The 72,089-nt window shown below is 43.5% G+C and overlaps 1 protein-coding gene across 1 annotated transcript; it reads right to left on the bottom strand.

The window, feature by feature from the left end:
* Positions 1-24,145: 24,145 nt before the first annotated feature.
* OAT (ornithine aminotransferase) lies at positions 24,146-68,598 on the bottom strand. The gene is made up of 10 exons (XM_075000494.1): positions 68,503-68,598; positions 61,144-61,370; positions 58,760-58,984; positions 58,551-58,646; positions 46,550-46,677; positions 44,457-44,579; positions 41,326-41,454; positions 39,671-39,784; positions 34,677-34,821; positions 24,146-25,922 (listed from the first exon to the last, which is right to left on the bottom strand). The coding sequence occupies exons 2-10, from the start codon at positions 61,340-61,342 to the stop codon at positions 25,762-25,764; spliced, it is 1,320 nt and encodes a 439-aa protein (XP_074856595.1). The 5' UTR covers positions 61,343-61,370; positions 68,503-68,598; the 3' UTR covers positions 24,146-25,761.
* Between the last annotated feature and the right edge of the window lie 3,491 nt (positions 68,599-72,089).

Raw genomic sequence — 72,089 nt, 5'->3', positions numbered from 1 at the left:
CCTCCTCCTGGGAGAGACACCTGGTGGGAGCTGCTGCGTTGGGGTGGGTGGCAGGAAAGACCAGGAGACAGCTCCCTATAGATATCATCATGACAGGAGTAGAGTGGCTGCAGGGAAGGTAAAGAAGGCTGCAGGAGAGGAGCAGCCTGATCATGCTGCACCCCCCTTCCAAATTTGTGCACCCTCCACATTGGGCCCTGCTGGCTTAGGGTGCCAATCAGTGCCAAGTATGGTGTTAGCTTTCACGCTGTAAACACAAGTCCTATGGGAATTGGATTTAAACCACCAAACTCTTTTTACTTAGAGCAGACAACTATAGTGAGGGTCACTGACCCTAGCAAATGTCCCTTCCTGGCCTCCCATCAGGATTGCTGTGAAGGGACTCCTAACCCCTCTGACCCGGATTACTTGGCTGTTCCAAGCTACTGAATCCGGAACAGAATCTGGCTACTGCCCTCCTCTCCAGGTGCTGAAACACACAGAGGAGCCACCAGCTAGGCAGAGCTCCTGGGCAAAGGGGGCACAGCGTCACACTCCCAGAAGGGGCAGGGCTGAGGATGGAAAGGGCCAGGCCAATGGCAGCCAGCCCTCAGAGCCTTCCAGACCACAGTGTGTCATCCCTCCTAAGCACGGCCTTCAGCATGCTGCTTGGCTCCCCGGGCAGCCCTGGCCACAATGGGGCAGCAATCTATAGGGCTTTGGGCACTGCCGTATACCTATAGTCTTTCAATGACACAATTTCATTATTCAGTTTCTTAAAGTCATCCATAATGCAGCCCAAGAACCCTCATTCTTCACAGTAACAGCTCTCATGGGCCAGCACCATAGGCTGGGTGTGAACAGGCAATCTAGATACAGGTGCTGGGAGTAATGCCACACCTGCTGGCCTGAAGTGGTTTCCATTAGATGCAGGGTTTAGAAATTGGTTCAGTGGCTCTCTGTACCCCACCCCACTCCCGCTAACTATACAAATTGCTCCAGCCCCCCTGAATCTAGACATGCAAGATTCCATTTGCCCGTACAAGACTGTGTGCTCACGCAGCAAAGTCGCATGGGTGAGAGAGAGAACTAAACCATGTAGTAAATAAAATAAGCTTATTCCCTTCAATAGCTGGACTTGCCAGAAATCAAAAGAATTGGATCTTCCTTATTTGCCATAAAACTTATTTTGAGAAGAGATAAATGGGGCAAGCTAAGAAGAAAAGATTCCTAGGTTTCCACCAGTTATTGCACTTGTGTCAGATTTAAATGTTATTTTATTACCTTTTTTATTATTAAGGCTCTCTTCCTATTTCCAGCAATATTACTTTGGCTTGTTCATTGTGACCTGTTTTATTATTTCCTAATTCCCTGAAAGTTAACTGCTCTCTACCTCGTCCAACACATATGAAATCATAGACAGACCTGTATTTTAAACAAGGCTGCAATTCACTTTAGGAACTCTTGTCATTGCCATAAACAGTGGGAGGCTGGTGAGAATGATTTATGAATAGCAGAATCCCGAAAGTAAATTTAGTTATGTAATCACTATGGACCTTTCAGGTCTATCTATTGTTATTTGTAGTGTGGACAAACACACACAAACTATGATGAGATAATATTAGGCTTCTAGCATCAATGATGACAGGCAAATATTAAGGTTAAAATGCATGGTTGATGTAATATACAGTCAAATTTCCCCAGCACTCTGGGAAAAGGGATTGATACTAAGCCTCTTGCCTGTTATTCACCCATGCTAGGACCGAGGGTGCATATACAAATAATAAGTATCACAATTAGTTCCTTATTAACCAGCACCTCCTGACTGGGGTGTGTACACGTTTTTCCTGCAATATTTGTCAATAATTACAGTGCACTTCTCCCCCTTTGCATTCTCCACCAAAAGTGTCATGCTTTAAATGAAGCACACGTGCTCTTTTATAGGGGAAAAGGCAGTACGCTGCATTTATTGAGAATATAACAGCAGCATATGCTTTTCAGTCACACATATATACACACGCCATGCACACAGTCCCAACAAACGATGTTATAGTTATCAATCCAGAGCCTGGAGCAATCTAGTGGCCAGCTAGATTTATCACAGAGGGGGAGCGGGGCCTTGTCAGTCATGATCCGATGCTCTCCTGGAGTTGGTGGCAAGACAAACCCAAAGTCCCATGGCTAAGCAACCTGCTTTTATAATCATTTTCTCCATTTAAGTTTGCTGTGTCAGTCTGTGACTGGTATGTTATCTTTTCGATGCCAATCATTCTCAGAACATCTCCAAAAGACTCATCCTGTAATCAATTGTCCTTAGGGGTGCCTGCTCCATGCTTTAGAGTCGTCAATCTGCCAATACAATCATTTCTTGACTGGGGGTACGCACTGATGGTCCTTCTCTGACGCCGTGAAGTCTGTCTACACTCATACTTCGCCCCTCCTTTCTTGGCCAGCTGACTCTGGGGATAACCTTCGCACCTTTATCTCAACACAGACATACCACTTTCACACGTAAACAACTCTTACAAGGACTCTCAGAGAAAAGCAGAGTAAAAGGCATTGTAAATCAAAGAATTAAGGTTTCAACCTTCAACACCACCCTGTAATCTTATTAACATAGACATAATACCAAAACTCTGTCTCTTTACCTACTAAACTCTAAAACAAAGAGATATATATTCAATTAAAGAACTTAATCAATAAATGTCATGTGTGTTAATATGTTACCTTACGTTGCTACATTGTTAAACCTAAAATTCAAAGTTTAAAGAGAATACAAGTCTCAACTCCAACATCCTAACTCAAAAATGATGCATTCAACACAGGGGAATTCTATGGTAGGCCTTATCTTGACAAGTACCGGGGAATTGAGCCCAGAACTAAAAGTTAAAAGTAACTTGTAACAAATTATCAAAACTTGATCACAGTTATAGTGTGCAACAGAATAAAGTCCAGACAAGTGATACAGGTCCTTGGTGCTTTAAAGCAGTCAATTTCCCAAAGCTGCAAATAGCTGTGATCCAAATCAGCTTGCAGGAAGAATTTAATCAGAAAAATGTGAGCAGTACTTGGGAATTCATAGAATCATAGAATGCTAGGGCTGGAAGGGACCTCAGTAGGTCATCTAGTCCATCTGCTGCCTAAAGAAGGATCAACCTCAACTAAATCATCCCAGCCAGGATTTTGTCAACCAGGGACTTAAAAGTCTCTAGGGATGGAGATTCTACCACCTGTCTCAGTAACACATTCCAATGCTTCACCACCATCCTGGTGAAATAGTTTTTTATAAGTATCCAACCTACACCTCTCCCTCTGTAACTTCTCCTTGTTCTGCCCTCTGTCACCATTGAAAACAGTCTCTTTCCATCCTTGTTAGAGCCCCCTTTCAGGAAGTTGAAGGCTGCTATCAATTTGCCCCTCAGTCTTCTCTTCTGCAAACTAAATAAGCCCAAATTTCTCAGCCTCTCCTCATAGGTCATGTGCTCCAAACCCTTAATCATTTTCATTGCCCTCTGCTGAATTCTCTCCCATGTGTCCACATCCTTTCTATACTGGGAGGCCCAGAACTGGATGCAATATTCCAGATATGGCCTCACCAGTGCCGAATAGAGGGGAATAATAACTTCTCTAGATCCACTGGAAATGCTTCTCCTAATGCACCCCAATATGCTGTTAGCCTTCCTGGCTACAAGGGCACACTGTCGACTCATATCGAGCCTCTCATCCACTATAATTCCCAAGTCCTTTTCTGCTGTACTGCTACTTAGCCAGTTGGTCCCCAGCCTATAACAGTGCTTGGGATTCTTCCCTCCCAAGTGCACAACTTTGCACTTCTCCTTGTTGAAGCTCATCAGATTTCTTTTGGCTCAATCTTCTGATATGTCTAGGTCAGTGTGGACCCTATCCCTCCCCTCCAACGTCTCTCTCTGACCCCCAAGCTTCATGTCATCTGCACATTTGCTGAGGGTACAATCTATCCCCTCATTAATAAAGAAGTTGACCAGTACTGGCCCTAGAACCAATTCTTGGGGCACTCCACTTGAAACCAACCACCAACCAGACATTGAGCCGCTGACCATTACCCGTTGGGCCCATCCGTCAAGCCAGTTTTCTAGCCGTCTTACAGCTCATGTATGCAATCCATACTTCCTTAACTTATGAGCAAGAATGTTGTAGGAGACTGTATCAAAAGCTTTGCATTGATTTCTCCATGTCCACAGAGCCAGTTACCTCATCATAGAAGCTAACCAGATTAATCAGGCAAGACTTCCCCTTGGTGAATCCATGCTGACTCCTCTTGATCACTGTTCCCTCTTCTAAGTGCTCCAAAATGGATGCCTTGAGGCTCCCCTCCATGATTTTTCCTGGGACTGAGGTAAGGCTGTTTGTGTTAGGCGGCGAGACGTCGAAGTTGCTAACCCCATGAGGGGATAGGAATAGCGCCCTACTTCAATGTTCAACGTCGAAGTAGGGACCGTGTAGTCGTTGCGCATCCCGCAACTTCGAAATAGCGGGGTCCGCCATGGTGGCCATCAGCTGAGGGGTTGAGAGACGCTCTCTCTCCAGCCCCTTGGGGCTCTGTGGTCACCGTGGGCAGCAGCCCTTAGCCCAGGGCTTCTGGCTGCTGCTGCAGCAGCTGGGGATCCATGCTGCAGGTACAGTGTCTGCAACCAGTTGTAGGCTCTGTGTATCTTGTGTTGTTTAGTGCAACTGTGTCTGGGAGGGGCCCTTTAAGGGAGCGGCTTGCTGTTGAGTCCGCCCTGTGACCCTGTCTGCAGCTGTGCCTGGCACCCTTATTTCGATGTGTGCTACTTTGGCGTGTAGACGTTCCCTCACTGCGCCTATTTCGATGTTGGGCTGCGCAACGTCGAAGTTGAATGTCGACGTTGCCAGCCCTGGAGGACGTGTAGACGTTGCTACATCAAAATAAGCTATTTCGATGTTGGCTTCACGTGTAGACATAGCCAATATGATGTTAAACAGCAAGTACTAAAGGTACATACTTTAAAATCAGCAGATTCATTTAACATGTCTCAAAGAATTTTAAAAGATATGGCTGAGGAGCTTGTTGATGTTGATTTCCAATATATCTTGGACTCCTGAAGAAGTTGCAGAAGACTGGAAGAAGGCTAATGTGCTATTATTGAAAAAGGGTAAAAGGAATAACTCCCATTAATTATAGGCCTGACAGTCTGACATTTAAAGTAGGCAAAATAATAGAACAACTGATACAGCACTCAATTAATAACGTATTAAAGGAGAATAATGTAATAAATGTCAATCAACCAGGGCCTACGGAAAAGAGATCCTATCAAACTAACTTAATATCTCTTTTACTGGATTAGAAGCATGGCTGATTTAAAAAGATGGTGTTTCTGTAATATATTCAGACTTCTGCAAGGCTCTTGACTTGATACTACATGGCATTTTGATTTTTTAAAAAATAGAAAAATATAAAATTAACAAGGCATAGATTAAATGGATTAAAATCTAGCCAACTGAGAAGTCTCAAAATTTAAATGGAGAATCATCAGCAAATGAGTGTGTCTCTAACGCAATTACACAAGGATCGATTCTTGGCCCCACTCCATTTAACATTTTTTGTCAATGACCCAGAAGAAAACATGAACTCTTCACTGATAAAAGTTGAAGGTGATAAAAAATAGGGGGAGAGATAAGTAATGATGAGGAGGAGTCACTGATACAGACCAACCTGGCTTGCTTAGTAAACTGGGTGCAAGCAAACAATAGACATTTTAAAATATAGCTAATATAACTGGACATGTCTAGGAACAAAGATTGTAGCCCATAAATACATGGAATGGAGTTCTACATAGGAAAGCACTCTCCCAGAAGAAGATTTGCGGAAGTGATGGATAATCAACTATATATGAACTCCCAGTGGAGACTCTGTATCCGAAAAGCTAATGCAGTCCGTGGAAACAAACAGGAGACACTAAAGAAGGAATAAAAAGGTTATTTTACCTCTATATTTGCCATTGGTGAAATTACTACTGGAATATTTTGTCCAGTGCCAGGTGCGTCCACCACTTAAGAAGGATGTTAATAAAACGAAGAAGTTCAGAGAACAGCCATCAAAAATATTACAGGATTAGAAAACATACCTAGTAGTGGTAGCTTGAACTCCTTGAGTCTATTTAGCTTAGCAAAGAGAAGGTTAAAGGGGTGATTTTATTACAGGGTGCGTCTACACTAGCTGACTACTTCGAAGTAGCTGGCACAATGTCGAAATAGTACGCGTCGCATCTACACATGCAGTGAGCTATTTCGATGTTGAAATTGACATTAGGCGGTGAGACATCAAAATCACTTTTCCTATCCGAAGATGGGAATAGCGCCCTACTTCGAGGTTCAATGTAGAAGTAGGGCGTGTGTAGAGGATCCGCGTCCCACTACGTTGAAAGAGCGGGGTCCTCTGTGGAGGCCATCAGCTGAGGGGTTGAGAGACGCTCTGTCCAGCCCTTACTGGGCTCTATGGTCACCGCGTGCAGCAGCCCTTAGCCCAGGGCTTCTGGCTGCTGCTGCTGCTGCAGCAGGGGGTCCATGCTGCGTGCACGGGGTCTGTCGGCTCTGTGGATCTCGTACTGTGCATGCCAAGTGTGTCTGGGAGGGGCCCTTTAAGGGAGCAGCTTGGGGCTTTGCTGGCCCCTTATTTCGACAGAGAGCGCTTTTGTGTGTGGATGCTCCACATTTCCTTCCGGGGTGGCTCCTTTCGACATTCCCCATTGCTACTTCAATGTTGCACATCGATGGCACCAGCTCTGGAGGATGTGTGGACAATAAGCGTCCAAGTAGCCTATTTCAACGTACTTACCTTGAAATAGGCTACTTCAATATAGTGTGCTAGTGTAGACGTAGCCGCAGTCTGTAAGTAGTTACATAGGGGATAAATATTTAATAATGGGTTTTTCAAGCTAAAAGTTAACATGATCCAATGGTAGAAATTTGAAGATATACAAATTCAGATTGGAAATAAGTCATTATTTTAACAGTGTGTAACCAACTGTTGGAGCAAAACTGCTGGATTCACCATTTTTAAATCCAGACCGGATATGTCTCCAAAAGATCTAGTTTAAGAACTACTTTGTGGACGTTCTATGGCTTGTGCTATAGAAGAAGTCAGGCTAGATGATCACAATGGTCCCTTCTGCTCAAGTATTGCATAGCTCTGTGATTTAACCTTCTGTCCTTGGCATACTGAAATACAAAGAGACAATGGGACAAATGAGGAAGAGAATAGAAGGGAATTTACTTTTATAGAGCAATTCCATACCTCAAGAATATTACAAGTAATGAGGTAGAAAGTGGTAATGTAATGACAGCATGGGCAAACAGAACAGTGATAATGCATTCACAAACAGCTCAAAGTGTCTTGAGCACTAGAATTTGCTTGCTATTGATGCTCTGCTTTTCCATAAGCAGAAAACAGCTCTCTTCTTTCAGTCAGGATGTCTTCAGCTTTATTCAACAAGAAAGAGCACTAACATGGACCCTCTGCAAGTCTTGAACCCACAAATGCCAAGGTACAAGGCCAGGACCCACTAGTGAATTGAGCATTGGGCCTTGTACCGCCTCTTGCATGACTTTGCTGAGGGGCCCAGATTTGACTGAATAAGACCAGATGTGTAACATGACAGCACACCTGTATAACAGAGCAATCACACTGGCCGCATGCAGTGCGCTCACTTCCATATGTTACTAGTGCTATAAAAAGTTTGATATGGCACCGAGGTTGTATTTGGTCATGCAGACAATTAAGTGAACATTTGATTTTGCATTTGCAGACAGTAATTCTGTCTAAGACCAGCTTTTACTTGCCACTACACTGTTTAATATTTTCATCAATGACCTGGAAAAAGGCCCATGAAATCATCACTGATAAAGTTTGCAGATGACATAAATTGGAGGAGTGGAAAATAATGAAGAACGTGGGTCACTGGATTTCTTAGTAATCTGGCTGCAAACAAATATGTGTGCATACAGTCACTTGTCAAGTTACACATCTATGAAGAAAGAATGTTGGCCAACTCTACACAGTGAGGGTCTCTATCCTGGAAAGCAGGGATTCTGAATAAGATTAAGGTGAGCTCCCAGTGCGATAGTGTGTCCAAAAGGGTTAATGTAATCCTTGGCTTATTAAACCAGGGGGATCTCAAGTAGGAACAGAGAAATTATTTGGTGCTGATGTAACAGCTGCTAGAATACAAGTTGAAACTTTCTCATCCAGCACTTTCTTGTCTGGCAACATCCCTTGTCCAGCGGGACAATGGATGTTGCTGGACCACAGAGCACCTGGATGAGAGCACTACAGCTGTGTGGGCACAGCAAAGCCCTGCTAGTGGCATGAACCGCACTACTGGGAGCCTGGCTGGGATTGGGGAGAGCCACTGTGGGGGGCCCAGCCCCAGCTGGGAGTCCCGTCAGAGTCTCCATGATGGAGAGCTGGCAGTGAACCAGCAGGTAGCCTGGCTGTGGCTTGTGCACCCACTAGCAGCCCCACAGCAGCAGGGAATCTGGACAGGGTGGGGCCCCTGCAGCCTCATCAGGGAGCCCTGCAGGAGTAGGACCCCCCTCCAGGCAGCCTGGGGGCCTGACCTCCCATCATCCAGCTAATCCCCTCCTTCAGGACCACTCAGGTCCCAAGGGTGCTGGACATGGGAAGTAGAACCTGTACTGTGTCCAATGCTAGTGTTTACAAGTCATGAATGTTGATAAATTGGAGAGGGTTCAGAGAAGAGCTACAAATATGATTAAACAAAAAAGCAGTCCAGTAGCACTTTAAAGACTAACAAAATAATTTATTAGGCGGTGAGCTTTCGTGGGACAGACCCACTTCTTCAGACCATAGCCACACCGGAACAGACTCAATATTTGTATGGCTATGGTCTGAAGAAGTGGGCCTATCCCACAAAAGTTAGTCTTTAAAGTGCTACTGGACTGCTTTTTTGTTTTGATGGTATATAGACTAACACAGCTGTCTCTCGATTACTAAGTAGGATTAAGGATTAGAAAATATGTGTTAAGTGATCCAATCTATTTAGCTTAACAAAGAAGTCTGAGGAGTGATTGACCATAGTTAATTGGTGCTTACCTGAGAGGGGAAGGAACTGGATAGTGGCGGGCTTCTCAGGCTAATGGAAAGAGGTGTAACAAAATCAAGTGGCTGGTCATTGAAGGTGGACAAACCCAGGCTCAAAATAAGTTGTCAGTTTTTAACAGTGATAATAATTAATCATTGAAATAACCTACCAAACATCATGACATTCTCCATCAACAAAATTTTGTACACCAAGGCTACATGTTTGTTTGTTTGTTTCTCAGTGCTATGCTCTAGTTCAACATGAATTAATTCAGGGAAGTATGGTGGTTGCTTGAATACAAGAGGTCAAGCCAGATGATCAGTGTGGTCCCATCTGGCCTCATTTGAATCCATGAAGGAAAACTTGTGTTCCAAAACATCAACACTCTCTCTCTGGCACTACAGCATGGTTGGTGTAGGTGTTAGAGCTTTAGCCTCTCACACAGGGAATGGACACTTCTTCAGCATCTGGGGTCTGAGCCTGTTTGCAGCATTTCCAGGGTGTGATGCTGAGAAATTTTCTGTCAGAACTTAATGACCCAAATTCATCCCTGACTCCACTGACACATTAATTCAGATACACTATGGGTGACTTTGAGCCAACTCGTACACCTGGCTTTTTGGAGTTCAGAGTCTGAAATAATGAGCAAAATGAGGATGTTGCTGAGTTTTCTTGGTTTATTCTTTAGTCCAAACACACCCAACATGCAAGGTAGTCAAATACAGACTATTGTTTTGACTCACGTTAGATAATATCAACCAGCTGTGAAACCCAGATCAAATATTATAAAGTTCCAGGTGTTTAGTTCCAGAGGTTTTTTTGCCGGGGCTGGCTTAGAAGAATTAATTAAAGGCAACTCAGAATTTAGCTGTAAGTTGAACAGCCGAGGTAAAGAAAGTGGGTTGTAAACAGAGGCAGAGGAGAAAGTGAAGTTAGAAGCAGCAAGCGTGATGGGGTCATATTTTCAGCTGATGTAAATCAACATTGCATCTGTGCTTATATATGCTAGCGGAAGCATTGGTCCATTAAATATATAAGAACCAGAGCAATTTACTTTTGACTGATTTTTGGACCCCCATAGTTAGTCAAAAGTCAGGACTTGGTGTGGAAGAAATGTAACTTTCTTCCCAGTTCTGCTGACTGTAGCCAGACAAAGTCTCCCCCTTACAAGCCAGCTTGCTCGCTGCCCCCCGCCACTGGGAAGCACACAGGGTACGGAAACGGCTGCTGACAGCACAGTCTTTGATGCCCTCATTGAGGCCCAGATGTGCTAGCTCATCGTGACCCTGAGAAGCAGAAAGTACAGAGAAAAGGCTAACAGGCCAAACTGTCAATAAGGAGGCGGGGGGGCCCTCAGGAAATCACCCCAGCTGCCATTGATGAATTTGATGACCACACAACCATCCCAGAAGGGGAAATCTCCGCCCCCGCAAAAAGAATGTCCTGTACTCCTAAATTGCTTATCTCCTGTCTTACAAGTGCAAATTAAGTAAGAATTGCCTTTGTAACAAACTGGCGTCACAAAAGACAGACCAGTACGATCTGGCACCATAGATAAGAAAGAGAATACATAACCAAAAAGGGGTATAAAAGATGGGCCCAGCAGAACTCTAACTTTGAGTGCATTCCACCAACTACCTGCTGGTCGAGTCAGGTGATTGCCTCCCGAGGTCCACAACTGGGGACGCCCAACCTCGTATTCGTCTTTCCGCAGAATCGAGTGACCGATCCGGCTTGGCTACGCTGGTATCGAGAGACGCGGCAAGGGTAAGATATACCCATGCTAGGTCTCCGTTTTTTTTGTGCACAGCTAAAGAATTAGAGCTCTGTAACTAGACGTCGTTGTATCAAGATATCATTGTGTTAGATGGTAACAGATATCTTTGTATTGGATTGTAACTTAACTTGTTAACACCTGTACTTTGCTAGCATATAAGAAGTAGACGATAGCCTTTTGTAACCACACGCTTATAACTGTAGCTTAATAAACTTGTAACTAGTTAAGCTCTGAGCCTGACTGCTGTTAACACTTTTGTCACTGCAACACAGCCAGCACAACAAAAGAACTTTAACTGTTTGGTTACTACAGCCTGGCCATAGGTGAGAGTGCTAGGAGCTACCTGCTCTAACAGTAAAAAACTGGGTTGTTTAGGACCCGGGGGAATACCTCACCGCACATTACCCGGCCACCGGCTAACACTGACCTATGGGTAAAGTACAGAAAAAAATACATATGTTGCTATTTTGACAGGCCAATGGTACAGCAAGTTTGAGTGGCAAAAGTTTTCCCACCTGAGGAACCTGTTTTGAACTCCAACCCATATCTAATCTAGATTTAATCTAAATTTATGTATTCATCTAAAATGTTCGATTGCATTCTTTTCCCCCCAGCTCCATGCAAATCCTTCAGCTTACGTGCAATAGAAAAGAAATGTTTTAATATTCCGAGATATGCTTTTGCAAACAGATGTTTGAATTACTGTCTTACAGAGATAATTGTAAGATGGTGGCTGGGGAATAGAGCAATTTGGATTGAAGGACATCCATGTCAGTGTAATGTGTTTTTAATGTTAATTGCCTGTTTAGAGCTAGGTAATTAGCAAATGAGCCACAATCATATTCTCGTCATATTCTTCATACTGTTTCAATGATTAATCTGGTTCCTTAATTGAAAAGCCTTCACTAACAGGATTGAAGTAGCAATTTTGTCTTCTGTTACCTTTATCTTTTCTTCAACGTCACTTTCTTTAATACATTCCAGCACCACCTCATCCCACACCTCTGCAGCGGACATCGGAACAGAATTGTGAATGAGTTATCTTAGTCAGGACAAGCAATTTATTTGCTTAATAACTAAATCAAAACTGTGGAGCCAAAAGTTTGACTGTCGCTTAAAGTTTACTTAGTTGACATTGTGTTTAGGAGAAACTGTAAAGTAGGAGCAGAAATGGAGCAGAGTGGGAAAAAATGCAATGGAAAAAATACAGTGAAAAGTGGAAAAAAAGAAGAGAAAGTGAAAAGCAAAGTGCGATCATTATCTCCAGTTCAACTACTGTACAAGTGGCCACTTGTGTCAAACTAACACTTTGACTGGCTGCCTCTTATCCAGGAAACCACACTGTTATGTCCTTCTTGAATCACACTTCAAGCTCCCACAGGTTTAAAGAACAGGTAAAGGCTCTTGGTGCTCCAGATAATCTCACCACTCTCCCAAAAATGGCTTATGAAGTTTTGAAGGTCTTTTGGTCCATGAGCATCATCACCCATCCCTATTATTCTTATTGCAGGCTTATATTATGGTGGTATTCACAGGCCCTGATTGGGCTCAGAAGCCCATCGTTCTGTACAAACAGACACAGTCTATTCCCAGCCAAGCAATGTAATCAGAAGGGTATTTTTGCTTTGTTTACTGATTTGTTCAAGGTGTCACATTTTGAAAGTCTTCTCTGGGCCTGCCCTTATTCTGATTGACCTGGCTGGCCCTATGGTTTCCATCCTACTAGAAGAGGATTTAGTCCAGGGGTTATCACTCCCTTGTCAAGTTAAACTGGAGGCAGCCAAATATTTGCAAGTATACACACATCCTCCAAAGCATGAAGCCTTGTGAAATCAATTGCATTCTTTGTGCATTACGGTGCATGAGCCTGAGAGCTGCTGAGTATTCTGCTGCCAATGCAGCAAAGCACTTAAGCACTTGTTTACTTTAGCTTGTGAATAATCCTAATGATTTCACCAGGCTTTGGATCAAGTCCTAACCAGATATTATCAGAGAAATATGAAGGGATACCTGAGAGGTTATTCAATGGAGTAACTGTATAACAAGACAACCCAGCACAGGGAGTTTATTGGGTCATTCATATGGGCTGCTGATCCTGGACAAAGCCTTTGTCTGTCTGTATATTCCAGGCAATAGTCTGCAGAGAGAGTTCTGGAGGAATCCAAACCAATCTTGCTCAAACTCACACATCCTGAATTTAGTCCTTTTAAAAGAACATTTATGATTTGTCTAATTTGTCTCTGGACTCCTAGTACTTTATAAGGGCTTGATCTTGGACCAAGAGGCAGATATTTTTTGTTATGAAGAAGGTTGCAGAGCATCCAGGCAGAATCAGGCTTTCACCTTCCATGGCAGGAGCACCGTGCGTATCAGCTCACTGATATAGGTTCCACATCCCACCAAGGGATTACTGACCCAAACTCACACCCTTCAGCAGTGCCGTCTTAGGACTGAATGTTTGAAGAGCTATAACACACCTATAACACAGTCACATGGCAACTCCCCCACCCCATGAAGGGACACAGGTTCAGCCTGTGAACTAACATTAATCAGGGTGATTTTTAAGGAATGTGATATTTTTCCTGACTTACACCTTACGGCTTTTTCCTCCAACATCCCCCCATAGCCCACAGTCATGGTCCCTCTCCTCAACCAATGCTAGTCCCACTGATGGGTCTGCAGGGCTACGTCTACACGTGAAGCCAACATCGAAATACGCTATTTCGATGAATAACATCTACACGTCCTCCAGGGCTGGCAACGTCGATGTTCAACCTCAACGTTGCGCGGCACCACATCGAAATAGGTGCTGCGAGGGTACGTCTACACGCCAAAGTAGCACTCATCGAAATAAGGGTGCCAGGCACAGCTGCAGACAGGGTCACAGGGAGGACTCAACAGCAAGCCGCTCCCTTAAAGGGCCCCTCCCAGACACAGTTGCACTAAACAACACAAGATACACAGAGCTGACAACTGGTTGCAGACCCTGTGCCTGCAGCATGGATCCCCAGCTGCCGCAGAAGCAGCCAGAAGCCCTGGGCTAAGGGCTGCTGCACACGGTGACCATAGAGCCCCGCAGGGGCTGGAGAGAGAGCATCTCTCAACCCCCCAGCTGATGGCCGCCATGGAGGACCCAGCAATTTCGACGTTGCGGGACGTGGATCGTCTACACGGTCCCTACTTCAACGTTGAACGTCGAAGTAGGGCGCTATTCCGATCCCCTCATGAGGTTAGCGACTTCGACGTCTCGCCGCCTAACATCGAAGTTAACTTCGAAATAGCGCCCGATGCGTGTAGCCGCGACGGGCGCTATTTCGAAGTTAGTGCCGCTACTTCGAAGTAGCGTGCACGTGTAGACACAGCTCAGTTGCCCCCAGGTCCAGCATTTCAATGCAGCTTGGTGCTCCGTTGCCACTACATTGGCAGGAGCTCCGAGGTCTTTTGAAGTGCTGGGGCAGTGCTACTCCAGCTGTGCATGTCTGTGAGGGAGTCGAAGGGCAGCGCCATGGTTTGGGTGGCACTGAGAGCTGACAACTTTTGGTCCCATCCCTTCCAGGGCACAGAGCCGCACCTCCCTGACCCTCCCAACTTGTCATGGTGCCCACAGCAGCAGTCAGCCCTGCCGCCCTGTGCCACCTCCTTCCCTTTCCCTTTCTGTTCTGACAGCTACATTCTTTCCCCCAGACCCTTCGCTACTCCCTGTGTGCCGCTCCATAGCACTGCACTCTCTGCAGGCAAGCACAGACTGCAACATGGTGGGTGCTGACAGGCTGATGCTCATTCTTGGGCTCAAAAAATGGCATCATCATAATATCAGCCATCTTCCACCCGGATAGGGACTGCAATGCAAACACACTAATGACAGTGACTGGCAGAAAACAGAATCCATAGTAAGGTATCAGTGTGAAAACAAGAGGAATTGGAATCGGGGTTGCGGCTTGTAAATCAAAATTTGTCTATGCACCAGCCGATCTGCTTGATGTGCCATCTGCCACCAGCTAGACCTATAGTCTTTCAGGGCAGCCCTTCAAACTACCAAAAATACAATCCATCAGTCACTAATCCAACCAGCAGATACAATTAGTCACTATCACGGGTGCTATCACAGAGTTAGCAGCTAAAGGAGAAATGGAAAGGAACGTTCAGAGCTGAGTTACACCAGTGGAGAAAACCTGCAGTGCGTGTAATTCAAAACCGGGTAGGCTGCAGCTAACCTGACAACCTAGAATAGCATCCACTATTGAGCCTGAGAGAGAGAACTGAGTGCTGACACAATGCCTGATGGACAAAAAGCAAACAAAATGCACCCTGTCTGTGCACCAGAGGCAATTGCTAAAAGAAATTAAAATTGTTTGACATATTTAAATGGCTGTACCTCTCTCTGACTCATGCCTGCAGATGTAAGAAAGGAATTATTACTGGCAATAATCATCTTGGAAGGAGCCCTTTAGTAATCGCACTAATAAAATAGTTTTAGTTCATCGTCACACAAGGGCATGCAGACATTTTTGTATTTTCTCCTTCTCCTATTGGTACATAGGAAAGCCAATATTTGCATCAGTCTAATGTCTTTCATAGTACAGATATCATCCCTGGAAATTGAATGTCTGTGCAGGAAAGCCTGCCAGGGTTTTTTTAATCTTGTTTTTATTTTTGTGCTTTTGAAGGTTAACTTCAGAGCTGGAAGCTCAAACCTTTGCTTTGTTCGCAGTCCAGCAAGCCTGGAAATATCAGTCATTTTCTCACAGTGCCTAAAAGTGACTAACCTTGATAGGAAGGATCCTTGCAGCTGTGCACATGAGAGATCAGGAAGTGTAACAACAAAACTTCGTTCCACTGCCTCTCTTCAGATGGTGTGACATTTACTGCAAGCAGATCAGACAATACCACCTAGTTACGTAGCTCTGGTTCATGCACAGATTTGACCTCCTTCTGGGACAAGGTCCAGAACATAGAAAGACCCAGTGGTACTGAAGCACCTATTCACACTCCTGTTTAATTGGCTCTTCCTTTTTTCTACTATTCTCCTTTAAAGAATGTATATTTTAATACCATGGCAATACAATATCATTCCTTTTTACAGTGGCACTGTTTACATGATGATAATTTATATTACAGGCCCAAAATGAGGTTGAGTCTCCACTGTGCCAGGCACTGAACAATGAAAGTATGCATTGTAAGAGGCAACATGAAGAAAGGAAGTATTGTTAGTGCCAGTTTACAGATGGGACACTTAGCCAGAGAGAAACTGAACATCTTGCCAAAGGTTAGGTTGCATCAGCGCTGGGAAATGAGCCCAAATCTCATTAATCTCAAAGCAGGATCCTAACCACAAGCCCAACCTTTCTCTTAAATGTCCCTGTGTTTAAGGCAGAGCACTTGGAGTCAGGTGATCTGGCTTTCATTCCTCTCTGGCACAGATTTTCCATAAAATATTCAGCTAGTCATTTAAGGGCATGTTCTCTAGACCTTTAAGCTTTGTTGTTGTTGTTGTTCTTCTTCTTCTTCTCTGGATCTTCTCCAAGTTCTCCACCTCTTTCCCAGAGTGTTCTGCACAGAACTGGACAGAGTACACCAGTTGAGGCCTAATCAGCGCAGACTAGAGTAGAAGAATTACTTCCTGGCTACATCTACACTACAGCAATCTGTCAACAGAAGTTACTGTCGGAAGAGCTCTTCCGACAAAACTTCTGTCAACAGATCATGTTCACACACAAAATTGGGTCAAAAGAGCACCCCCTCTGTTGACAGAGAGAGCAGCCAGACTTCTCAGCTGCTATCTCAACAGAATGGCCAACTGGAAGCTTGGCAAACAGAGCTGCGCGGTGAACCAGAAGCCCTGTCTGCCAACAGAGGGCCTCCCAGAGTGTCTACATGGCTTTTTTGTCAACAGAAACTGTTGACAAAGTTGTTATTCCTCATCACAGAGAGGCAGAACACTGTTGGTGAAAGTGCTGAGTTTTGTCAACAAACTGTTGACAAAAAGCATTTTGTGTGTAGACACTCTGCAAGTTTTGTCAACAAAACTCTCTAGTGTAGCTGTAGCCCCTGTGCCTTGCTGAAGACACTCCTATTAATACATCCCAGAATGAAGGCTGCTTCTTTTGCAACAGTGTTGCACTGACTGTTGACTCATATTTAGCTTACGGCCTTGTGGCCTTTTTGAGTTTTGTCTACAAAACCCCACTTTTGCCTACAAAACTCTCTAGTGTAGAAGTAGCCTCTGGGTGCAATTGATTGTTCCTTCCTAAGTGGAGTACTTGAAGTTGTCTTTATTGAATTTCATCCTATTTACCTCATACCATTTCTCCTGTTTGTCCAGATCATTTTGAATGATAAACTTTCCTCCAAAGCACTGGCAACCCAGTTTGGTATCACACACAAATTTTAAAAGCATACTCTCTATGCATTATCTAAATCATTGATCAAGATATTGAACAGAACTGGTCCCAAGACTGATCCCTGCAGAACCCCACTTGTTATGCCCTCCATCAAAACACAACACAAATGATTCAGCGCACATAGCTCCACTTCTGACTAGTCTTGCATGAGGCCAGCCCTTCATTTTGGGGAGTGGCTCCTACTTGTGATAGTATTCAAAAAATGGTTAGCAAATCTTACACTTGTCCCAGGTGAAGGACATGTATCACGCCCACCAATGAGGTTCAATCATCATAATATTTATGAGTTTATCCATGTGTAAAACAATATGGCCACTCATGTTCTGGCCAAAGCGTTAATGACGTTGTCCATCACGTTTGACATGCAACATCTGATGTTAAGGGATTCTACATCTAGATAGCATGTCACATGAATATACAAAAACACAAAATCATCATCATACCTCCACATGGGAGATCAGAATACATGTCCCTGTGGAATACAGTATAACTTTGCTGCTTAAGACCATATTCAAAGGAAAGATGCTCAGGTATAATCAGATTGGGCAGGCTTCATGACACATTATCTCTTGACAATTTGTTCCTGATCACAGCTCAGGATATTAGCTGAAGGCTTTGTGGATTCCTTTAGATGTTATAATTTCATCAGCATGGAGAATAACGCTCTTGGGGGGAGCTGTGATAGTTTTTCATATTTAAAAAAAAAGCTTTTGTAATATCAAGTAATTCATATTTAATGTCTATGCAGACCTGGTATTCTCTGATTGCTGCTTGGGGAAAAGACAAAAGAAAAAATGTGATGGAATGCTGGAAAACAGATTCTGATAACCTATAAGCCATTAACTGAAGCAAAGAAATAATATCCCTAACAAATGGGATACCATTTAACAGTGGTTACCATGAGTATATTGAGTAACAGTGCAAAGCACTATGGGTGTGTATGTCAATCTCAAAACACTTTGCAAATATGAAACAAACTTTGCAATATCATCAGTGAGACAAGTCATTCTTTTACTGCTGCAGTTCTAACTGTTGCTGTTTATACTGATCAAGCATAGGATACAATATTGCTGGGGTATATATTACGGAAAATCAAGATAATGATATTGTACCACCTCATCTTGCCCATGTTGGAGAGGCTATTTAGGTTGTTATTTACTCCAGAGATTATTTCTATATAGATAATGCTAATCACAGTTACTGCTGTGGGGCCAATTCCTGTTTCCCCACACACTTCAGCAAATCCAATCTCAGTGCATACTCTGGAGAAATATGGCAGATGAATGGACTAGATTTACTAAGAAGTATTTTCTATCTGAAATATTTATATTCCTCACCACTGATAGCACTGATATATGTTAGAACGATACTAACTTTATATACATCCTTTTACTCTGAATTATTTCAAACTAAATTTTACTTGCAATTTTCTTTACACCTTCCATTTAGGATCGTGATTCATTTTTAATAAATATGTTAACTTTAGAATTAGTCTCAATGATTTGTAGGAGACTAGAGAAGAGGTGAAACTTTGAACACAGTTAATTTACACTTTTGGGTACTGTGTTGTCTTTAGAGGGTTATACTCTTGGTCTGTGTCTACACTTGCATTCCTCTTTTGAAAGAGATATGCAAATGAGGTAAATCAAAAATGCAAAAGAGGTAAAAATTTCAATACCTGACACCTCATTTGCATATTCTTATTTCAAAATAGCTTCTTTCAAAGAAGAAAACCAGTGTAGAGACTGCTCTTTTGAAAGTAAACCCCATCTTCGAAAGAATCCTTCTTTCTTATGGTTAAGAAGCCTCACAGCCGCGGCACTTTCCGGCAGCATGCTAATGAGGTGCTGAATATTCATTTCAGCACCTCATTAGTATTCTTCAATTTGACCATGAGCATGACCATTTCAAAGTTTTTTGTAAGTGTAGGCGTAACCAAAGAGAGACAAAAAGTTAGGGGAACAACAAGCGGGATTTTCCATACAATCAACGGAATTTACTACAGGCTCGCTATTTTCTGGCCTATGTAACTGTCAGCATGATAGGCTATTAGAGGAAAACCCCAGCTGCCTCAAGTATGACATAAAAAGCTTGTTCACAAGTGTTTGAAACAAAAACAAAGGAGCATTTTCAAGCCGCAACCCAGCCTCATGCAATCCTTCCCTGACCCCATCTAGCTCAGATGGTCTAAATTCCCTTTGGAATATGGCTTTACAGCCATCCAGCTCCCTCAGTACTTTGCAATAGAGGAAAGAAAATAATAAAAACAATTACTCCCTGGCATCTGGCACAGATGCTGAGACTGCCTCTCGCCTCTACCTCTAGCACACAGTAATGCTCTGTAGTTTTGCCACGTTTCTGTTAAAACACAAGTGACTTACCATGAGGCTTTTTTAATTTAAAAATAGTTTGGGTATCATTAGCTCCTCCTCTGCATTCCCTGCTTTGGAATGAGCACACAAAACCATATGGGAAGAAGAGGTTTTCAAACTCCAGGGGTCCTTTCAAAAGGCCCCTGTCTACACCGGCAGCATGTGTTTCGAAAGCGGCTTTCGAAAAGCATGCAGCTGCCAAAATTGTAGCCCTACTTTAATTCTGAGACTTTCCTAGTTATAGTCTTCATATGTTGACTAACTCTTATTTCTAAAAATGTATGTCCTTTTCAAACACTTGTGAACAAGCTTTTTATTTCATACTTGAGGCAGCTGCGGTTTTCCTCTAATAGCCTATCATGCTGACAGTTACATAGGCCAGATAATAGCCAGCCTGTGGTAAATTCCATTGATTGTATGGAAAACCCCTCTTGTTGTTCGCCTAAATTTTTGTCTCTCTTTGGATACATCTACACTCACAAAAAACTTTGAAATGGCCATGGTGATGGCCAAATGGAAGATACTAATGAGGTGCTGAAATGAATATTCAGCACCTTATTAGCAGCTTTGCAGTTCAGCTGATAGGAATAAGGGGATTTCGATGTTGGTAGGGTCCTTTCGAAAAGGACCCGTGTAGATGAGCTGCGAGAGAGCAAACTACTGAGCATTACTATGTGCTGGAGGTAGAGGCAAGAGGCAGCATATGCATGGCAGTGCCTCATCAGAACCTGCCAAAGTGGCTCATTAGCATCCCCCTTTCAAAAGTGGGGAGGCTATTATAGCCATGGCCATTGAGTAACATATCCCCTTCTACATAATAAAAAATATTTTCAACTAGGTGAACCCTGAATTAGCCAGCCACACAGATGGATATACTCTGTAACAAAGCCACAGAGAGTATACCCTCCTCCCCCATGCTAAGTGCCCCCTCTTTAGGCATGCCCATCCCATGCTTCTGAACAAAATAATAATTTTTTCCTCTTCATCTCACACAAAGGTCCACTAGCTCCTGTATTATAAAAAACTGTAGCCCTACTTTTATTCCAAGACTTCCCTAGTTACAGCCTTCACATGTTGACTAACTCTCATTACTAAAAATGTATGGTCCTTTTCACAGCCCCATCCATACAACACTTCATCGCTTCACCATACACTACGTCACACTGCCTGTCTAGCACACAGAGATGCAATGGTGTTTGTGTGATTTTTCCCCTGCTCTATCAAAGATCAGAAGCAAGCCCAAAACAGAAACAAGTTCCACTAAGTCTGCACCCATGACTTAGCTTTCATCACACAGCTGAGCTTTGGGCTCCATCTGCTGACTGAGAGTTGAAAGCCAGGAAATAAGCAAGCAATCACCACTGTAAAATGAAGTGGTTGAAAGAAAACAACTGAGGACACATTTTTCTACTTACCAAGTAAAAATCAACACCAGTAACTTTGGTGTTGAAATGCAAATAAAGGGTTTGTTTCACCAGGGACATTTTTAACATGTTCAGGATGTTGTGCAATTGTTTACCTGATCATGAATTAAAAGAAATGTCTAAGTCGATTAATTTTTCAAGCATTGTTATGTAAACTTGTTATGAAAATAACCAATCTTTTCTTCTGTATTTTACAGTGCTCAGAAGAGCCAGGACTAGATGGCAATGTCACAATTAAGACTCTTACAGCTGCTACTAAGCAGACGGAGGAGACGTATAATTTTCCCTTCAGTTGGTCCATAGTTTAATGTACCAGAGAGGTAGCCAAGTTAGTCCTTATCTTCAAAAACAACAAGAAGTCCTGTGGCACCTTATTGATGAACAGATATTTTGGAACATAAGCTTTCATGGGCAAAGACCCTCTTCGTCACATACATGAGTTGGGTGGGGAGGGTTCAGGGGAGGATTTAAAGAGGGGGGGTCTCAGTAAAGGGGAGGGCCAGAGCTGACAAGGTCTATTCGGTCGGGGGGATGTGTCCCATTATCGGCAGTTAATGTGGAGTTATGAACAGCAAGAGGAGAAAACAAGTCAGTTCATCAGGGGGATGTGGCCCATTGTCAGATGCTAATGTGAGGTGTGAACATCAAAGCCGAGAAACTATTTTTGTAATGGGCCAACCACTCCCAATCTGTTCAATCCTTGGTTGATGGAGTCAAATTTGCAAATGAGTTGTAGCTCAGAAATTTCTTTCCTTTTTGAAATTTTTTTGTTGTAGGACTGCTACTTTTAAATGTTACTGGACTCTGTCCCTGGACACTGATTTTCTGTTAAGAACCATCATCATCCATTTTCAGTATAAGTAGAATTTTAAGAGTCCAGGCACAAACCTGCACATGAGCAAGACTCCTGCTGAAGTCAGTCGATGTTTTCAGTGTGTAAGGGAAAAAGGATGGCTCGTTGGTGCCTACACATCTTTCTCCACATTTGCACAGCACTGGACATAAAGTCAGCACTCATCAAAGAATATACTCCGCTTTTTTAAAAACATTCACATACCATTCATGATGAATACCAGAGACTACTTATGAAGTTCACAGGCAGGAAATATAATCAAGTTGGAGTACAACAAAACGTGCATATTTACACCATACTGTCATTTATATGCAGAAAACAAAAAATCAAAAATTGGCATATGTGACAAATTTTTACATTTTCTGTAGTGTTCCCTTCATATAAACCTTAATATGATAGATTTTTTTTTAATGACAATTTCCATCTGGCCAGCATCAGGCAGCATTAATGGGATTCCAGCTGCACACAGTGAGCTCTGTCTATAATGTATGTGTGCTGGGGAAGTGCGGGGGACATGCTAATGAACAATTCTGCTTTGCTAGATAGATTGATTGATTTTTATAGCTTTTTAAAAAGCCTGCTATGCCTGCAAAGTTAGGATGTGACCAGAAAAACCCCAAACAGCCTTGTGATTTTACTTTGGGAGCTCTTGCACAATTTTCTTTGCACTATTTAGAGTACACTTTTTAAACCACCTTCTTTGTAAAACAATGGTAATCTGTATGTAGCTAAATTAGTCTCCACTGGTGAGCAGCCTAGGGCAAAGTTTTAATATGCTTGTGGAATATGTCAGTGAGATGCCAAATTTTGTTCTGTTTTTTTAAAAAAACAAGAATATCCATTACCTGTATATTAGCACCTAGGAATCTTATAAAAGGTAGAAACACCACATGGAAGTTATCATCACTCAAAACTGATGACACTAAAGCAATGAGAGAACGTTCTCAAGGCAAAAATCAGACCAGTGGTGGAAGCCTAACTGTGCCATCACTTTATCAGTTAAGCAGTGGCAGAGTGGGAAGAGAAGGAATTTTGGTATTTCCTAGTGCCACTCCAGCTCTTGCTGCCATCTTGCTGCAGCTCCCTCTTCAGCCTTTTATTGATGAATCGGACGCATCCTCAGCCTGGGAGGCTCTCCAATATCTTGCCACACTCCGCCCCCCTGCCCCCCCCCGGCCACTTTTAAATACAAGGAAACAGGATGGGCTAGTTTGCTTTCCTTGTTCCTATAGTTGTACAGCTGTCCTGCCAAGAACGTTTACAGTGCTAGCTTAGTAACTCAGACATAGCACAGACTGTCTTTAAGTCTCTCATGCCTGTGATATTCCTAAGTGAATAAGATGACACCAGCACACACACAACTCATTATAAAACATTAAAAGACTCATAGGAACCTGAGTCTTTCTTCTATCTACACTCTCCATGGTGCCACATGGCTCCACTTATTTCACACATCGAGAGGTATACTATGACTTACTTTTTGAAGGACTACATACCCCCACCATGGATTATATACTGCTTTCTTTCTGTGACACTACTAGCTGTGCTTGTATTATCTGGCTTGCACCTCTCTTAACATCAAGCCACATCTTCCATCCTTCTGTTCCTTATCTCCAAACCCAACAATCACTGTTATGTAACTCTCTCACACATGCATATCCACCTTATAAGGAAGGCTTCTCTGTCATTCTTTGTCATTCACAGCTGATATTCATCCCATCTCTTTATCCTTAATAATGTACATTGTGAACCTGGGTAAGGTTCTCCATTCCTGATCACTTCCATAAATAACCAATAACTTAATGTTGCCTTGGTAAGATCCATGGATGGCATTTTTATACTCTTTACTACTACTTAGTAGTCTTGGTTTATAAAATTTTGACTGCAGTCAGTAGGAAGTGTGCACTGGATAAACTGAGAAAGCAATTTTTCAGAGAGTGAGGTGCACAGCATTGACTAACACTGGCCCTACCTCACCTAGAACTTCATTGCATGGTGCAAGAAGGGAGATGAATTAACCAGCACCATGGAGTAGCCTCGTGAAAGATTAGCAGTCATCATCACATTTGCATGTTTATTATACCCAGCAGTTTCCAAAAGGCAAACCAAAAGATTCAGAAGCACCAGTCCTGAAGGAAAGCAGAAACCTCCAATGTTAAGGTGGCTGTGAACAGATGGAATGCACATTAACATGAAAGAGTCAGTTGGCCAGAGCTACCAATAAAAGTTCTTGTAAAGTTTGAGTTAGGCCAATCCTTTTTTAATGCACTGAGAGTTTCAACTGATCATGGACATTTCTCAATACAAGACATATTTTAATGCCAATCAACATCAAATTATAGAAGGATAACAGTTTTTGAATGGCAAACCAAGATCTGTACACTGATTGGTTTCACAATCTGTGAAACATAATACTAAGATCACATTCTTGAAAACATCTATTATCTCAATACATTCAAGAGGTTTTACATACAGAGTACAATCTAGCTCTTGATACAATTAGTAGTAGAACATCCGGTTGATCAAACCCTTACAGTTAGATGCCTTTTTATAAGTGAAAGCAAGGACCAGACAAACTGCCATTCTTGATGCTATGAGAATGGGATCCAGGATTTCTTGACATGACAACCATTAGTGTCTACAGCAAGAAATTCAGCCCAACGTGTACAGCACCAAGTGAGATGAAATGTCAAGTACAAGTTGTACCTCCCTGGTATTGCACCCTCGGGACCTGACTGGTCCTAAATGAGGGAATTTGCCGGACCAGGGAGGTCAGGTTTATGGGCTCAGCTTGGGGCCACCCCTCCTGGCCACCCACCTCCCTGAACCCAGGCTACCTGTGGGTTCCCCACCCCTGGCCCAGTTCTCCACCACTGCATGGCTGCTGATGGAGATTCCCGGACAGGCTCTCTACTGGGCTCCCCAGCCCCTGCTAGGCTCCATTCACGGTGGGACTGCCAGCAGGGTTCTCCACCCCTGGCCAGCTCTCCACCACCATGAGGCTGACAGCTGGGATCCCCAGCCTTGTCTGGGCTCCCCATTGGACTCCACAGCCCCCGCCCAGCTTCCCACCACTGCAAGGCTCACAGCCAGGATCCCTGCTGGACTCAACGGCCCCTGCCTGACTCTCCCTGCTGCCTCCCTGCCACCTCATGCTTCACAGCAGGGACCCCCAATCCTAGTTGAGCTCCCTGGTGGACTCTCTGGCCCCCATAAAGTCTTCCCTGCGGGGCTGCTGGCAAGGCTTCCCAGCCACGCCTTCTTCCCTGCCCCCAAGGGCTAACAGCAGGGATTCGCAGCCTGGCCCAGTCCAGTTCTCCACCACTGTAGGGCTGCCAGCAGAGATCCCTGCCCTCCCCACCCCGGCTGAGCTCTCTGATACAGGCGCTCTATGGTCCAACAACATCCATGGTCCACCTGACGAGAGAGTGCCAGACAAGCAAGTTTCAACCTGTACAAAACTCTGTGCAATTATACAAAAGGGTAATGTTAACTATCAGAATGTGTGTAAGTTACACATTAAACTTTGGCTGAGACCTCAGGCAATTTAACAGATGTCTACATGCGGGTTCCCATCAAGAAGCTTAACTTAAAGCATACACAGAATAATTGGTCGACTATAGCCTCAAGTCTTCATTTCTGAATAGTCGCAAGAGATTGGAAAAATCAGAGTCTTGATTTACCATCTTCTGATCCATTATAATTTAAACACCTAAACATAACTAAGTTTTAGGAGGGTAAGTCCTCAAAGACATACAGGAGTGGATGAGGCTTGCTTTGAGATTAGGGTCTTCATAGCATATGGTTCAAACGCATCTGCTAATTGACCCAACATGATCTGTTGAAATGTGTCTTCAGAAAGACAAAATGGCTTTATGAATGATTTCAATGCACTCTCTGATTTCGTCCTCCTTGATCACAAGTGGGGGTGCCAACCTAATGATGTCACCACGCGTGGGTTTGGTGAGGAGTCCATTATCACGAAGCCGCAGACACACTTTCCAGGCATCGCAGTCTAAAACCAAAAAAAGAAAAAAATTATGCTACAACATAGGATCACCATGTTTATCTGTAGTGAATGGTACCAGCTTCTTGACCTGCACTGGCCAGATACAAGACCAACAGAGATGGAGCATCCAGAAGGTCTGTCGTCTGCAAAACACATATTCTTTGCTCTGATGAAATTATTATTCCTCTAAACCCAGCACTCCTCTCCAATCACCAGTTTTTAGGTGCCCAGGTACTAAAATCCAAATATAAACAAAGTGCAGAAAAAGAAGAGGGAAAGTTGAACAGAGATTACAAATGAGGTTCACATGATATACCTAAATCAGTGCATAACAGAGTAAACCCTCAATTTAACATGCTATTGGTGGGGAGGGGCGTCTGTAAAACCCAAAAGTCCATTCAGTGCGAGGGTCTACTGCCCAGCCACCCCTCAGTCTCCCCAGACCCCTCCCCTGAAAAAAGTCAGTGCCAGAGCTACCATTGTTGGAGGAGCAGCCAGAGCACACCGCTGCTATTGGAGGAGCATCCAGGGCCAACTGCCATGCAAGGCTGGAGCGACCAGCACACACGGCTCCCTACAGGGGTGGGGTTCATACATGAGTGCCATCTGCCTGCATACGTGTCCCACCCCAGGTGGAAGGAGCACATGGCGGCTCCAGTGGCAGCAGCAGTCCAGGCCACGGTGGAGGATTCAGCAGCGGCAGCCCTGATGGCTAGGATAAATTACCTCACTTTTGGGGTGGGGGGTGGGATTTAGCATGTTACAGGCCCCAATTAAGTTGACTTGGGGAACAATGGAGGGGCTGGCAGACGTCCCTAGTTCACAAAGTCTCCTAAATCAGGGTCCGTAAAAATTGAGGGTTTACTGTTTCTTAAAACTTTCAAGGGACAGCACCATTTCCCTGCAATGCTTTACCAAAGAAAGCTGCACGACCAGAACCAACAAAAAAAGAATTAGAGCACATGTCAGCACTACTCTGTAACCTGCACTGGCTTTTAAACCACTTTTAAGTGTAATTCAAGGTGTTAATCCCTGGAAACTGATTTTCTCAGGGGCCGCCTCTTCCCCCACATTGCCTCACTGTACTCATTTGTGATGATACTTTACTTCTTTATTCCAGGACTGAAAACTTGGGAGTACAGCAGCAATGCACGCTAATGATTTACCTTCAACTTTAGAAGTTATTCCCTCTCCTTGGCTGTGTCTACACTAGCTCCCAACTTCGAAGGGAGCATAGTAAGTAGGGTGTCGGGAGATTACTAAAGAAATGCTGCAGTGCATATGCAGCACTTTGTTAAGCGAATTCTCCCCTGTGGCAACTTCCAAGCGGCAAACTTTTTTTTGAGGCATAAAGGGACTTCGAAGTAGCCGCAGCTACACGCAAGCCAGCACTTCGAAGTCTGCCACTTCAGAGTTGCTGCAGGGGAGAATCAGCTTAATGAAGTGCTGCATATGCACTGCAGCACTTCATTAGCAATCTCCCGACATCCTACTTGCCGTGCTCCCTTCAAAGTTGGGAGTTAGTGTAGGACACAGCGCTTTTGTGTTCAGGATGGGATGGACCTTCTGTGCACAGTGCAAAACACATCTCTAAGTATTCTATCCAGTTTTATTCAGGTGAGAAGAAGGACGAGAACTTATTGGCAGTGATAAAACATTGGAAGTTCTGTTGCCAGCAGAGGTTTGATAGTTTAGCATTTGTCTTATCTGTGGGAATTTACAATAGTGGATATGGGTTAAACCAACCATTTTTTAGGGCTTGAAATTACACACACTACAAAAGCAAAAATGTGTAAACAGGTGATGGCAAACAGGAGGGAGTTCTGAGAAGGGTGCTTTCCAGGTGAAGGAGGAGCGGATCACAAGACCTCGGTGTAAATGGCTGTCTGGAGTGTGTGTGTTTGTGCTTGGGGGTTACTTGTGACTGTGTACTGGGCTTCTTTGTCTGTGTGTGTGTTTGCAGATCCATGTGCTGAGCTGTTTGTTTGTTTGTTTGTTTGAAAGACCGTGTGCTGAGGCTGCCAGTTAGGGTTTGAAATCTAGAACTCTCTCTGCTCAGTGGCTGAGCCGTAGCCAGGGGGCAGGGCTACCAATCAGGAAGGCCAGAGCATATAAAGCCTGCTAGTAAGCGACTAGGTGATTGCAAACAAGAGGGAGTTTTGAGAAGGGAGTTGTGAGGAGAGCTAGTTCCATTTTTGCATTGTCTAGAACCTTTATACAAAAAACTATATGTCAAACTACCACATCGAGTTTGCCTGACTGTTTATATTTTGATTAGAGTGCGGGTGATTTTAGTTTCAGTTACTGTGGCAGTTGGGATTGTGTGCCTGGGGGGTTAGAATCTTTCTGATTCATTGTTCCTTTGATTGCCTTTGATCAGCCTCAGGATCAGCCTTCCCCTTTGTGACTAATGAGGGAAGGCCTGACTGAGGTTTGCAGGCTTTAAAAGCCAAAGTCGACGTGATCAGGGGAGCAAAGAGGGCAGGGAGCTGCAGACAAGTCAGTTTTAAGAGGGGTTTCACTATGGTTAGGAATGCCCACAACATGTTGTGCCAGCACTGTCTCCTCCACGTGCGCCTGTAGTCAGACAGACCTTCTGACCAGGGATGCCTCTACCCAGACCCTAGTGTGGTTTTGCAGGGACTGTGACTTGCAATACCCCCGCTACTGAAGTCCAAGCTGGTGAGACCATCCAATATGGAAGGTGTCTTCTGATACAAGCTCTCTGGAAGCAGGTGGTAGAGCTACAGGAAGAGGTAGCGAGGCTTAGGAGTATTAAACTCCACAAGCAGTTCCTGGACAGTATTCCTGTGGAGACAGCAGAGGTTATGATAGTGTCCCACCACAAAAGAGTGCTGACACACCATCAATGGAGGTGGAGATGGCTCAGCGGGGCCACTGGCAGCTGGTCGCTTTTGGCAGCAGACAGTGCTCTACTCCTGCTCCCAATCCTCCCACTGTGGTACTGAGAAACCATTCCGCCATTCTGGATGTGGGAAATACAGGAGATAAGGAATCACCCCCTACAGATGAATCAGAGAAGCCCTGTATCCCAAAGGCTGGGAGGTCTGCTGCCACCACTATGAGAAAGAAATGTGGGGTAGTGATGGTAGGAGATTCTCTTCTGAGGAGAACAGAGGCACCCATCTGTCACCCTGACATGTCATCCTGAGAGGTATGCAGCCTGCAAGGAGCCCATACCTGAAACAGTATGTAGGCATTGTCGAGGATTATCCGGCCTACTGACTACTACCCCATGCTACTCATCCATGTGGGCACGAATGATACTACAAGGTGTAGCCTTGAGCAGATCAAGTGTGACTACAGGGCTCTGGGAGTACGGGTGAAGGAGTTGGGAGCACAGGTGTTCTCCTCCATCCTTTCTGTGTAGGGTAGGGGCCCAGGCAGAGACAGGTGCATTCTGGAGGTGAATGCCTGGCTGTGAGGATGGTGTTGCCAGGAGTACTTTGGCTTCCTTGATCATGGGATGCTGTTCCACAAAGGACTGCTAAGCAGGGGTGGAACTGACCTTTTGAGGAATGGGAAGGATGTATTTGGACCAAGACTGGCTAACCTCGTGAGGAGGGCTTTAAACTAGGTTCAATGGGGAGAGGTGACCAAAGCTCATACGTAAGTAAAAAACCTGGAGACCTGGGAGTTGGGTTGGAAACGAGAGGGAGCACAGGCTATAACAGCAGATTAAAAAGAGGGACTAGGCAGAACTGGGTGGCAAAATCAAATCAGTATTTTAGATGCCACGGGAGCCTTTATCTATCATCTTTGGAAAATCATGGGAGACAGGAGAGATTCCAGAAGACTGGAAAGGGGCAAATATAGTGCCTATCTATAAAAAGGGGAACAAGAATAACCCAGGAAACTACAGGCCAGCCAGCTTAACTTCTGTGCCAGGAAAGATAATGGAGCAGGTAATTAAAGAAATCATCTGCAAGCACTTGGAAGGTGGTAAGGTGATAGGGAACAGCCAGCACGGATTTGTAAAGAACAAATCATGTCAAACCAATCTGATAGCTTTCTTTGATAGGATAATGAGCCTTGTGGATAGGGGAGAAGTGGTAGATGTGGTATACCTAGACTTTAGTAGAGCATTTGATACAGTCTTGCATAATATTCTTATAAAGAAACTAGGCAATACAATTTAGATGAGGCTACTATAAAGTGGGTGCATGACTGTCTGGATAACAGCACTCAGAGAGTAGGTCTTAATGGTTCTCAATCCTGCTGGAAAAGTATAGCAAGTGGGGTTCTGCAGGGGTCTGTTTTAGGACCAGTTCTGTTCAATATCTTCATCAACTAGTTAGATATTGGCATAGAAAGTATGCTTATTATGTTTGCAGATGATACCAAGCTGGGAAGGTTTGCAACTGCTTTGGAGGATAGGGTCATAATTCAAAATGATCTGGATAAATTGGAGAAATGGTCTGACGTAAACAGGATGAAGTTTAATAAGGACAAATGCAAAGTGCTCCACTTGGGAAGGAACAATCAGTTTCACACATACAGAATGGGGACAGACTGTCTAGGAATGACTACAGCAGAAAGGGATCTAGGAGTTATAGTGGGCCACAAGCTAAATATGAGTCAACAATGTGACGCTGTTGCAAAAAAAGCAAACATGATTCTGGGATGCATTAACAGGTGTGTTGTGAACAAGACACGAGACCTCATTCTTCTGCTCTACTCTGCACTGGTTAGGCCTCAGCTGGAGTATTGTGTCCAGTTCTGGGCACTGCAGTTCAAGAAAGATGTGGAGAAATTAGAGAGGGTCCAGAAAAGAGCAACAAGAACAATTAAAGGTCTAGACAATGTGACCTCTGAAGAAAGACTGAAAGAATTGGGATTGTTTAGGTTGGAAAAGAGAAGACTGAGGGGCGACATAATAGTGGTTTTCAGGTATCTAAAAGTGTATCATAAGGAGGAGGGGGAAAACTTGTTCTTTTTGGCCTCTGAGGATAGAACAAGAGGCAATGGACTTAAACTGCAGCAAGGGAGGTTTAGGTTGGACATTATCCTAACTGTCAGGGTGGTCAAACATTGGAATAAATTACCAAGGGAGGTTGTAGAATCTCCATTGCTGGAGATATTTAAGAACAGGTTAGATAGATGTCTATCGGGAATGGTTTAGACAGTACTTGGTCATGCTATGAGGGCAGGGGGTTGGACTCGATGGCCTCTCGAGGTCCCTTCCAGTCCCAGCATTTTATGAGTCTATGCCTATATACAAATGCAAGAAGCATGGGTAATAAGCAGGAAGAACTTGAAATCCTAATAAACAAACACAACTAGGATATAATTGGTACCACAGAAACTTGGTGGGATAATATGCATGATTGGAATATTGGTATAGAAGGATACAACTTACTCAGGAAGGATAAGCATGGTAAACAAGGAGGAGGTGTTGCCTTATATATAAAACAATGTGCACATCTGGACTGAGGTGAAGATGGATACAGGAGACAGACATGTTGAGAGTCTCTGGGTGAAGTTAAAAGAGGTAAAAAAACCAAGGGTGATGTTGTGATGGGGTCTACTACAGACCACCTAGCCAAGCAGAAGAGGTGGATAAGACTTTCTCCAAACAATTAACAAAATTATCCAAAACACAGGACTTGGTCGTGATGGGGGACTTCAACTATCCAGACATATGTTGGGAATTTAACACAGCAAGGCACAGAATATCCAGAAAGTTTTTGGACTGCACGGATGACAATTTTTTATTTCAGAAGGTGGAAAAAGTTACTGGGGAAGAAGCAGTTCTAGATTTGATTTTAATAAATAGGAAGGAACTCACTGAGAATTTGAAAGTGGAAGATGGCTTGGGAGAAAGTGACCATGACATCATAGAGTTAAAGATTTCAAACAATAGCGAAAGGGGGAACAGCAAAATAGAGACAATGGATTTCAGGAAAGCAAATTTTGGTAAACTCAGAGAGCTGGTAAGTAAGTCTCATGTGACGCAAGATTAAGGGAAAAAACAACTGAGGAGAGTTGGCAGTTTTTCAAAGGGATATTATTAAGGGCCCAAAAGCTAACTATACCGCTGCATAGGAAAACTAGAAACTATGGTAAAAGACCACCTTGGCTCTGCCAGGAGATCTTGCATGATCTCAAAATCAAAAAGGAGTCATATAAAAAGTGGAAAGTATGAGACATTAGAAAAGATGTATATAAGCAAACAATGCATGTATGCAGGGGTAAGATTAGAAAGGCCAAGGCACAGAACAAGCTCCAATTAGCTAGGGACATAAAGAGTAACAAGAAGTCAGTCTGTAAATATATTAGAAGCAAGAGGAAGACCAAGGAGAGGGTAGGCCCACTACTCACTGAGGAGGGAGTAACAATATCAGGAAACTTGGAAATGGCAAAGGTGCTTAATGATTTCTTTGTTTCAGTCTTCACCAAGGAGGCCAATGCAAAAATGCCTAACATAATGCATGCTAGTGGGAAGGGGGTAGGTTTAGAGGATAAAATACATAAAGAACAAGGTAAAAATTACTTCAAAAATTAGATGCCTTTGAGTCACCAGGGCCTGATAAAATGCATCCTAGGGTACTTAAGGCACTGTAGAAGAGGTTTCTGAGCCTTTAGCAATCATCCTTTAAAAAGTCCCGGAAGTTGGGAGAGATTCCAGAAGGCTGGAAAAGGGCAAACATATTGCCCACCTATAAAAAGGGAAAAAAGAGCAACTCAGGAAACTACAGACCAGTCAGTTTACCTTCTGTGCCGGGAAAGATAATGGAGCAAATAATTAAGGAATTCATCTGCAAACATCTGGATGAAAATAAAGTGACAGGCAACAGATAGCATGGATTTGTAAAGAACAAATCATGCCAGACCAATCTGATAGCTTTTTTTAATAGGATAACAAGTCTTGTGGAGAAGGGAGAGGCGGTAGATGTGGTATACCTAGACTTCAGTAAGGCATTTGACACTGCCTCGCATGATCTTCTTATCAATATACTAAGCAAATGCAACTTAGATAGGGCCACTACAAGGTGGGTGCATAAGTGGCTAGATAACCGTTCTCAGAGAAGTATCTGAGAGGTAGCCATGTTAGTCTGTATCTTCAAAAACAACAGGAAGTGTGCCACAGGACTACTTGTCGTTCTCAGAGGCTATGTCTACACGTGCCCCAAACTTCGAAATGGCCATGCAAATGGCCATTTCAAAGTTTACTAATGAAGCGCTGAAATGCATATTCAGCGCTTCATTAGCATGCGGGCAGCAGCGGCGCTTCGAAATTGACGCGCCTTGCCGCCGCGCGGCGCGTCCAGACGGGGCTCCTTTTCAAAAGGGCCCCGCCTACTTCGAAGTCCCCTTATTCCCATGAGCTCATGGGAATAAGGGGACTTCGAAGTAGGTGGCGTCCTTTTGAAAAGGAGCCCCGTCTGGACGCGCCGCGCGGCGGCAAGGCGCGTCAATTTCGAAGCGCCGCTGCTGCCCGCATGCTAATGAAGCGCTGAATATGCATTTCAGCGCTTCATTACTAAACTTCAAAATGGCCCTTTGCATGGCCATTTCGAAGTTTGGGGCACGTGTAGACACGGCCAGAGAGTGGTTATTAATGGTTCACAGTCACGCTGCAAGGGCATAACATGTGGGGTTCTGCAGGGATCTGTTTTGGGACCAGTTCTATTCAATACCTTCATCAATGATTTACTGGCATAGACAGTACACTTATTAAGTTTGCAGATGATCCAAAGGTGTGGGGCGGGGTTACTTTGAAGGATAAGCTCATAATTCAGAACGATCTGGACAAAATGGAGAAATGGTCTGAGGTAAACAAGATGATATGTTTATAAGGACAAATGCAAAGTACTCCATTTAGAAAGAAACAATCAGCTTCCTGCATACAGAATGGGAAGTGACTGTCTAGGAAAGAGTACTGTGGAAAGGGACTTAGGGGTCATAATGGACAACAAGCTAAATATGAGTGTGATGCTCTTGCCAAAAAAGCAAACATGATTCTGGAATATATTAACAGGAGTGTTGTGAGCAAGACACAAGAAGTCATTCTTCCACTCTGCTCAGCGCTCATTAGGCCTCAACTGGACTAGTGTGTCCAGTTCTGGGTACCACATTTCAACAAGACATGGAGAAATCGGAAAAGGTCCACAGAAGAGCAACAGGAATGATCAAAGGTCTAGAGAACATGAGCTCTGAGGGAAGAGTGAAAGACCTGGGCTTGTTTAATTTAGAAAAGAGAAGATTTAGAGGGCACATCATAGTGATTTTCAAGTACCTCAAAGAGGATTATGAGGAGGAGGGAGAAAAATTGTTCTCCTTGGCCTCCGAGGATAGGACTAAGAGCAATGTGCTTAAACTGCAGCCAGGGAAGTTTAGATTAGACATTAGGAAAAAATTCCTAACTGTCAGGTTGGTTAAACACTGGAATAAGTTGCCTAGGGAGGTTTTGAAATCTCCATTGCTAGAGATATTTAAGGGCAGGTTAGACAGACATCTAGAGGGGACGATCTAGATGGTGTTTGGTTCTACCAAAAGGGCAGGGATCTAGACTCGAAGACCTCTTGAGGTCCCTTCCAGTTCTAGTGTTCTGTGATTCTGTGAAAGTATCTCATCAGAAACATGTAGTGTGGTGTGGACACACCTCTACTGGAGAGTAAGGTGAGTTAGCCAGGATTTGAAACTAAAGCTGCTGCTCCAGTTCACACAATATCTGCAAGTCAAATTAAAAACCTGTCGCTCATACTATGACTTTGCCACTGGTTATAGTTTTCTTACCTTTAGTTTCACGAATAACAATAGCATTTAGTAATCCTTTTCCTCTTACGCAGGTCACAATGTCTGATGGAGCCTTCATGAGCTCATTTCTTAAGAGATTGCCCATGGCTTCAGCATTTTTATTTAAGCCTTCTTCTTCAATCACCTACAAAGAAGTGAAAGCTTAAGATAACTGAAAAGCTTTTTAGTTGTTTCAGTCCTTCTGCTAATGTGGAATATACCATACTGGTGTATATAAACACAAAATATAGTATTCAGTACATCACTTAAGGGTTGGAGAACAAAACACCATGTCTGCAAGAAAAATTACAGTGGAAGCTGACTATCCAAACTGACTGTTGTATATTAGGCATCCTTAATACTTTGTCTTGACAAGCTATGAATTGCGCTGAATTTTTAATCTAAACTTTGCCTTCTTTTGCTTGTTACTTTCAAATTTTTAAACTCCATACAAGTAGTAACTTGAAAAAATTTAGGGTTTTTTTAAGTTAAAAATGGCATAGACGAATAACAGTAGTCCATCGATCCGATAATGACAAATCTGTGCAGATCATGTTATTGGTCTGATGGTGTGCCCTCTGGTGACTGTATAAGCCAATTCTAGAGGTGCACATTTTGCCGCAGGTGGTGCATGGGAAGTTTGCAATCTGTGGGTTGTGCATTGCTGATGCTCTGTGATGTCATTCGTGTGCCTCTTGTAGATGCCGGCAGCAGTGTTCCTCAAAGGCAATGCAGGTATTTCTAACTGTTGCACGCCACTGTGTTCTGTCACTGGCAGCGTCCTCAAGGTCCCTAGGTTTGACACTGCTGTACTGAAGATTGGCTTTGATGGTATCTTTGTAGCGTTTCCGTGGATGACCTATACGCCAGATGCCCTGGGAGAGTTCACCATACAGAAGCTGGCAAGGGATTCTTTTGGCATCCATGCGGCTGACATGACTGGTCCAACGTAGTTGTGACTTCATAATCATCATTTCGATGCTTGTCATCTGGGCTCTCTTGAGCACCTCAAGATTGGGCACTTTGTCTTGCCAGAGGATCTTCATGATGTTACGGAGGCAGCACATGTGGAATGCCTCGAGCTGCTTGATGTGACACCTATATAGTATCCATGTTTCACACCCATACAAAAGAGATGAGAGAACAACAGCTCTGTACACAAGCAGTTTTGTTGACATCCGGACGTTATGGTGGTTTAGAACTTTGACATGCAGACAGCCAAGGGCCTGGCTCACTTTGGATATTCGCACGTTGATCTCATTATCCAGTGATCCATCACTGGATATGACACTACCCAGGTATTTAAAGTTCTCCACTACTTTAAGCTAAGTGCCATCAATGGAGATACTCGGGACAGGAGCATTTGATCCAAGTGCAGATTGATGGAGAAATTCTGTCTTTCCGAGGCTGATAGATAGTCCAAAAAGTTGTGAGGCCTCAGCAAACTTGTTGACAATGTGCTGAAGATCGTTTTCAGTGCGAGCCATAACGGCACAGTCATCGGCAAAGAGTGCCTCAGAAAGGAGTTTCTGCACTGTCTTAGTCTTTGCGTTCAGGCGACGGAGGTCAAAAAGTGAACCATCATGCTGGTATTTCAAGTATATACCTCGGTCCAGAGCTTTCGTTGCATGGTTAAGGATGCATGCAAAGAAAAGGTTAAATAAGACAGGAGCGAGAACACATCCTTGTTTCACGCTGTTGGTGATGTTGAAGGGGGCTGCTGTGGCTCCATCAGACAGTACTTCACCTGTCATGTCGTCGTGGAAAAGGCGTATAATCTGGACAAATTTTCTTGGACAGCCAAGTCGTATTAGAATGGTCCAAAGGGCTTCCCTGTTGACGGTATCAAACGCCTTTGTCAGATCTATGAAGACAGCATACAGGTGCATGGTCTGTTCAATGCACTTCTCTTGTATGTGTCTGACAGCAAACAGCATATTGGCTGTGCTCCAGCCAGGTCGAAAACCGCACTGATTTTCAGGTAGATTTGCCTCGAATATACTGGCTATTAGGCGGTTCAAGATGATGCGGGCGATGATCTTCCCTCCAACGGAGAGGAGGGATATGCCTCTGTAGTTTCCACATTCTGCTTTGCTGCCTTTATTCTTGAAAAGGGAGACAATAATAGCATCGCAGAGGTCCTGTGGTATGTTTTCATCCTCCCAGATGCTGATGATCATGCTATGGAACGCTGCTAGTGCTGCTGGACTTGCCGCTTTATATATCTCTGCTGGTATCCCATCTTTTCCAGGAGCTTTTCCTGAACTCATCTGGCTAACTGCTTTCTTAATCTCATCTATAGTGGGCGGAAAGTCAAGATCTGTCAGGACAGGTTGTTGTGGAATTTCATTGAGGACATTGTTATTCATGGTCGATGGTCTGTTAAGGAGGTTGCTAAAGTGTTCTCACCATCTTTCTTTGATGCCCTCTTTGTCTTTGACCAGCGTTGTGTTGTCTGAGGAGAGCAATGGGGTAGTCCTTGGTTTAGAAGGTCCATAGACAGTCTTAATAGCACTAAAGAACATCTTTGAGTTGTGGGTCTCAGCATAGTGCTCAATTTCTTTGGCTTTGCTCTCCTACCAGCTGTCTTGTATCTGACGGAGGTCTTTCTGCGTTTTGCTCTGAAGGTGCTTGAAATGGTCCCATTTGGAGGCTGAGGAGGGGTCATTCTGCCATTCAATAAAGGCTTTTCTCTTTACTTCCAGTGCTGAACATATTTCTTCTTGGTTCTCATTGAACCAATCCTGACGTATTCTTTTCTTTGGTCCAAGCAATGTTATTGCTGTGTCAGTCACTATCTGCTTGAACTGATCCCACTTTTCGGTTACAGTACCGACCAGTTGACCGTGGGATGTTAATTTGTCATCGAGACTCTTCTGAAGATTGTTTAAACATTGGGCATCCTTCAGTTTGGCTATGTTAAAAGCAGGTCATACATGCTTAAGGCATTTATGCCGAGAGGGAGCAATGTAAAGTTGGAGACATCCTGACTAATCTGTGATCTGTCCAGCACTCTGCGCCTCGCATTACTCTGGTGATCAGTACGTCTCGGATGTCTCGCCTTCTGACAATGGCACAATCTATCAGATGCCACTGTTTAGACCTCGGGTGCATCCACGTCGTTTTGTATTTATCCGCTTGTCGGAACAGAGTGTTGGTAATAGTCAGGTCATTTTCAGAACAAAGGCTCAAAAGGAGTAGTCCATTGTTGTTCATTTTGCCTACACCATGTGGCCCGGCTACTCCTTTCCAGTTCTCGTTGTCAGCCCTGACTCAGGCATTGAAATCTCCAAGTAGGAGTAATTTGTCTGTTGAAGGTGTGGCCTTGCTTAGTCTGTCAAGATCTTCATAGAATTGTTCCTTTGAGTTGTCAGGGCATGTTAGAGTGGGTGCATATGCACTGATGATGGTGGCATGATGTTTGGCGTTTAGTGGGAAGCGCAGTTTCAGCAATCTTTTATTGATACCCACTGGAAGGTCTGGGAGTTGACGCATCAGTGAGGTTTTTATTGCCCGACCAACTCCATGTATTCTATCCTCTGTCTCAGTCTTACCCTTCCAGAAGAAGGTATAACCACTTCCTGGTTCACTCAAGAAACCTTCCCCAGCCAATCTTGCTTTACTTAATGCTGCTATATCGATGTTATAGCGGGCTAGTTCACGACCAATGAGAGCTGTCCTTCTCTCAGGTCGTGCAACAGCTTCTCGATCCATGAGAGTACAAACATTCCATACACCAATGGTAAGTTTTCTCAAATTTTTCTTTTGGTTTCGACTGCAAGTAGGGTTGAACTGCCAGCCATGGCTTGCTGGCCAGTTATTGTTGTAGGGCAGGCAATTTTTAGGTCACATTTTCTAGGCCCCTCCCTTACTAGAGTGAGCAGTGCTGTCCTAAAGAGGACTGCTCAGATGCCTGGGATGCTGCAGGGCAACTCTGCTGCCCCAGGTACAGAGCTGGACGACCACTTGTCCACAGGCCGCCTACGTCCGGGATTGGGACTACGACTCCCAGTGGTAACCTGCACCTGTCGCTTTGCCCCTCCTCCCATCGCCGCAGGACTTGGGTGATGTGATGATATGATGATTTGCACAGGACCTGTGCGTGAAAGCTTTTTAAGTGGTAGAGCTGTTGCACAGGAGCAATCCCACTCTCTCGACCTTGGAAGCCAGGCACCAGTGGTATGTAGAATCGTCACGACTGGTAACTTCTTTGGTTGCAGTGGATGGCCTTGATGTCTTTCATGCCTTGTCAAGCCCTTCACTTTCCACAAAGCATTGCAGAACTGCCCTCTTGGCCACTGGATCTAAATGATCTCTTCCGCCCAGTCCGCCAGAACTGACTTCACATGCTGGGTAGGCACATCCGAAAATTCACCAAGGGTTTGAACCCCATCAGTTACACTCACCTGGTTCGGCCAGCCTGTTGAAGCCGTTGCCCGGGGTGTGGCCGCTGCACATGCAGCAGCTACTTGGAGCCACAAGTGAGAGCTGAGTGACAGGCAGGGACCAAAGTGGACAGACTACCCCCGAAGGGGTATGACAAGACCCTCCAACAGAGGTACTACCCCCCCTGTACACCCCATACACCCCCATAGAAGAATATTGTTTTATCAACTCCAAATTATGCTGTTGAAATATCTGGTCTTCCAAAAGACAAAACTAAGATATAAGTGTTATCACCCCAAACGTTTTTATATTGGAAAGTTCAAGAATTTTAAAACAGGAAAAGCAATAGACAGTAGAGGATAAATTTCTACAAGTTATTTCAGAAGGTGTTTTGTCACAGTCTATATACACAGTCTAAATAGCTACCATCAGTTTCCCATTTCTATCAAAACCTAGCATTCAAATTGACAACTCTGCTAGAAATGACAATTATTTAGTAAAACTTTAGTAACTATTCTCTATTGTTTATACAGGTTTGCAAAAGTGTATAATTGCTAAAGTGATTTTCCTCTGTAACTGTATCAAATTTAATGTCGTCTCCTACATACCTCAAGCGCTGCTATAGCCACACGGCATGCTAATGGATTTCCTCCATATGTAGATCCATGTTCACCTGGCTTAATGGTCAGCATGATTTCATCATCACACAGTACCGCTGATACCTAAAAATTGTGAATGTTCATCAATGCATTTGCATATAGGTAGTGATTAAAATAAATTTAAGCTTAGACCAGACCTTTCCTTCAGTAACTAGAAATTGGTAGTTTTCAGTCTGCATAATTAGTTACCAACCTCCATATCCCTGTATAGATTTCACATGCATAGATCTGTACAGAAGAGACTCTCAGTCACATGGCACAATATAAAGCAAGCTTGGAAGGCTTAGATTTATATCAGTAAACGTCAATAAACAATTATTTCACTGCACATATGCAAACTGATGAAACAGTATTTTCAGTGATAATAGAAATAGACAGATAGGCAAGAGACGAAAAATCAAACAGTTTTCAAGCTGAATTTAAGGATCTTTACTTTGTTCATTCTGAGTATTTATTTTGTATTTTAATAGTCATAAAACTTTAACTTCATGAAGCAATGTATGTCATTAAATGGTCTAATTTTGCATTGTCTGATCCTCTTATAATTTCTGCCACTGTGAAAATTTAAAAATAAAAATAAAGAAGTTATTAAAAAAAATCAAATTCTCCTAAGTCTAAATATGACCCACTTAATAACATGGCATTTCAGAGGTATTTTGCATTATTTAGCATTGGGGGGGGGACTTAAATATTCAATATTCTGATTAACAGCTCAGATGGAGCTCCAGTCAGCAGTAATGCTTAATTGCTGCTTGTGGATTTCCTACTCAGCAGGAATTTCATCAGGTTAGAGCCATTTAAGCCAGTTCACATGACCATTCTAGACAACTGAAACAAGATGAAAAATAAAGCTCAATAAGAAACAAATCTTTAACACACACCATTTTACTGTGTGAGAGAATTTTGTTCAGCTTTCCAAGTTCATCCAGATCAGTACAGAAACAGCAATGAAATAGAATGATCAGTATTCTGACACACAGAGTAATCCTGCCCTTAACATTTGATAGTTACAGTTGTTCCTGCTTGTTAGGATATCGTTCAATGAGGCACAAGTGATATACTGCAGTACTTTGAATGGCAGAACCACAGTACTTTAAATCACCATAATAACAACAAGGATAGGTTTATACAATGCCAGTACTCAGCCAGCTTCCTGCCCGCCCCCACTGCCCCGGCAGAAAATTGCATGGCTGAGGCTGCCAAGGTGCTGGTGATCAGTATTGGCAAGCACAAGCACAAAGAAAAGCACTGGGTTTATGTCATTCATACTAAATTAGGAAGTCAGCCCTCCAAAGAACAAGTCTCAGTGGCTGGCCTGGAAGACGACAGCAGGTATACCATACCATAAATCCAATCATTAAATTGATAGTGCTTATTACACTAATTTTTGGACTAGCATCTAACAAATTGTGTATTTCATGAATTTTACTTGTATTTCTAGCAAATTAGGATATCTGGTGCAAATTACTCCTAATTCTGGAATCATTTATTTCTGTATATTATCATCTTTCCCAAGAATCCCACACATCTGACCAACTTTACATTTAGTTATGACGACTCCAAAATATTGTTGATTTAAAATGAAACAGTATTTTGCTACTTACAGGATATAAGCCTCCAGAAAGAGCCTTTCCAAGTAGGATCAGGTCAGGTCTCACATTTTCATGGTCAACAGCCAGCATTTTTCCAGTTCTAGCTAAGCCAGTTTGTATTTCATCAGCAATAAATAGAACCTTTAAAAAAATCAGTACAGGACAGTTTAATCACCTATTGAATTAGCATTTAGATATACTCATCTTTTATAAAGTTAACCTGCAAAGTCACCCCCTAGTACTTGAACTACCTGCCAACTGCCCAAAGCACCCTTCTTTTGCCTCCACAAAAATCCTGAAAACCCATTGTTTTTATGACATGTTAATGCTGTTGAGTGTTCAACATATTATATGTTAAGAAAATAGGAAGGAAGATCAGCATGGATGGTATTGAACTAGAAAATGTAGAGAAGATCACATATCTGGGGAGCAACATAATGTATGATCTAGACTGTAAGAATGAAATAGCTACCAGAATAGCAAAAGCAAGAGCGAGTTTGAAGACAATGGATAAGATCTGGAAAAGCAAAGCAATTAGGTTAAGAACAAAGCTGAGTGTCTTGAAAATGTGCGTATTCAGCAGCATGTTGTATGGATGTGAGACATGGGTGATAACGAAAAATTCAAAAAGAAGAATATTGGCGTTCGAAAGGAGTTGTTATAGAAAAATTCCGAGAATAGGATGGATGCAGAAGGTCACCAATGAGGAATTATATAGGAAGATACAGCCAAAAGAGGACCTACTACAGAAGGTTATAAAACAGAAGCTACAACTATTTGGACACATTTGCAAATTGAACGACGAACGAAAAATCAAGACCCTAGTATTCGGCATAATGGATGGTTTGAATAGGAGAGGCAGACCCCCACAGAGAATGGATAGATGAGGTAGTAGATTGGTGCGGAGCTAGTCTACAGAAACTAAGCCACTGCACTGGATAGGGAAAGATGGAAGGAAATAGTGAGAGAGGCATCAGACACCAATGGGCACTGAGCCCACGGTTATTGATGATGAATTTTTATGACTTCTTTGGAGGCAGACAAGAAGTCTAGTCTACAATTTGCACATTCCACATTATTATAACATCGCATACACCAGGAAGTTCTATACAAAAAACTGTATCAATGGGTCATCTTTTCAAAAACCCTCATGACTGTTCTAACTCCCACTGAAGTAAATTCAGTAACTGCAATGAGAGCAGAAGCAGGCTAATGCTGAGTACTTTTAATAACCCTATAAAGTAAGTCTATTGCTCCTGTAATAAAATAGATTACAAACACAACAATCTTCTGTTACTTTATCCTAAGATGCAACCTGGAAAATGAAATTGCACAGTTTAGCCATAATTTAAGTAACATAAGTGGTAAAGGGGTTAACTTTACTAATCACAGTTCCACTTACAGGATGCTACTGATCCTTCAATTTTAGAAAGAGGCTCACATATAGTGCTTGCAACTTGAGAATAAGAATGCCATGTGCAAAGTTTCTAAAGGCAAGCAGATCCAACAACTGAATAAAAAGAAGTGAAAAGAAGTAAGTTGCTTAAAAGAGAAGCAGCTTTGGAAATATGGGGGGAGCTATCGTATGTCATGTTGTTCGAAAATATGAAGTTCTTCCATGTATATGAAGAGAACATAGGCTCCTGAGGAGGAAGATGACAGCCTAAGGAGAGAGAAGCACTGCCTATGTCTGGAGAAAGAGATAATGGTGTATTATGCATGAAAGTCTAATTGCTGGTACAGTAAACCCTCAATTTACGTGTGGGCAACCTCCACGTAAATCAAATTTTGCATAAATTGGAGGGGAGGGTTGAGGAGATCCCCAGAATTCCCCTAGGTGGGAGAAAACAGGCAACTGAGCTTCTGCTCCAGCCAGCAGCTCCCACTGTGGGCAGGCGGGGCAGGGCACCTCCTGCTCCAGCAGCCAGCCCTGGTGCCCCTGCAGGCCCACAGCTGTGGAATGGTTTGGCTCCGGGACTGCTCAGGTGGCAGCAGCTCCAGCCGCACCACTGGAGCCCTGGGCAGCTCCAGCTGTGGCACAGCTTGGCCCCAAGGCTGCTCAGGCGGCAGCTCCAGCTGCAGACTCAACTCACATTAATATAAAAACGTGAAAGTCGAATACACACAAAGTGAGGTCTACTGTACTATATTTGTTCTTGCTTTAAAAAGAGATGGTTATGGAGCAGGTACTTGAGCACGAAGCTGCTGCTCTGTTTGGATTTTAGTACAAAATAGTTGAATGGGGAAATATGAAACAGCCACTGTCAGGCAGAAAGCACTAACAGAGGCATGTTGGATATTAATATTAATTACATCCTTTATAGGGGCCTAAACTAACACTAGCTAAGTATTAATTTTTTGACCACTCTCTTATGTTAGGGGGTTCTGGAGAAAACCACAATTCCATGAGCATCCTGATTCCAAATAATCTTGTCTGGATGGCAGGATTTGCAAGGGCAGCAGTTGCCTCACTCAATACACTGATAGGATAAAACAGACACCACCACTAATTTAAGAGTGTGCATCCATTTACAACAGCCCATTAGGTTTATACAGAATGTGGATCGTGAATATCTTGCACCAGTGCCAGTTTACCTGTCAACTGCATTATCTGAAATCTTTTCACTGCATAGAGAATTAGCAGGTATGCCTGGGGACACAGCTTTTTGCTAGCCAGCATTATTCTTCAACAGCAGCTACATTTCTCTAGGCACAGAATTAGTCACAAAAAGGACAAACTCAAACGCTTTATACTCATTTCATCTTGGCTACTGCTAATACCGTGACATATCAGATTTCACCGACACACAAATCAAGTTAGTTCTAACCTGCAAATTTAATTCCCATCACTGTGAAATTTAAGAAGTTAATAATGAGATAATACAATATTGAGGAATAAAAGGAACTAAATATTAACCACTGCTACTCCAAAATACTGAAATGGTTTGTCATGAAGAATCTAAAACACTCATTGTAATTAGTCTCCTCATTCATACAAGAAGAAAACAATGGTTTAATAATACACAACGGCCTCAACACTGCATTACTTGAATGCATCAATTATTTGCCAACTCAAGATTCTGATAGGTACTCAACTTTGGTAGGACATGTTTTAAAGTATTTAGATCAAACAAATTACTTACATTGTGTTTTGTGCAGAGCTCTCGCACTCCTGTTAGATAACCTTCATCAGGGACAACCACACCTGCTTCACCCTGAATTGGTTCAACCATGAAAGCTGCTACATTTGGATCCTGAAGTGCACGCTATGAAGGACATGTGGATTGGAAGGAGGAAAACTTATTTACTGAAGTTTAATTACAGAAATACTCAGATGAATCCCTGTAAAAAAAACCTATATCTAACCCCAAATTTCTACCTTAAATAAGCATGTTGGGTCATATTACCGATGTATTTTACCATTTATTTGCATGAAAGACTAAAGGCTAAATTTCAGTTCAAAGAAAGTGTTTGCGTGCATAAGAGATTAAAAACCTTAAAGCAGCTGGGCAAATCAACAGGTTGTCTATCAACTGAATTAAATGTATTAACTTAATTGACCCCATGCGAGACTTCTTGAGAGAGAAAGAGCAGTTGAACAGTAGCAGCACCTGGAATTCCTCACAAGAACTGAGTCATTCAAGTGCAGCTTTCTCATTCCAGAGCGGGGTCTGCAGACATGTCAACACACATTCAAGCCTTAACTGTTCAAGGAAACTCAGAGACTATGGATTCATGGAAGGGTTTTCCCCCAACTTTCTCAGTAGGTTTTCACCCATAAAGGGTAGAGACAAGGTTAGAACTGGCTAGACATGTCAGCATTTAGGAGAGGTTTTTTCAGCAAAGATCTAAAAAATTCCCCACAATGAGATGGTAGCATATCAGCCACACAGCAAGAGACAGAGCCTCCTATTAATAGCACAACCAATTTATGGCCATTATTAAACAAAACAGAAACGAGTAAGTTAAAAAACTGCAGCTATGAAATTAAGAACCTGAATGAAGTTGACTGAACCAGATAAATAAAGGAACTTGCACCATGAAAGTTGAGTTGAATAATCTTATCCTCTAAGCAACTAAAAATAATGGTAAAAACTTTGTTTCACCTCCTCTCCAAATCACCAGCCTCATTTTTGGCACAGAGAGTGAACTAACTTCTCACCCCTATAAGGCGTGTGTACACTAGCCCCCTGGGGGCATGGTAATCAGGCTGATCGGAGAATACTAATGAAGTGCTATGATGAATGTGCAGCACTTAATTAGGCTAAAATTCTCCCTACAGCAACTTAGAAGTTTGCAATTTTGGGGAGTAAGGACACTCTGAAGTGCCCATAGCTACACAGCATACTGGCACTTTGAAGTGTTCAACTTCGAAGTTGCCGCGGGAGAATTAGCCTAATGAAGTACTGCATATTCATCACAGCACTTCATTAGTATTCTCTGATCAGACTAATTACCATGACCTCATCAAAGAAGGGGGCCAGTGTAGACACAGCCTAAGAGTTATCTCCAGATCATGACTAAGTATATGAGAAAGATGGTAGAGCCTGCACATCTACTGAACAGTTCTTGTGTTATGGCTGTGTGGAAGCCTTCAACTGCCAAGGCATACTAATCCAGCATCCTCTTTGCACAAAGATGCACTTATTTATTTGGGCTAACAATCACAGGTTAAGTTTTGAAGTTATGTCTGATCTCAAATTAAGCAAAGCCAACTCTAGCCAGTAACTAGACGGTAAACGTCTCAAGAAAAAAACAAAATATTGCAAGAAGTGGTTCTGGCAATTCAGTGAGGTAAGTAAAACACCAGCTCAGCATGGTTTCAGCGGATATTGTGCTATTGGAAGTGACTTCCATTCAAATGTTTTCAGGCCTAAATCATCTGAAAAACTATTTGTATGAAAAGTAGGTCAGGGTATTGGCACAAACATTAAAACGTTCACATTTTTTATTTATTCTGCCTATCCTAAATCCTTCTGGTGTTGCAGATATAAATGGTGTTCTTCACTCATGTCCTGAGCACTTTTCTATCCTGAAAGCTACTGCAGGTAATGTAATTCTCTCATTGGGTTCTAAAATGAAAACGGCAAAAAGACTAAACAAGTACAGAGAGTTATATTTTGTAGTCAAACATTTTTCTAATGATAAGCCATGTTCACTTTCTTTACATTAGCATTTACTGTACCTACAAGAAGAGATTAAGCATGATATTTTAGAGGAAAATACTGTGAAATACCTCAAGAGCTGGAAGGTCATTGTATGGAATGACTTCAAAGCCTGGCATAAATGGTCCAAACCCATCATAACTACTTGGATCTGTAGAGCTAGAGATAGCAGACATTGTTCTACCCCAGAAGTTCCCATCTAGAAAGAGCGGAGAAAAATAGATAGTGAACACTTCTAAAGGCATTCAACTGTAGCACTTAGCACTTATTATGTATGTTTTCAATTATGAGATGATTATAATCACGTAAAGAATGTTAGTTAGCATTGGTGATGGGAAAGCAACCAGACTTCACCCTGGTTAATTTTTTTTTAAATGAGTTTTTTTAACGAGTCCCTCTGTGAACTTATGACTTCACAAAAACGCTGAGACTATTTCTCTCCCCACTGCTAAATAAAAGGCTCAAGAAACAAAAACAAACAAGAACACCTCACTGACTCAGAGGAGAAAGCAGACTATTCACGAAAATAATGTTTTAAGTGTTGGCAAACAAACAAAACAAACTGGAAATGTTTAAAAGCCTGGTATTAATCTGAACTGTTACAAGTAACTAGCAGATAAAATATACAGAAAAACAACCAGGGTTTAATGATTGGTATCCTTTAACATAGCAGCACCATAAGAGACCAGAGTTAAACTGACCAAACTGACTATAAACAGAAGTGAAATACTAGTGCTATCTCATTGCCCAAGTTAAGAGGAACACAGGACAAATTAATGAAAAATAGATCATATTTTTAAAATGAATTTTAATATTTAAACTTGTTAAGCAACATAGGTAAACAATGAAAATATGAGGCCAAGTTTTCCAATCTACAGTCTAGCTGTCCCAGGATAAAGTAAATGATCTATTTAAAAAAAAATCAGATTTTTGTATTTTCCTTTTAAAAATGAACCTGTTTAAATCATGGAAATCTATGGTGAAGTCTAAACTTACTAGATTCTATCCATTTCACATCTTACATACGTTGACTGATTCAGCCTTCAAATGTTCATGAGTTAATACTTTATAAATTACATATAAAATTGGGTGGGGAACATTGTTTAACTTCTGAGGTTAACTCAAGCTTCACAAATGCCATCTATTGCTTTAAGTACATTAACATTTGCAGATGATACCAAGCTGGGAGGGGTTGCAACTGCTTTGGAAAATAGGGTCATAATTCAAAATGATCTGGATAAATTGGAGAAATGGTCTGACGTAAACAGGATGAAGTTTAATAAGGACAAATGCAAAGTGCTCCACTTGGGAAGGAACAATCAGTTTCACACATACAGAATGGGGACAGACTGTCTAGGAATGACTACAGCAGAAAGGGATCTAGGAGTTATAGTGGGCCACAAGCTAAATATGAGTCAACAATGTGACGCTGTTGCAAAAAAAGCAAACATGATTCTGGGATGCATTAACAGGTGTGTTGTGAACAAGACACGAGACCTCATTCTTCTGCTCTACTCTGCACTGGTTAGGCCTCAGCTGGAGTATTGTGTCCAGTTCTGGGCACTGCAGTTCAAGAAAGATGTGGAGAAATTAGAGAGGGTCCAGAAAAGAGCAACAAGAACGATTAAAGGTCTAGAGAATGTTACCTATGAAGAAAGGCTGAAAGAATTGGGCTTGTTTAGTTTGGAAAAGAGAAGATTGAGGGGGAACATGATAGCAGTTTTCAGGTATCTAAAAGGGTGTTATAAGGAGGAGGGAGAAAACTTGTTCTTTTTGGCCTCTGAGGATAGAACAAGAGGTAATGGACTTAAACTGCAGCAAGGGAGGTTTAGGTTGGACATTAGGAAGAAGTTCCTAACTACCAGGGTGGTCAAGCAGTGGAATAAATTGCCAAGGGAGGTTGTGGAATCTCCATCGCTGGAGATATTTAAGAACAGGTTAGATAGATGCCCATCAGGGATGGTCTAGACAGTACCTGGTTCTGCCCTGAGGGCAGGGGGCTGGACTTGATGGCCTCTCGAGGTCCCTTCCAGTCCTAGTATTCTATGGTCATTGGTCTTTATAAATGAGCAAAAAGCTGGCATTTTCCCAAACGTAAGCACTTCACATTTTCTACTGTATTAGGCAGATTTTGTCGTAATTACTTGTGGTTTCAATTAAGCTAAGTGAAGCAGACAGAATATTTTCCTCATCTGTGCTAATTCATTCAAAGTTAAACAGTTGGCAGCTAAAGAAAGGAAGAAAGCTTGCTTCCGTCTTCTAATCTACAAATCAAAATCCTGTTGAAGAGAACAAAATCTACTGCTTCTAAGAACTTGAAGGACATGGGGCAAGATTTACAAAAGTAATTAGACACTACAGTGGCTAGCCTTGTGGGAATTTCAAAAAGGGCCGAAGCAGGTAAGGAACCTCCCTCCAATTAATTTCAATGTCAGACACCTAATCTGGTTAGCCATGGGGTTGACAACCCGTGACTCCAGAGCCACATGCAGCTTTTTAAGGAGCCATTTGCAGCATTGAGTGCTGCCGCTGCTGACTCCTCTTGTGGCTCTGGAGGCTGCCTCCACTTAAACAGAAAAAATAAATTCATTTGCCTCCCATCAGACCAACTGAATTTAGTTTTTTGTTTAAGCAGCGGCAACCTCCAGAGCCACTGAACAGTCTGAAAAGGAGAAGGCGGGGAGGCAGTAGCCACAGAGGAACAGCATCATCTGAGGCAGGTTAAACCTGGAGATCGGGGGGGTGGATTTGCAGAATGGTAGGTAAAGCCTGGAGATGAGGGTAACAACTTTCTAACTAGTACAAATCATTTTGTGCACACTGTTCTTAAAACAGGGGTGACAAAAAGTATGGTTTGACATTATTTATTAAGGACTGCCTCCTATTCACACACATTGCAGCGCCTGAAGTATTGATTTTGTAACTGAATTTGAAAATATGGCTCTTCTCGCTATTTCGGTTAAAGACCTCTGGCTTAGCCCAAGGTGACCAGAAATAAACTATCTGTCTGTGCATAATGTTTCTTTTGTTTGCTACAGTTTTAAATATAAAACATTTTATAAGTCTATTCTTCCTGTGTATTCAGCATATTTACGTAGTTTTATTTAACTCATAAAATACCATTTCTAAATGTCAGTGTTATATATTAGTTCTACACTAATTTCCAGCCAATGCAGCCCCACGCAAGTACTGAGTTAAAAAAAAATGTCACCTGCTAAATAAGAAATACAGGTCGAACCTCTCTAATCTGGTACTCTCTTGTCCAATAAACTCAGTAACCCAGCATGATTTTAATTAGCTGGATAACCACTTATAATGGGTGTTGCCAAGTTTCTCATGGTACTATAAAGTATGTTTACAGCCACCAGTTCTGGCTCTCCGTATTACGTGCTGTTATTTAGTTGTAATTTAACCTGGGACTGTGTCTACACTAGACAGTTTTGTCAACAGAAGGGGTCTTCTGTTAACTTAACTCAGGGAGCGTCTCCACAAATAATGCATTCTGTCAACAGAATCTCGACAGAAGTCTGCATTTGCCTCGACAGAGTTATCCCTCAAAAATTTGAGGTACAACACTGTAGCCAGACAGCCAGCCCCCTCTCAGACCAGCATTGCTGGGAACACAAGGGAGCCAAAACAACAGGGCACTTAACATAAATTCCAGCACAGCCTTTGAAGCTGTGAGAAAGCACAGGTGTGCTGCTGCAGTGTGCCTCTGGGAACATATACAACAATTAGGCTCACAGCAGACAGAGAAGCTGTGACAGACATGGCTCTTAGCCCCTACTAAATAACGTGATGCACACACACCAACATCCTAGGTGGGAAAACATTTACCCTAATAAAAGGAATGTCCAGTAGTCGAAACTTATTGTTTCTCTCCCTTGCAAGTGTAAACTACTCTTGCGAGAGCTGGCGTCGCCCAGACAGACCAGCCCCAATCTGGCATAAGAAAGGAGAAAGAGAATAAAGGAGTACAGAGGTATAAGTATGGGACCTACAGCACCATGATTTTTGAGTGCTTTTCACTATCTATCTGCTGGTCAGATAAGTGACAGCCTCCCAAGGCTTCTGCAGCTAAAAGGGTCCCTAAGCCTTGTCCCTTATTCGTCTTTCCGTGGAATTGAGTGACCGATCCTGGCTTGGCACCGCTGGAATCGAGAGATGCAAGGAGGGTAAGAAGCACCCACACCTGATCTCCTATCTTTAGTGTACACATATTTTGAAATAGAGCTCTATACTTTGTTTTCTTTCTTTGGGATAGTGGCTTCAGTTTTGTAACTTGTTTGTGTGTGTAACATCTATACATTTAAATAAGTAGGCTCTAGCAATTTTGTAACCACATGATTAAAATCTAGTTTAATAAATTTTGGGTAACCGTTTGTGCATAAGCCTGACTTGTTTCTCTGGTTTACTGTAAAGCAGCCAACACAATTAAAGAACCTCAGCCGTTTTGGCTATAAAGCCTGGCCATTAGGTGAGAGTATTAAGAGCCTAGCGTTGAGTTGTGCCGCCTCCACGGGGTAAACTCTTGGGGCGCCTGTCAGTCAATCCTGACTGCCCACTGCAAAGGGGCTCTGAGCTCTAGCAGTTAAAGTCACGGGTGTGGAAAGGCTCTTAGTGCTGCCATTGGGGCACCTGTCAGTCAGTGTTGACTGCCCACTGCGAAGGGGCTCTGAGCTCTAGCAGTTAAAGTCACGGGTGTTTAGGACCTTGGGGCATCCGTCAGCCTAGCCCGGGCTGCCCGCTGCGAAGGGACAGTGCGTCCTAGCGGTTAAAGTCACGGATGGTATAAAACGGGCATAGCTGGCACCTCACCAAACATCCTTGGCCATCGGCTAACAAACACTTCGCCGACAGAAGTAAAGCATAGACACTTCTGTCAACAAAGGGGCCTTCCAGATGCTGGGAAGACGTGTTTGCAGAGCTGCCATTCTGCTTTCTGGCACCAGAGGGCAGTGCAGTCTAGCACTTCTCGACAGAGAGCAAACTGTGTGCATCAGCAATCTGTCAACTGTAGTTCTGTCCAGATTTCTCTGTAGATGCTTTTAGTGTAGACAGAGCCTGAATGTCTTCTAAAAGCCCAGTAAGCAGTAGAAGTATTGGTAATGTTGCTAGACAATATGATTTCCCGTGATTCAGCAAATTCTCTCATATGGAATTTGCCAAGTCCCAAGGGTGCCAGATTAGAGAGTTTTCACCTGTACTTCATTCACCATTTTCTAACGTAACCCCACCTGTTAATTAATAATCTGAATATATGCTAAGATGCATAATTGCTTAAATAACTGTACAGCTAAAATGTATCCTTCTGGTTACCAAATAGTACGAAATGTAGTGTGAAGAGTACATCTGGCTGCAAATCAACATCTTTTAATAGTTATACCAACAAATGAGAATGAAGCATTCTTGATGAAAATAAATAAAAAATACAAATGTAAAGCAAGATTAAAATAAATTATTTAAATACAGGTTTCCTCCTTGCTAGTTGAAATAATATTTAAAAAACACTTCAAAAAATAGTCTACTCTTTGTGCCAAATTGGTGGTGCAAAGAGGCTATAAACATGAGTGGATCTAGTCAGCTGAAGACCATGAAGGAAATTCCCAGGCGCTGTAGAGCTCATAAAGCCAGCTCTAGGCAGCCTCCCTTCTGGTCCCCAACATAAAGTACCCTGAACTGCTGGAGACCTGCTGAATTGTTGCAGTGCCTTCACTGATACAGCAGCTATGTCACTATAGTAACCTTGGTTACTACAACTCACTCATCTAGGATCAAAGCAACACACAGCAGTTTGATTTGGTACAATGTTCCACATCTTATCTACTTAACATCACATCCTCCTAGTGCTCTGTTCTCAAATCCCTTAATCCAGCATAAAATCCACTTCAATTACTCTGCTCTGGTGTCAAAACCCTCAACAGGACTGGCCCTAGCTAGCAACAAATTGCCTCTACAATCCATCCACAATACATACTTCTCAAAACAGAAGGATTATTTCTGCTTTAGATAATACCTCGGCACCTGTAAATTATGGTGATGGAGGGCCATATAAGTAAAATACATCTCTCATGATGGGAAAATGATTGTTAAACTGCGTTAAATACTCTATGTCAAAAATATATGGAAAAAAATCAACTGTTTACAACTTCTGCATCCTCTGACACATACACATCCGACTGTCTCTTCTTAAGACAGTTTATTACTCAACTCCAAACTTGAAACTTTATAAACTTACATGCATTCAATTAGGCTACAAAAGCATAACTACTGATTAGAGCTGGGCGAATAATAGATTTTTTCGGTTCACTAGCAATTCTGAAAAAATAAAAAAAAGTTTGTTTTTGGTCAAACAAAATGTTTCCTTCAACCGAAATAAAATGTTTTCTCTCAACTTCAAGCATTTTCATGATTTTGGGGGAGGAGATTGTTGAAAAATCCTCACCTGAGGTGACTGATGTGTCCCTGGCCATGGGCTGTGGTGTCTGTGTGGCTCTCTCACATCTTAACCAAATAGCCTTAGAAACCAAGCATTTTAAAATAAAAATCTGCTTTATCAGCAGTAGTGGCTTTATTCCCCAACAAACTGTACCAAAATTAAACAAAAAATTAAAAGAATTTACCTCAGAAAAATGTTTAAAAATTACTGTATGAAGGTATTCAATATAAGGTATATAGGATGGCCGTTAGAGAAGGCCGGTTATAATGAATATTTATGAGACTATTAATATTGATAAGTTAAGGTTTGAAATCCTGTGTTCTGATAGGTTAGTTTAGGATGCCTTGTGCATAAACATGATGGAGTGCGTCCTGGTTGCCGGGGCAACCAAGGTGCAGACCTGGCAGGTAGAGGTGTTCAACCAGGTCCGCCCCAGCTCTATATATTTGAGAGCGCACCCCGGGGCCAGTCAGTCCGTCGGCGGCGAGGGACGGGAGAAGATCGAAGAAAAAAGGACTGTGTTAAGAGCTGGACTTTGCTAAGAGCTGAAATCACTGGAAGATAGAAGACCTGAAGGAGACCTGCATGTCAATCAACGCTCGCTAGCTGCCGAGGGCCATCGAAGAACCGAAGCGGAAGCAGTGTGAAGAGCTCCAGCCTGCTATTTCCATTGAAGGCTCCGGGGATTTTTTCGGAGGGTTTGTCCGGCAGAGGTCGCCGCCTGATCAACGGCGCCCTGTACGGATAAACCGCAGCAGCGGTCCTGCCCTTCCTCCCATCGACCTTAGCCTGAGGCCGGTGGCAGGAACAAAGGCTGTCGCATATAGGAGGATTTTTTGTTGCACCATGTCGGTCCTTTTTCCCTCCTGGCTCTCTTTTTCCTCTCTTTACTATCTGACCTGTCGCGGCATCATACAAGCACGCCTGTGAGGGTCATATCTTCCCAGCTCGAGCCAAGAGATCTGCAGGCCCCGCACCCAGAGCCAGAGCAGGAAGGAGAGGTACAAGGGATCATTAGGTTTTAGAATTAGAAACTGTTAAGTTAGCATAGCAGTATGAGCAAATGGATGTGCATTTTATATTTTTTCTGCTGTGTCTTTGCTTGTTGTTATCTGTGCTAAAGTGTATGTTGATTTATTGTTGGATTGTAACAAGACAGGATAAAGATATAGTAGATGTTTAATTGGTGGACTGGGACTGCCCCAGATTCCGCGATCTGCGTCTTACATTTTGGAACCCAAGCCTACTAGATAGTACTGTAAAGCACAGGAGGCTAGACTTGAAGACCTAGCTGGAGAACTTACATCCAAACAGAAGATTAGAATAGGCGTTTTTAATATTGTTTTATAATTGCATTATACTTAATTCTCCCTTCATGGGAATCTTGTAAAACAGAGCTTGTTATATTAATAATAACTGCTCCCCTTCTCTTCTCGAGATACAGGTTGAGCGACTAGGGATAACCCTTAAAAGGGCAAACTCTGGAACAGTAATTAAGTAAATATTTTAACCCTTTAAGGGTAATCTTGGCCTGCGGTAAAAGGCTGCCCATTAAAAGAGGTGGTCAAAATAGGCAGCACTGATATAAAAGGGGAAACCTATAAATAGGAACCCCCATTCTAAATATAAAGGGCTCTACCCTGTAAAGGGTAACCCGACTATTACGTAGAGATAGCCTGAAAATAGGAAAGCTCTAGAAGTAAATTAAAATAAGAAAATCTGCTCCCCTTTGTTATCGGACTCAGGGTTGAGCGACTGGTGAAACTCCTTGAGGGTAAGATCCAGAATTATATCCAATTAAGTAGCGGCTCTGTATTTTAATTGTTTTTCCTCTCCGCAGCACGCGACGAAGAGTATTATGTTTACCCTGGGAGTCACTGTAAGTACTAGCGGGGGTTAAGTATAGTTGCTGTTCATTTCAGCCAGCTACATAGTTCAAAGTCTTTGTTCCTTAAAAATTTAAATTCCTGTGCTAGTCTAGTAAGGTGAGGGATTAGCTTAGTTTGTAATTTTTAGGTCGGTTAGGCACCGTGTTTTGGTTAAATCCCTCTTTTAATAAACTCCTTGTTTGTTTTAATTTTAAATCCTGGTTAGTTTTTCTTTCAGGGGAGTTCTTGCAGCGCCTACTCACACACCCTTTAAACCCCGTTAGGATTGGCCATCATGTACGTCGGCCAGGGTAGTGGGGTAAAACCCTGGGGCACTCATCAGACGCTTCTTGGCTTAGCTTGGGTGCCTGGTGGGATACCACATTTTGGAGTCTAGTGTTACGTCACTTCCTCCAAGTTTCCCATCGCTCGTTAGAGATAAATACCAGTAAAGGAAATTCTGAAATGGAAAGTTGTTTAGAAAATGTTAAAACATAATGTTTTTATTTTTAATATATTTTAATGCTTTTTTGACTGAACAATCTGACAAAATTAACAGAACCTTGCAAAATATTTATGACACTGGATCCACATTTTTCACCAAAAAAGTTGTGCAAAAAAAATTACACTCATCTCTACTAATGATTTAATCATTTATGGTTTGTTCACTCTGGCTACGTCTACACTAGACGCATCTGTCGATAGAAGTTACTGCTGACAGAGAAATCTCAATGGTACTTCTGTTGCCAGATTGCATCTATACAGAACCTGCTCTGCCAACAGAACTGCCAAGCTTCACTGCCCTGTGGTGACAGAAGGCAGGATGGCAGCTTTGCAAACAGGGCTTCCCAGCAACCAGAAGCCCTCTTTGTCAACAGAATTGTCTATACTGTACTTCTGTGGGTAGTACTCTATGGACAGAGATTTATGACTCAAATTTTTGAGGTATAACTCTGTCGGGGCAAAAGCAGACTTCTGGCGAGACTCTGTTGACAGAAGGCTTTATGAATGTAACCACTCCCTGAGTTCTGTCGACAGAACTCTTCAGTGTAGACACAGCCTGTGTGTGCCAAGTGCTATCAGTAGTCTTAACAGCTGCAGTAGTTGAGAATAGTTTTAAAAAATAAAAGATATATATAACAAAAATCACTGCCTGACATTTTACCATATAGTTTTAAAACAAAATTCCATGACCAAAAGAGCCAAATTTAAATAATCATAACTATACAAAGATAAGTATTTTTGAGCTATAAATGCACTTTTCTCAATCACAAGTAGCTTGTCCCTGTTCTGCTTATTGAATTCATTGAGAAGATAACATCAGGGAATTCTAGCCCCCCAGTATTAACTCAAGGTTCCTGTTACATTCACTAAGGCAACATCTACACTAGCCAAAAACTTCAAAATGGCCATGCAAATGGCCATTTAGAAGTTTACTAATGAAGTGCTGAAATACATATTCAGCACTTCATTAGCATGTGGGCGGCCGCACACTTTGAAGTTGACGCAGCTCGCCGCTGCGCGACTCATCCAGACAGGGTTCCTTTTCGAAAGGACCCCGGCTACTTCGAAGTCCCCTTATTCCCATCTGCTCATAGGAATAAGGGGACTTCAAAGTAGAAGGGGTCCTTTTGAAAAGGAGCCCCACCTGGATGAGCCACGCGGCGGCAAGCCGCGTCAATTTCAAAGTGCCGCGGCTGCCCGCATGCTAATGAGGCACTGAATATGTATTTCAGCACTTCATTAGTAAACTTCTAAATGGCCATTTGCCTGGCAATTTCGAAGTTTTGGCTAGTGTAGACACGGCCTAAATGATCCAGGCTATCTATAGTGGAGGTTTATTTTAGAAATGGCAAATCCTAACACATCTGCAAGAAAGACTTACATAGAAGTGGAAACTGCTGACATTACTATGCTGCCATACAGAATATTTTGCATTTAGAACATTTAGCAGCCACCTGAGAAATCTCTAATTTGCTAGCAGCTGCATGAAGATGAGAGGCAGACTTTGGAAAGGGTGAGGGAAGCAAATATGGCTTACACATTAACACGTCAGCTATGGTATCCACAGGCGGTGATTGGTGTAGCCTCACAAGAGCCTTATTGCCTCCCGGTGTGCAGCAATGAATTAGAACTTAGTTAAAAGAGTGTATAAATAGCTTTCATTTTATTAGACATACGCTGAATATGGATCTTCAATAAGACAGAAAGGAAAACTGAAGACTTTCCATCAGTATCTGAGTTCTTTTGCCCCTGCAATACATATCACAAGTACCCAATAACAAAACAGGGAACTATATTCTTTATCTTGTTGAAACATGCTGTATCCACATGTGCCACAAAAAAAAAACAAAACAGTATCCTGACTGCTGAGTGGAAGGCAATGAAGAATTAATTTTCAACTCCTGCTTTTAAAGAAGGGGTTCTATTAAGACAATATGTTATCTACATAATATCCATTTTTTTAAAAAATTCTGGTAATCAGTTGGTATCTGAGATCATAGCAGATATTAAACTTAATCTATATCACAACAACCTACAACTGACCTATATCAGAAGGTAGCTGGCCCTCTGAAGGGGTCATAGAGCATAAGAACATAAAAATGGTCATAGTGGGTCAGGCCAAAGATCCATCCAGCCCAGTATCCTGTCTTCTTACAGTGACCAATGCCAGATGTCCCAGAGGGCATGAACAGAACATATGATCAAGTCATCCCTCTACCGTCATCTATTTCCAGCCTCTGACAAACAGAGGCTAAGGATACCACATTTACCCATCTTGGCTATTACTCATGGATAGACCTGTCCTCCATGAATTTATCTAGTTATTTTCAGAATCCTGTTGAAGTCCTAGGGCTCAGCATTCCTCTGACAGGTGCCATAAGTAGGAATGAAGCCACTCAGGTTCATATGGGAGTAATTAATTCACTGGAGGCAGTTAGTTAGGAAGGAAGGACCTCCACACGATAAAAAGAAATCTATGCCCAGTGCAGGAAGCTAGAATAAGAAAGGCTTCTAGGCCAGGAACAGTTCCCAGAGTGCATGAAGGGAAAGCTCCTATAGAGAAAACTACTTTAAGGGAAGAAGCTAAAAGAGGGTAGGGGGGAGCCTCATTAGCAAAGGGATAATACACCAGGATGGAAGAGCTCCCAGAAGGAAAGGACTAAATCTCAGAGAAAGCAAGCTCTCATAACCACTTCACCAGGTAACAGCAGAAGCCTAAGAGTAAAGGAATGATATGCTGTCCTTGAGGTTCAGTTGATGTGGGCAACCTTGACCAAAAACAGGAAAGCCTTCTCAGCTAGCATCAAAAAGCCTCTAGAAGAAGGTTTGGGGGATGAAGGCTTTGCAGGTAAGGGACTTTGAACATAAGTAGGGTAGACAGACAGACTGCAGTTGATTTAACCCTCTTCCTTCCAGATAGAGAAAATGAGGAATGTTGTGCCTTTAGGGCTGAGCAAACCAAATCCCTGAAGGATGCCGTGCAATTTATAAGCTTCAGTGGATTTATTAAAACCCTCTTTTGGGGAAACTGAAGCAAAGACACAATGGCATCATTGAACTAAGTTGCCAGGGGCATTCAAAAGTGAATGCCATCATTAAAACCCTAGTCAGTGAAAGGGAGAGATCAGAACATTAAAGATGGGGTGATGTAATCCTCATACCTTAGAAGAATATAGTGTTTTAGCCTACACTTAGAATTATATTATGATGGGAAATCATCTCTGCTGAAGAGCAAGCTCTTCTGATGTTAATGTCACATACCTGCAAAAATAATCTTTGCTTTGTATTTTGGAATTCCCTTCACGGTATATGCCCATTTGCGAGCCAGTTTACAGGCAGTTTCTCCAGCTTCAACACCTAAAATAAAGAGCCACATATGTACAATTTGGCCATTTGTAATTTTTGGTCCTTTGTAAGAGTAACTCTCATACATGTTGGGGCCACACAGAGATGGAGGTAGGGTACTTCACCTGTGTTCATCGGAAGAACTTTGCTGTAGTTGAACATTTTGGTGACATACTCTTCATACTCCCCAAGTACATCATTGTAGAATGCCCTAGATGTAAGGGTCAATTTCTCAGCTTGCGATTTCAGAGCTTCCACAATCTTTGGATGACAATGACCTTGATTCACAGCACTGTAAGCACTCAAGAAATCAAAATATTTTCTGCCTTCCACATCCCACACATAAACACCTAGAAAAGTTTAGATTAGAACATGGGCAAATGAGACCATAGGTAAGCAATAACAGTACAAGCTACAGTCACAAAACAAAATAACCTGCTGTCTGGTATATATGGTATTCCTTAAAACATGAATGCATGGAGTCAATCCTTTCAAAGCCACAGAATGAGTAGCAGATTATTGCGGCACATAACCAGTACCCCAAGCAACACTCAAGTGCAGAATAGGGTTCCATAAAAGAATTGTTCCTCCATGAAGCTAGATTGGACCACACGAATACTCATATCTCACACTCCCCCTTGTTGGAGTCCTGGAAAGATAAAGAGGATTAACCTGGCAAGAGGAGTTAAGTGTAAGAACAGTGATAGTGGGTAAATTACAGGAGCCCGTTACAGAGAGTACTGTAATAATCTGAGGCTGGGAGTTTTCAACTGAACTAGCAAAATGTGTTTGCCAGGGTAAGCAAACTGACACACCCCTCATCTCAGAAGGACAACAGTTTAACACAGTGGAAAAATAACACTTTTGAACCTGTAAACCAGAGAAATCACTATGGGTAGATCTTGAAACAAGAAAAGAGATGATAAAGTTATACTGTAATAGTGCAGTTGACTTCACAAATGATATCAGTATATAAGCATCATCATAATCTAACATACTTCACGATGTTCATTATTAAATTGAGACTGTGTGCATCAGTAAGATAATTAAAGATTGCTGCAAATTCTGTTTCTTAAAGGTGAAGAAAAATCTCCACACAATATCTTCCCAGCAGTTTTTGCTTTTCAAATGCCACAGCCCAATTAAAAACATCCCACTTTCAAACATACATCAATTCTATTACTTCTACACACACACTAAACAGAATCACTTCAAACCCTTTTAGGAAATATGAGAACTACAGAGAACAACTGAGTGATTCTGTCATCCCACGTTCCAAGCAGGGATGTTAATGGTTTACTGGATAGTCTCACGCTAAATGGATGAGGCTTACCATTAAGTTAACCAGTCAGAGCAGCAGCAGCCCTGCCCCTCACCACAGGCCGGGGGCTGCTCCACTGGCATTTAGTCTTCATAGAAAGGTTCAGACAAGCTACTAAGCAATTATAATGGAGATTAAAATAAGCAATCACATATATAACTATTGACCAATCAAGGATCCTCAGATTGAATCAAGTCAAGCTGTTTTATTAGAAGTCATTAGTTGCAGAATCCCTAATAATAGCAGCAAAGGGTTTGTCTACACAAGGGGTGGGAAATAATTTTTGATGGGGGGCCACTCCAAGAATTTGGAAAGTGGTCAAGGGCAGCATTCTTACATTATACTAATGGGGGAGGTATGGAGTCTGGGGTGGAAGTTGGGTGCAGGAGGCAGCTTTGGGTAAGACTGGGGTTTGGGAGAGAGTTTGGGTGAAGGAGTCGGTGGTGACATGGGGCAAGGGTCCATGGTGCAGGGGCAGAGATGGGCTATGGGTGCAAGAGATGAGATAGAGGGTTTGGGTTATGTGGGACAGGGGGGCAGAGGGTTTCTGGGGAGGCTCTGGCTCTGCCTCTGGCCTGGAGACTTACCTGGATACAGCCTTACCTTGCTGGACTTACCTTGCTGGATACAGCCCCCAGCCACCAACACTCAGAGGCAGATTTTCTACAACCCCAAACCACTCAAAACTGCTTCCTGCAGCTTTCTGCTCCAGACACTGAGGGTACGAAAAGGCTTTGCACTGGTCGTGACCACCTGCTCCACTGCTCCTCAGCCTCCTGAAACCGGAAGCTGTAAACCAGCCAATGGGAGCGGAGGTATTTTGCAAAGGGGTGGAGCAACACACAAAGCCTCCCCTTCCCTCCTGGAGCCCAGAACAGAGAGCAGGAATCTGCTTAAAGTGGTGGCTGACTGCTCTGTACCTGAGGTAGTCTGTGGGCTGTATCCAACAGTGTGGCGGATCAAGTACAGCCCACGGGCCGTATCTTAACCACCCCGGTCTGTGTAAACCACAAATGTAATTGGAATTTATAGGGCCCTATGTACTAATATTAAACTGGTGACACTATGCCCAACGACAACTGGGGAAGGTGGGGACGGGGGGGAAATGATGATTTTTAGAGGTGTGATTTTATAATCTTCAGCAACACACTTTCTTGTGCAGAATAAAGACAAATCAAAATATAGTACCTTTTCCTTTTTCTAGAGCAACAGGTAGGGGATGATAGTTGTGTGCACCATATTTAGCTTCACGTTCAAATATATACTCAGAGGACTGAGGTCCCTGGATGTGTTTTTTAGTTGCAACTGATGTAGGAGCACTCACTGAAGCATGAACACCACGACGCAGAACAGCAAGGGTTTGCGATTGCGCTAGTTTGGAAAACATTCTTGACTTCAGATATTTTGTCAGAGATCTGAAAAGAGAAAACTGGCACTTAGAATTAACATACTTTATGTATGGAGGAAAATCCTTGCATGGATGTATGTGCCTATTCCACTGGGATTACAGAATTTACCACTCTTTTGCAACTCAACTCAAGAAATTCATGGAATGCATTACCCACATCATTTGCTGTAGCTCTGTGGTCTACAGAAAGTTAACATCTATGATTAAGTTCTTGTCTATGCACAAAAGCTGCAACTCCCCTCTCACTGCCTCTTCTGCAACACCCTGGACCTAGACTCAAACCTGGGACATTGTTTGTGCCATTCCAAAGCAGCAGACTAGAAATTATGCAGCAGCTTCAGAGAAAACATTAATTTTGGATTTTTCACAAACATGGAAAATAAAACAATCAAGCACTGTTTCAATAATACCAAAATTTTATTGTGTTGTATTAATAAATTGCACTTAAGATAAAAGAAACAATACTACATATTAAAGTTGTTGATTAACTGCAGTAAACTCATGCAATTAACTCAAATTAATCTTGATTAATTGCATTGTTAAAACAGTAGCAATTGAAATGTATTAAATATTTTGGAGGTTTTCTTAAATTTTCAAATATATTGATCTCTATTATAACAGAGAATACAAAGTGTACAGTGTTCATTTTACATTATTATTTGATTGTAAATAGTTGCATTGTAAATATTATAAACAAACTGTTTTTCAATTCACTTCATCCAAATAACATAGTGCCATCTCTTAACTATGAAAGTGTAACTTCCAAATGTAGATTTGTTTTTGTTACATGACTGCACACAAAACTACTTAAAACTTTAGAGCTGACGAGAGCACTCAGTCCTACTTCTTCTTCAGCCAATCTCTTACTTAGATAGACAAACAAACATGTTTACATTTACAGAAAATACTGCTACCTGCTTCTTATTTACAAGGTCACATGAAAGTGAGAACTGGCAATATTCCAGAGGACATTTTTCTGTGCTGATGATGCTCATTAAAAAAGTACTTTGCCCTCAGAAAGCATGGCAGTCCTTTATTGCAACCGTGTAGTAGAGCGCTCTCCCAATACTGTCAGAAAACCACCTTTGTGAGGAGCAGATCTCAGCAGACGGAGCCCAGCTACACTGACAAGTTAATGTGCCCAAACTTGCTAACCTTGGTGAGTGGAGGGTGGGGCATACTGTGATTTTTCACATCCCTGAGTGAGAAAGTTTCAGTGAAGTAACTTGCCTGTGTAGACCTGTCTCTCTGCTCAATAATAATTCAAATCAGAATAGACCAATGCATGTTTATTTTCATCATTTGAGTCAAATGCCACTTTTGGGTACCTTAAATTCCATAGTCTCTTCTTCTTCAGAGCGTCCTTTTAAGATTTCTGAAAGCATGCTCAACACCTCTTTCCTTTCAGATTTTAGAAAGCACTTCAGATTCTTAAACGCTGGATCAAGAGCTGTACAGATCTCACTTTGCTACAGGCTGAACCTCTCTCGTTCAGCAGTCTTGGAACCTGACCAGTCTCAGATGAGAGAATTTGCCAGATGACAGAAGGTCAATATTTTCTAGCACATTACCAACACACATTTAGGGGTAAATTACAGCTACATAACCGCACAAGACATAGAGTCAGGACTGGTGGCTAAAAACAAACTTGATGGGACCAAGGGAAACTTGGCCACACCCACAGTAAGTGGTCATCCGGCTAACTAAAATCATGCTGGTTTACAGAGGTTGCCAGACGAGTTCTGGATTAAAGACATTCAACCTGTACCTCTTTGGGTGTTTTCAAATCTGCAGTAAAAAGGTTCTTAAAATGAACATTTACCGAGTTATCCAAGACTGGTATAACCCAAAATACATGGCAGAATCTAGGCAAAACAGAGCAGGAGCCATACAGTTTTCCCCCAAGAAGTTCAGTCACAATTTTTAATTAACATGTTATTTGTTTAAAAACAGCATCATCATCATCGTCGTCATCGTCATAGAAGAATGTTCTCTGAAACAGTAGCTCAAGCATGAAGAGGCTTACGACTGTTTAGCATATCTGACGCATATCATGCAATGCTTGCTACAACAGCTTGCTGTTTTACTAGTTCACTTTGAACAAGGCAAGAGGTTACCCTGACCTTGGAACTCTTTGATCTTCACCAGAACTAGTTCCTCAGTACTTGGCACTATCTCCAATAGAGACAATAGAGACAGCTGATATTTTAATCATCCACAGATGCTAGTTCACTTTGAAGGAGGCAAGAGGTTACCCTGACCTTGGAACTCTCTGATCTTCACCAGAACTAGTTCCTCAGTACTTGGCACTATCTCCAATCGAGACAATGGAGACAATGGAGACAGCTGATATTTTAATCATCCACAGATGCTAGTTCACTTTGAAGGAGGCAAGAGGTTACCCTGACCTTGGAACTCTCTGATCTTCACCAGAACTAGTTCCTCAGTACTTGGCACTATCTCCAATCGAGACAATGGAGACAATGGAGACAGCTGATATTTTAATCATCCACAGATGCTAGTTCACTTTGAAGGAGGCAAGAGGTTACCCTGACCTTGGAACTCTCTGATCTTCACCAGAACTAGTTCCTCAGTACTTGGCACTATCTCCAATAGAGATAATGGAGACAATGGAGGCACCTGATATTTTAATCATCCACAGATAGCCCTCCACTAGGCAATGGGAAGAGGGGGGACAGAAAAACAGTATATCTTCCCCCTCCCCCGCCAACGCTTTTGAATTTTTCAGTGAAATCTAGAGACATCTCTGGGACAAGGATAGTGGGCTTTTGTACTGCAGAACATAAAATGCACAGTCACTTGAATAGCTTCGACAGATATTAATAGTAATAGAAGACACATGCAGGCAGTTTAAATTTCAGCATTGATTCAAGCTGTCTGCAGACTCAAACACAAAACTCTTGATTTATACTCTAGTTCACATTTGAAAGAATTTTCATAAGGGCTCAAAACATGAACTTAGGTCCTGCTGCACAAAATTTTAGAACAAGGGCTGCATTTAGGAGCAAATTTCAAAGTCACGAACTCTCAAAGCCCCACATACAAAGCTAAATTCCTATTTTTTATTGTTCAAATAAACTGGTGCTGTATGTTTAGTTCTCTAAAAAAAATCAATGTTTGTTTTCATATAAGAGCTTATCTGGAATTTCCTAACACTAAGCCTCTTACCAGTCATTGCCACAATTGTTAAACATTAGCTTTTGCGTTAGTTTTTCTAACATCATAAAAGAGATTTTACAAATAGAAAGGTCAAAGAGATGACTGAAATGCTGCTTAATTGCATCAGTCAAACTTACATCTGATTGAATTACTCATATGTGACTGGTCCATGACAGCCAGGCCCCTCAACACACCTCCCTAGTAGCATAGCCAGTTTACCCAGGGCATACCTACCTTTGGAAAATGTTCAGAATGGCTATTTCAATTAAGTTTCCAAGAATGTGCAAGCCCTAACTAAAGAGGTGAATGGAAATTTAGCTGTACAGTGGACCCCTGAGTTATGCAAGGGTTCCGTTCCACTCACTCTCGCGTAATGAGGATTTGGGGGTCAGTAAGTGGGGGGTCCGGCTTTTTCCCCAACAGAACACAAGTTCTGCAGCTGGGGAAGCCGCAGATAGGTAAGTCCTGGGGTGAGGTGGGGGCACTTGGGCATGGTTAAGTCTGGTGGTGGATTGGGCCATGGGAGGCAGGCAGGGGGCTAGGCTTGGTGTGGTTTTAGGGCTGCAAGGGGGCGAGGGGTGGAGCTGAGCCAGAACTGTGCATGGGGGTGGTGAGCCAGAGCCCTGCTCAGGTTGTGAGCCGGGCCGCAGGGGTTTAAACCAGGGCCGCATGCAGGGGAGTTTCAACCGGGGCAGCACGCGGGGGGGTGGACGGTGAGACAAAGCTCAGCGCAGGGCATTAGCCGACAGGGAGGTTGAACCGGGGCCAGGCAGGTTGAGCTGGAGTCATGCCTAAGGGGAGGTGAACTAGAGGCAGAGGCAGCAGTGGGGGGTGAGTATGAGCTATGCGCGGATGGCAAGCGGAGCTGGCGGGGGGGAGGGCAGCTGAGCCAGGGCTGGGCAGAGCAAGTTAAGCGCGCTTTCCAGGGTTTGCTGCAGGAATCAGGGTCAGCTGTGCAGCTGTGTAAGAGTGGGATCACATACTCTGGGTCTGCGCATTCTTGAGACTTTACTGTACATGCCATCTATTAGAAAACTACCTTTTGGTATTATGAGTTAAAGACAACCTATTTGGATTCCCTCTTTTACTTTCCTTTAAAGGAGGAAAATGTCAATCAGGAAATAGATTTGAAAGTTGTTTTGTTTTTTGTTGTTGTTGTCTATTTAAGTCCTCCTTAGAAACCCAGACAGTGAGATGGAAACAACCATGCATGACCTCCCCTCCATGAGTATGGTAACAATAGTGATGCCAGGTGTGCAAGATACCACAATGAGTGATGGTAAGGACTTAGCAAAAAAAGCTGTTCTTTTCAGCCAACATGAAGGACTGCACATGGGAAAGAAGTTGAAATCTCTGGAAGTGCACAAGATTAGAGGTAAAGAGAAGTCTATTTTAATGATAAGGGGAGAGGAAAGATATATTAGTAACTACTTGGAAAAAGAGAATTTGCTAAGAGTGCTGGGAGACAGAATAACTGAGTCTATGCGGAGGACACATCAAATGTAGTTACTGAGCAAACACACTTTCTGCAAAGGACAAGACAGAGAACCGTTCCTGGGTGAAAGTGGAAGAAAACCTAAGGCTGGGTCTAGAGAGTTTTGTCGACAGAAGGCATAACTCAGGGGCTGGGTATACACTACAGAGTTTTGTTGACAGAAGGGGCCTTTTGTCGACATAACACAGGGAGTGTCCATACACTTAAAACATTCTGTGAACAAAGTCTCGACAGAACTCTGCATTTTCCTCAACGGTATAATCCCTCAAAAATTTGAGGCATGACAATCTCTGGACAGAATACTGTCAACAAAAGTGCAGTGTAGACACTTTTCTCTGTTGACGGATTGCATCTACATACATACCTTGCTCTGTCGACAGAGAACTGCCAGGCTGCACTGCCCTTTGGTGACAGAAAGCGGAACGGCAGCTCTGCAGACAGGGCTGCCTGGCTACCAGAGCCCTCTCTGTCAACAGAAGTGTCTATACTGCACTTCACTCAACAGTACTCTGGTGCCTTCTGTTGACAAAACTCTCCAGTGCAGACACAGCCTGAGAGAACTTTACCTACTCACAAATAATGTTCCTGAGGGAATGCTGTTGGAATCCTATCATTCTTCATTGGCCTGTACTAAAGCATCAAAAAAATCCCGAGTTCTAAGTCTATGTCTCTACATGAGAGTTAATATAAACACAGAGAAATCAGTAAAATCTCAGACTACACAGATCAGACTGGTTGGCAACAAGCATAAGCTTTCTGGACAAACAGCTACAGATACTTATGTACTATTTAAACCTTTTCTCAAACAAGACTTACATTTTAAAAAATTGCATCACACGTGAATCAAGGGTAGGGACATTTACCATCATAGAGGCAGAATAAATCTATTTGGAAGAGGGCAAACATCCCATCGCTCTTTTCTGAGCTGTGCCATCCATAGGATGAACTGTGGCAATCACCCTGAGCCCCACACTTTTGGGGCTAAGTAATGGCCGCCTCACTTGTCCTATGGATACAAGGGAGGATTACCTGTGGCAGGGGGCAGCAATGGCAGCTGCAGGAGTTCACCTCCTGCCCCTCTGCACTTAGCACACAGAGAAGTGGGACTCAGCAGGCTGGGAGGATGCAGCAGAAGAGGCTGCCACTCACGACACCTGTATAGTGGGAGTTGGGGGGGAAGGAAGAGAGAAGGTAACCCCTGTTGCTCCTGCCACCCACTGCCACACCCTGCTCCAAGTCATCCCCTGTCCAGTTGGGCAGGGAGGGATAAGAGTGCAGAGTGGGAGAGGGGTGCAGCATGTGGCATGGGGGGTTGCCCTGGTCTCTGCATCTGGTGCAATGAGGAGGGGGTTGCCCCACATAACACCCCTGACAGGGCAGCCCAGACACTCTTCTCTGCCAAAAACCTATAAACAACCAATTAAAACCAGAGCTCTTGTAATGTAATAGAAAGGAAGGTGAATGTTGCACGCTTTGGGGCACAGGGGCCTCACATGAAACTTACAGCTCCTTGGAGAGAAGTAGGTGGCTGGTGGGCTCTCTCCCAATAACTTTTGGGCTCTCCCCTTCATTCAGCTTTCACTGACCAAGAATGTCCAACACATGGTCCCTTCGCTATAGACCAGACTCCAACTATGCAGAAGTTGGGCTGCCATACTGTACAGAAATCAAGGCCCTACCTTCATTACTAAGAAGAAACTCTTCCAAACCTAACTGAGGCAGTGATGTCCCTCTACGTCTGCAGAGACCATGAGACAATGACTCGGATGTGTAGAATTTCCCCTCCCAGAGTTAACTCCCTGGGCTACAAAGGCTAGAAGCCAGGGGTGGCCTTTGGATGCCAATATTAATTACTGACTTGCTATCCATTTTAGCACTGCCACTAGGGAGGGGCCCACGCCCGGGGCTCGCCGGACAGGGCGAACCTGGTCCTGCTGCCAGGACCAGAGCGGAGGAAGAACTTAGCAAGAGACGCAGGAGGACCGAGGGAGGGACGCGAAGAGGCAGAAAAGCTTTCCGACCTCCCGCGTGTCTGAGGCACCTGCCCCGCAGCGCTCCGCTCCCCGTGCCCGAGCCGCCCATGGAGACGGGACTGGGGCGCCGGGAGGTTTCATCCCGGCCGGTTCCCGGGAAGGGCTGCCCAACCCTGCCGAGGCGCAGCCCAGGCTCGCCCCGCGCCGGCGGAACCGGGCAGGCCACGACAGCACAAACGGCCATGAGGTGCAGCCACGCTCCTCGGGCAAGCCCAGATCCGCCTCTGTGCAATCCCGTGGATCGCGCCCAGTCCCGGGCCGGATGTACGTGCAAGACGCAGCGCAGCTCCGGCCAGATCTACCCCCGCCGAGCCCGGGCGAGCCCCTGCCAAATCCCCGTGGGCGCCGCGTTCCGCACCGTGCGGGAGGAAAGGCAGCGGCGCGCCCTCCCGCGGTCCGGGGCGCGCCGGAGCCCGCCAGCCCGCACTCACCGGCGCGACGCTACGTCTTCGCACGGAATCCCAGAGAAAAAGGCAGAGACTTCGCACACGGCAACTGTCACAGCTCTAGCGGCAGGCACGTCACACCGCCGGGTAGGCTACGCTCCGCCAGGGACACGCCCATTGGCTGCCTCTGCCGCGCGTCGCCAATCACTGCCCGAACGAACGGCCCTCCCACTCAGGCCCGCCTCCGATTGGCTACCGGCACTTCGTCTCCTGCCACCGTGCTTGCTAATTTCCCCGGGGGCGGCTGCTCCGCTCATGTTGGGACTCCGGTGAGTTCTGCTGCGGCTCTCGCTGCTCTTTAGGCCTTCCTTCCTCTGGCCCCTCTTCCCGGGCCTTGTGTCCTGCCCGGTCCTCCCTGACTCCTGTACCCTCTTCTTCCTCCTCAGCCCCCGCCCCCCCCGACTTCCCCAGAGCGAACTCCCCTCCCCTCCCCTCCCCTCCCCTCCCTCGGCCACGCTCCCTTAATCCCCTACCCCCATCTCTCCCAGCTTTACTTCCACCTCCTCTCCTTCCCCAGCCCCTCTCCCCACCACCCCGAACCTGAGGCTTATTCACCTTCCCTCATTCAGACTTTGGCTGTTCGCCCTTTCTTCAGCAAATCTTTTCCAGGACTGTCACCTTGTCCAGACTTTGTTCTTCCATCAACCGCTATTTCTGGCCCTTACACAAATGCCTACATGACAGTGCTGCTTGGCCCAGAACAGACACATGCTGGCTGCTTGGCAAGTGTGTCTGTTAAACCTCATGCCAGGATCCCAAGCAGCATGCACACAAATGATGAAAGAGATCAGCAGTTTCTCACGCAATAGGATCATAGACTGTGAAGATTGCACTCCAGGTTATTTTCAAAATACTGTTTATACCTGGCCATCATCTATATAATATATCCCAGCCCCAGTGTTCTTGCAATTGACTGTTGGAGCTGGTGCAATGAGAGCAACTCAACTAGGTTATGCAGTCCACCTTTCAAATGCAGAATTATTTTTCCCATATATAATTTATCATAAGTAGACATGAGTGTTTGTTATTCAGGTCTCGCATACAGATAATCTAAGTTCTGTGTGCTTACGGGAATTTTAGTGTATTGACTTATTTATACCACTTCTGAGCCGTGTCTACACGTGCACGCTACTTCGAAGTAGCGGCACTAACTTCGAAATAGCACCCGTCACGGCTACACGTGTTGGGTGCTATTTCGATGTTAACATCAACGTTAGGCGGCGAGACGTCGAAGCCGCTAACCCATGAGGGGATGGGAATAGCGCCCTACTTTGAAGTTGAACGTCGAAGTAGGGCACGTGTAGACGATCCGCGTCCCGCAACATCGAAATAGCAGGGTCCGCCATGGTGGCCATCAGCTGAGGGGTTGAGAGATGCTCTCTCTCCAGCCCCTGCGGGGCTCTATGGTCACCGTGGGCAGCAGCCCTTAGCCCAGGGCTTCTGGCTGCTGCTGCTGCAGCTGGGGATCCATGCTGCATGCACAGGGTCTGCAACCAGTTGTCGGCTCTGTGGATCTTGTGGTGTTTAGTGCAGCTGTGTCTGGGAGGGGCCCTTTAAGGGAGCGGCTTGCTGTTGAGTCCGCTCTGTGACCCTGTCTGCAGCTGTGCCTGGCACCCTTATTTCGATGTGTGTTACTTTAGCGTGTAGACATTCCCTCGCAGCGCCTATTTCGATGTGGTGCTGCGCAACGTCGATGTTGAACGTCGACGTTGCCAGCCCTGGAGGACGTGTAAACGTTATTCATCGAAATAGCCTATTTTGATGTCGCTACATCGAAATAAGCTACTTCGATGTAGGCTTCACGTGTAGATGTAGCTCTGGTGTTCATACCAATGGTCTAAGCAGCTTCAGATAGAAACCAGATCTGGAAAGGCAAAAGTTACAAGAAACTGAGAAAGGCCCATTAGGATGGACATCATTAAGATAACAATTACACACTTCAGCTGTACTCACCCAGTGCTGCTGCTGTTTGTGATTTTTGTCATATTCTACATATTTAGTCATCTTCTACACATTTTGCTACTAGTTAGAGTTCATTATTTTACTAGGGAAGGAAGTTAGACTTATACGAAGGTAACTGACAGGATTACAAGTTGAACTTCTCTAGTCCGACATCATCAGTACCTGACCAGTGCCAAACGAGAGAATTTGCCAGACCATGGGAAGTCAATATTGTCTAGCAGTGTTACCACTGTAACTGGAGAAAAAGGACAAGTGAGTAGAACAAGAATGCGGAACGTACAACCCACATCCGGCTCCGCTTCATTGCTATGAAACAAACGGCCTCCGGTTCCGCTTCATTGCTATGAAACAAACAAAATGTGACCAAGGGTAACCTTTGAATTTCGGGGCCTGGGTCTCCTGTCAAAAACGACCACCAGAGGACCCCCAGAGACCCCCGCGCCTGCGTAGTACAAGGAGATTGTATAATGGGAAGGCAGCGTATATTACCTGTGTGGGGAGTGACTTTCACTGAACAGCTGTATATACGTGCTATCACCCAGACACTGGGTGCACAGGCATTGAGGACAGATCCCCCTGCGCCTTGCTTGGCATGCCAAATAAAGATTCTTCTTCTACTCTCGGTGTGATGAATTAGCTTTGCACACCGGGCACGAACTACCCCACTGCCATCTCTGGTGGCAACACCACCACTTTCACTGCTTACTAGACTCTCAGAAGATGTTTAGGGGTAAATCAGAGCTAAATAACAGCACAGAACTTATATCTACACTAGTGAGTTTTTTCTAAAAAGCTGGGGATCTTTCTAAAACTCCCACCTTCAAGACTTTACCCACTAGCAGGAAGGATTGGCTGAAAGAAGAACCAAGATAGAGACTGTGAGGCTCTGTCTGCCCTCATCCTCCTTGCAGCCTTCTGCATGAAAGATATTCTGAGAAACAAGGAGGGGAAACAAAGCACCCCCAAACTCTTGACTATTCTGTTGTAATAGTACCCAGGGACAATGGGACAGCCAAGTGTGAGCACAGTCCTCAGGCTGCTATAACTTATGCCTGGGGATGGGAAGGAGCCTGGGAACATGCAGAACATGGAGAGATGACAAATTGGTGACAAGCCAATTTTGCCATCACCCTAGCTGTGTCTACACATGCACGCTACTTCGAAGTAGCGGCACTAACTTCGACATAGCGCCCGTCGCGGCTACACGCGTTGGGCGCTATTTCGAAGTTAACTTCGACGTTAGGCGGCGAGACGTCGAAGTCGCTAACCTCATGAGGGGATCGGAATAGCGCCCTACTTCGACGTTCAACGTCGAAGTAGGGACCGTGTAGATGATCCGCGTCCCGCAACGTCGAAATTGCCGGGTCCTCCATGGTGGCCATCAGCTGAGGGGTTGAGAGATGCTCTCTCTCCAGCCCCTGCGGGGCTCTATGGTCACCGTGGGCAGCAGCCCTTAGCCCAGGGTTTCTGGCTGCTGCTGCAGCAGCTGGGGATCCATGCTGCATGCACAGGGTCTGCAACCAGTTGTCGGCTCTGTGTATCTTGTGTTGTTTAGTGCAACTGTGTCTGGGAGGGGCCCTTTAAGGGAGCGGCTTGCTGTTGAGTCCGCC

Source organism: Carettochelys insculpta, chromosome 7 (assembly GCF_033958435.1).
Source record: "Carettochelys insculpta isolate YL-2023 chromosome 7, ASM3395843v1, whole genome shotgun sequence".
NCBI classification, from domain to species: domain Eukaryota; kingdom Metazoa; phylum Chordata; order Testudines; family Carettochelyidae; genus Carettochelys; species Carettochelys insculpta.
This window is presented reverse-complemented; position numbering and strand designations above follow the sequence as displayed.

Bases quoted from the DNA above. Each gene is read 5' to 3' on its own strand.
- OAT (XM_075000494.1), bottom strand. From the start codon at position 61,342: ATGTTTTCCAAACTAGCGCAATCGCAAACCCTTGCTGTTCTGCGTCGT. The intron at 58,985-61,143 runs GTACTATATTTT...AAACTTTTCTAG, and splicing joins TGCTCTAGAAAAAGGAAAAG to GTGTTTATGTGTGGGATGTG. The intron at 46,678-58,550 runs GTATGTGACATT...CGCTCTTTCTAG, and splicing joins AGCAAAGATTATTTTTGCAG to ATGGGAACTTCTGGGGTAGA.